Source organism: Schistocerca gregaria, chromosome X (assembly GCF_023897955.1).
Source record: "Schistocerca gregaria isolate iqSchGreg1 chromosome X, iqSchGreg1.2, whole genome shotgun sequence".
NCBI classification, from domain to species: domain Eukaryota; kingdom Metazoa; phylum Arthropoda; class Insecta; order Orthoptera; family Acrididae; genus Schistocerca; species Schistocerca gregaria.
This window is the reverse complement of record NC_064931.1, coordinates 164044359-164116447: the sequence shown is the minus strand read 5'-3', so window position 1 is coordinate 164116447 and position 72089 is coordinate 164044359. Positions and strand designations below refer to the sequence as shown.

General features: G+C 38.9%; 1 protein-coding gene across 1 annotated transcript; it reads right to left on the bottom strand.

Moving 5' to 3' along the window:
- Positions 1 to 18793: 18793 nt before the first annotated feature.
- On the bottom strand, positions 18794 to 57973 carry LOC126297506 (cystinosin homolog). The gene is made up of 11 exons (XM_049988391.1): positions 57906 to 57973; positions 56965 to 57051; positions 56793 to 56883; positions 54714 to 54893; positions 52501 to 52641; positions 51292 to 51391; positions 49542 to 49661; positions 45834 to 46004; positions 40670 to 40787; positions 40417 to 40519; positions 18794 to 27437 (listed from the first exon to the last, which is right to left on the bottom strand). Exons 2-11 carry the CDS (start codon positions 57017 to 57019, stop codon positions 27368 to 27370), a joined length of 1149 nt encoding a protein of 382 aa, XP_049844348.1. The 5' UTR covers positions 57020 to 57051; positions 57906 to 57973; the 3' UTR covers positions 18794 to 27367.
- Positions 57974 to 72089: the final 14116 nt, after the last annotated feature.

Sequence of the window (72089 nt, the reverse complement as noted above, 5' to 3'; positions counted from 1 at the left end):
GTAACACTAACCAAAATGGCCTTGCTGTGCTGGTACTGCGAACAGCTGAAAGCAAGGGAAAACTACAGCCGTAATTTTTCCCGAGGGCATGCAGCTTTACTGTATGGTTAGATGATGATGGCGTCCTCTTGGGTAAAATATTCTGGAGGTAAAATAGTCCCCCATTCGGTTCTCCAGGTGGGGACTACTCAGGAGGATGTCATTATCAGAAGATAGAAAACTGGCGTTTTATGGATCGGAGGGTGGAATGTCAGATCCCTTAATCGGGCAGGTAGGTTAGAAAATTCAAAAAGGGAAATGGATAGGTTAAAGTTAGATATAGTGGGAATTAGTGACGTTCTGTGGCAGGAGGAACAAGACTTCTGGTCAGGTGACTACAGGGTTATAAACACAAAATCAAATAGGGGTAATGCAGGAGTAGGTTTAATAATGAATAGGAAAATAGGAATGCGGGTAAGCTACAACAAACAGCACAGCCAAGATAGATACAAAGCCCACACCTATGACAGTAATACAAGTTTATATGGTGACTAGCTCTGCAGATGAGGAAGAAATTGATGAAATGTATGATGAAATAAAAGAAATTATTCAGATAGTGAAGGGAGACGAAAATTTAATAGTCATGGGTGACTGGAATTTGTCAGTAGGAAAAGGGAGAGAAGGAAATGTTGTAGGTGAATATGGATTGGGACTACGAAATGAAAGAGGAAGCTGCCTGGTAGAATTTTGCACAGAGCATAACTTAATCATAGCTAACACTTGGTTCAAGAATCATGAAAGAAGGTTGTATACGTGGAAGAACCCTGGAGATACTGACAGGTTTCAGATGGATTATATAATGGTAAGACAGAGATTCAGGAACCAGGTTTTAAATTGTAAGACATTTCCAGAGGCAGATGTGGACTCTGACCACAATCTGTTGGTTACGAACTGTAGGTTAAAACTGAAGAAACTACAAAAAGGTGGTAATTTAAGGAGATGGCACCTGGATAAACTGACTAAACCAGACGTTGTACAGAGTTTCAGGGAGAGCATAAGGGAGCAATTGACAAGAATGCGGGAAAGAAATACAGTAGAAGAAGAATGGGTAACTTTGAGGGATGAAGTAGTGAAGGCAGCAGAGGATCAAGTAGGTAAAAGATGAGGGCTAGGAGAAATCCTTGGGTAACAGAAGAAATATTGAATTTAATTGATGAAAGGAGAAAATATAAAAATGCAGTAAATGGAATACAAACATCTCAAAAATGAAATCCACAGGAAGTGCAAAATGGCTAAGCTGGGCTGGCTAGAGGACAAATGTAAGGATGTTGAGGCTTATCGCACTAGGGGTAAGATAGATACTGCCTACAGGAAAATTAAAGAGACCTTTGGAGAAAAGAGAACCACTTGTATGAACATCAAGAGCTCAGATGGAAACCCAGTTCTAAGCAAAGAAGGGAATGCAGAAAGGTGGAAGGAGTATATAAAGGGTCTATACAAGGGCAATGTACTTGGAGGACAATATTATGGAAATGGAAGAGGATGTAAATGAAGATGAAATGGGACATATGATACTGCATGAAGAGTTTGACAGAGCACTGAAAGACGTGAGTCGAAACAGGGCACCAGGAGTAGACAGCCGTGGGAGAGCCAGTCCTGACAAAACTCTATCATCTGGTGAGCAAGATGTATGAGAAAGGGAAATACCCTCAGACTTCAAGAAGAATATAATAATTCCAATCCCAAAGAAAGCAGGTGTTGACAGATGTGAAAATTACCGAACTATCAGTTTAATAAGTCACGGCTGCAAAATACTAACGCGAATTCTTTACAGACGAATGGAAAAACTAGTAGAAGCCGACCTCGGGGAAGATCACTTTGGATTCTGTAGAAATATCGGAACACGTGAGGCAATACTGACCATATGACTTATATTAGAAGCTACATTAAGGAAAGGCAAAGTTACGTTTCTAGCATTTGTAGACTTAGAGAAAGCTTTTGACAATGTTGACTAGAATACTCTCTTTCAAATTCTTCTATGGGGCAGGGGTAAAACACAGGGAGCGAAAGGCTATTTACAATTTGTACAGAAACCAGATAGCAGTTATAAGAGTAGAGGGACATCAAAGGGAAGCATTGGTTGGGAAGGGAGTGAGACAGGGTTGTAGCCTCTCCCCATTGTTATTCAATCTCTATATTGAGCAAGCAGTGAAGGAATCAAAAGAAAAATTCGGAGTAGGTATTAAAATCCATGGAGAAGAAATAAAAACTTTGAGGTTCGCCGATGACATTGTAATTCTGTCAGAGACAGCAAAGGACTTGGAAGAGCAGTTGAACGGAATGGACAGTGTCTTGAAAGGAGGGTATAAGATGAACATCAACAAAAGCAAAACGAGGATAATGGAACGTAGTCGAATTATGTCGGATGATGCTGAGGGAATTACATTAGGAAATGAGACACTTAAAGTAGTAAAGGAGTTTTTCTATTTGGGGAGCAAAATAACTGATGATGGTCGACGTAGAGAAGATATAAAATGTAGACTGCCAATGGCAAGGAAAGCATTTCTGAAGAAGAGAAATTTGTTAACATCGAGTCTAGATTTAAGTGTCAGGAAGTCGTTTCTGAAAGTATTTGTATGGCGTGTAGCCATGTATGGAAGTGAAACATGGATGATAAATATCTTGGACAAGAAGAGAATGGAAGCTTTCGAAATGTGGTGCTACAGAAGAATGCTGAAGATTAGATGGGTAGATCACATAACTAATGAGGAAGTACTGAATAGGATTGGGGAGAAGAGAAGTTTGTGGTACAACTTGACCAGAAGAAGGGATCGGTTGGTAGGACATGTTCTGGGGCATCAAGGGATCACTAACTTAATATTGGAGGGCAGCGTGGAGGGTAAAAATCGTAGAGGGAGACCAAAAGATGAATTACCTAAGCAGATTCAGAAGGATGTAGGTTGCAGTAGGTACTGGGAGATGAAGAAGCTTGCACAGGATAGAGTAGCATGGAGAGCTGCATCAAATCAGTCTCAGGACTGAAGACAACAACAACAACACAAGGCTCTGTTATGATGCCATCAATCAATATGTCTTTTGTTCTTGGTTTGGACTATGTGGTGTACAGAAACGTCCCCAAAATGAGCACTCCCATCTCAGATCATAGTCAGCATCTAATCCCAAGAGTATGCAAAATAAGCTGAAAGATGTAATGAATAGTCTATATAGTCCAACCCACAACAAGAAATGTGTGTTTCTTTTTTAGCTTATGGAAAAAGAGAGTTCATTTTTAGGACCACAGATATGGATCAAAGAGGATCCTCAAATACTGACAGAAATTGCCCGAGAGACACATATGTAGTCAGATCACTTTTAAAATCAGAGAAACACATACTGTCCCTGCTACAAAGTGACAATTCATAGTGACAGAATATTGTCATCCCAAGCAAGATCACAGACAACCTTGATTTTTGAAATCTGCAACAGTGACTTAAATTTGGTGCTGCTACTTCATGTCTTTCAATAGAATTGCAACACAGGAAAGGCACCATCCCATTGTCAAAACCTTCCGAGGCACTGTTGTGTACAAATCACATGCTTTGGAACTGGATGCAGTCTAGACATGGAGGAGGAAGGTTATCAAAAAGAAAGCTTTTAGAAAATTTATTACATCTAGTTGATATCTTCACACTTTCTGAACTGAAAGTTTATAGGGCTAAACAATGGTCTTTTGGGGTACAAACATCTATTACTCGTGCTTCACAGTAAATCAAGTCCCTTGGGTATTTGATATATTAAATTACTCACATCAGTAATAAAGATATCCAGACAAAGTTTGTGAGGTTCAAAATTACCTGGCCATCAATGACAGGTTTAAATCTACATCTACATCTACATCTACATCCATACTCCGCAAGCCACCTCACGGTGTGTGGCGGAGGGTACCCTGAGTACCTCTATCGGTTCTCCCTTCTATTGCAGTCTCGTATTAGACGTGGAAAGGAGGACTGTCGGTATGCTTCTGTGTGGGCTCTAATCTCTCTGATTTTATCCTCATGGTCTCTTCGCGAGATATACGTAGGAGGGAGCAATATACTGCTTGACTCTTCGGTGAAGGTATGTTCTTGAAACTACTGAAGCTACTGAGCGTCTCTCCTGCAGAGTCTTCCACTGGAGTTTATCTATCATCTCCGTAACGCTTTCGCGATTACTAAATGATCCTGTAACGAAGTGCGCTACTCTCTGTTGGATCCTCTCTATCTCTTCTATCAACCCTATCTGGTGCGGATCCCATATTGCTGAGCAGTATTCAAGCAGTGGGCGAACAAGCATACTGTAACCTACTTCCTTTGTTGTCAGATTCCATTTCCTTAGGATTCTTCCAATGAATCTCAGTCTGGCATCTGCTTTACCGACGATCAACTTTATATGATAATTCCATTTTAAATCACTCCTAATGCGTACTCCCAGATAATTTATGGAATTAACTGCTTCCAGTTGCTGACCTGCTATTTTGTAGCTAAATGATAAGGGACCTCTCTTACTATGTATTCGCATCACATTACACTTGTCTACATTGAGATTCAATTGCCATTCCGTGCACCATGCGTCAATTCGCTGCAGATCCTCCTGCATTTCAGTACAATTTTCCATTGTTGCAACCTCTCGATACACCACAGCATCATCTGCAAAAAGCCTCAGTGAACTTCCGATGTCATTCACCAGGTCATTTATGTATATTATGAATAGCAACGGTCCTATGACACTCCCCTGCGGCACACCTGAAATCACTCTTACTTCGGAAGACTTCTCTCCATTGAGAATGACATGCTGCGTTCTGTTATCTAGGAACTCCTCAATCCAATCACACAATTGATCTGATAGTCCGTATGCTGTTACTTTGTTCATTAAACGACTGTGGGGAACTGTGTCAAACGCCTTGCGGAAGTCAAGAAACATGGCATCTACCTGTGAACCCGTGTCTAAAGCCCTCCGAGTCTCGTGGACGAATAGCGCGAGCTGGGTTTCACACGACCGTCTTTTTCGAAACCCATGCTGATTCCTACAGAGTAGATTTCTAGTCTCCAGAAAAGACATTATACTTGAACATAATACGTGTTCCAAAATTCTACAACTGATCAACGTTAGAGATATAGGTCTATAGTTCTGCACATCTGTTCCACGTCCCTTCTTGAAAACGGGGATGAGCTGTGCCCTTTTCCAATCCTTTGGAACGCTTCGCTCTTCTAGAGACCTACGGTACATCGCTACAAGATGTAAGATTACAATAGTGCAAAACTAAGGTTCTTCAATCAATCTTGTACTGGACACTACTAAGAATAACATGTGGATTAAAGAGCAGTGAAATGAAATTTCTGGAGACATTTAAATGTTCATCTGCAGTGTGTCACATAAATGAGGTAATATCAAAATAAGTGGTCATTGAAGCAATTGTCCTGATATGGTAGGGTCCACTATTCTTGATTTAGTAACTTTTTTATTTTAATTCTGTGGCCAGATGCCCATAGTGTTGCCATTAGAATGATATTAGCACTTTATAACCAAATTATAACCAAGTATTGCATTTAGTTCACCATGTGGGAAGATTGAGGTCTACCCCAGGGGTTACATTCAACAAATGGGAAGAGAGAGAGAGAGAGAGAGAGAGAGAGAGAGAGAGAGAGAGAGAGAGACAAATGGGGAGGGGGGGGGGGGGTTACTTTTCAGTTTGGATTATTTGTCACTGTTCTTATGTTTTACAGCAAAACCAATTGTCTGTTGTTCTAGTAATGATTTTTAATATTTTGGCAGACTAAAACTGAATAAATACTATTTACATTATACCATATGAGTTATGATACTTTTGATCCAGTTTATGTAAAGCATAGTCACTGGTAGTGTGTATTGGTGTTGCACTATGTGTATGCTTATTTTTTAGATGGTGAACCTGTTCTTTTGCCTCCAGTTCCATAAATACTTGTCAGCAAAACACACATTACCACTGAAGATGTTGAAAAGAAACTGACACAAGACATGCACAGTAAAACACAAAATGAATTTATTCAGTTGGACACAGATACAACTGCAAAATCATTAACAGAATTTTACTAGCAGATGAAGATCAACAGGTCAAAAAATTTAAAAAAAATTGCTGTATTTGCTCAATTATAGGACTACTTTTTTTCCTTCAAATTCATCATTTGAAAAATATAGGGCCATCTTAAATTAGCAGATTAAACTATTGCTACTGAGTTCACCATTTTTCTGTTGTAGAACCTATTTGGTAAAGGTGTTAATGTTGAAGCAGCACGTCCTGTCAGTTTAGCACAACCAGCTGTAATAAAATTGACATGTTTTGGAGAGCTTTATGTGGCACATCACTTAAACTGCATACTTACATAATATGCAAGTATAAATATGAAGAACTAGAAGTGTGGCATTTGATAGCTTTCTAAGCAATGAAATCAAGTTGGAGGTTGCCTGATTTGCTTCTGTCAGCCATATCACAGAACATTGTGCATGCACCATGAATAAAATAAGGATGGGTAACCCCTCACTGAACCATGGACCTTGCCGTGGGGGAGGCTTGCATGCCTCAACGATACAGGTAGCCATACTGTAGGTGCAACCACAACAGAGTGGTATCTGTTGAGAGGCTAGACAAATATGTGGTTCCTGAAGAGAGGCAGCAGTCTTTTCAGTAATTGCATGGACAACAATCCTGATAATTGACTGATCTGGCCTTGTTAACTTCAGCCAACATGATCTTGCTGTGCCAATACTGCAAATGGATGAAAGGAAAGGGAAACTACAGCCATTATTGTTCCTAAGGGCATGCAACTCTACTGTATGGTTAAATAATGATGGCATCATCTTGGGTAAAATATTATGGAGGTAAAAAAGTCCCACATTCAGATATCCAGGTGGGGATTAGTCATGAGGATGCTGTCATCAGGAAAAACAAAACTGGTAATTTACAGGTCAGAGCATGGGATGCTGTATCCCTTAATCAGGCAGGTAGGTTAGAAAATTTAAAACAGTATATGCATAGGTTGAAGTTAGGCATGGTGGGGAATAGTGAAGCTAGGTGGTATGATTTCCAGGACTTACGGTCAGGCGAGTACAGGTTTATTATCATAAAATTGATTAGAGGTAATGCAGGAGTTGCTCGAATAGTGAGTAAGAAAACAGGAATGCAGGTACGCTACTATTAGCAGCATCGTGAATGATAGACATGAAGCTAACACCCACCAGAGTAGTACAAGTTTATAAGATCATTAGCTCTGCAGATGATGAATGGTCAGGCGAGTACAGGTTTATTATCATAAAATTGATTAGAGGTAATGCAGGAGTTGCTCGAATACGAGTAAGAAAACAGGAATGCAGGTACGCTACTATTAGCAGCATAGTGAATGATAGACATGAAGCTAACACCCACCAGAGTAGTACAAGTTTATAAGATCATTAGCTCTGCAGATGATGAAGACATTGAAAAAATGTATGTTGAGATAAAAGAAATTATTCAGTTAATTAAGGGAGAAGAAAATTTAATTGTGATAGGGGGTTGGAATTTGACAGTAGCAAAAGGAAGTGAAGGAAAAATAGTAGGTGAAAATTGACTGGGGGAAAAGAATGAAAGAGAACTAGAATTTTCCACAGAACATAATCTAATTATTGCTATCATCTGGCTTAAGTATCATCAAAAAAGGTTGTATATGTGGAAGAGACCTGGAAACAATGGAAGTTTTCAAACTGATTATATAATGATAATTTTGGATCCATATTTTAAACAGTAAGACATTTACAGGGGCAGATGTGGACTCTTAATACAGTTAGTTGGTTACAAACTTTAAATTAAAATTGAAGAAATTAGAAAAAGATAAGAATTTAAGGAGATGGGACCTGGATAAGTTGAAAGAATCAAAGAATCATAGTTTGTTGAGAGTTTCAGCGGGAGCATTAGGCAACAATTGACTGAAACAGGGAAAAGGAACACAATAGAAGAAGAATGGGTAGCTTTGAGAGATGAAATAGTGAAACAGCAGAGGATCAAATAGGTAAACAGACAAGGCCTAGAGGAAATCCTTGGATACAAGATGGAATACTGAATTTAACTGTTGAAAAGAGAACATATTAAAACATCTAAAAAATGAGATTGCCAGGAAGTAAAGATCTGGAATAGTGTCTCTTTTTCTTGTCAAGCAAGTGAAGATTTGCCATCTGAGTTGTGTTTAGGAAATATATCATGTTGTTTTGAATTTACGTTAGGTGCAACTTTGGTCTGGCATTTTTTTATGTACATATGTATAACTGAAATTACTGAACTCGAGTGTGTGGCAAACTTAAAACATTTTCCTGAGTTTACATTGCTAACTTTTTAATGGAATAAATTTAGTATGCCTCAAAATATTTTAGGGCTTTTTCTATTCTATAGTTAGTTTCTTTGGCCATTGGTGGAAATTGTTGAAGTGGCCATGAGAAAATAGGTAACAGGATACACTGTGGGGGCTGCAGCAAATAGTATCACTAGGAGAGGAGGTGTAATGGGGAGAACTCTGGGGTAGTTAGGGAGGCCCTTTTTTGGAACTGCAAAATACACAACAGGAACAGATTGACAGAGAAGCAGAAAATAAAGATCTGTAACCTACAGGTACAGTAGGAAGAAGCTGGCAGTTGGTAGAAAGCTGGGAGGAGGAGGAGGAGGAGGAGGATGCAGTTTGACAGTTTTGTTGTGTCTACCGGTAACAGGTCCTATCTGATGGGAGTCAAGGGGAGAGCCTCATGATGATGTAAGAGTAGAAAATGTGCAGCAGACTCTACCCAATAGTAAGAAGGCTAGGGATGTTACTAATGTTATGAATAAGAGAGCACTGCTGTTAGGCAGGTGTCATGGCAGAGGTGTAGCAGGCTCTCAATTACAGGAGATGTTAGGGGACTCATTTTCAAGCTGAGTACTGTGCTGAATCAAGTGATTGGCTTCTAGGGTCTTTGTGTAAGGATGTCACAAAATATGATTGGATAGGGATAGTGGGGGAGGGGGGGGGGGTCAAGAAACAGCTCAAATAGGGACAGGGTGTATAACATAGATAGGTGGTGACCAGAGCAAAGAAGCTTCACTAACAGGTAGCACCAATGTGCGACTAGTTGAACTGCTTCAGTGGCATGACTAGCGTCCTCTCAGCAGTTTTGTGCAGCAAGTCAGTGGAGAGCTGTGAATGGCACTGATGGCTCTTGATTGTGCATGCACTGCATTGATGCCAGTGGGGACTGCTGGGAGTTGGAGATAAACCGGACATGGTCTTCAGCTCAACAGGACTGGAAAGGGAAGATTAGAGAGTAAAGCACTTGGGCATGGGGCAACACATGGTCAAATACCTGTTGTCATGGGTAGAAGGACAAGGCCATTTTTAGGGTAAATCACGACAACAGGCTCCAAAATGTGTCTCAACCTATTTAAGTGATGGCTTCAATGTGTACACAGAAGATAGAATGTACCACACCAGGGTGCACACTGACCAGTTATCAGGGAGGAAAAAATCATGAGGTCAAACACCAAAGAAATTTCATCAGGATCATCTATTCTTCAATAGAATAGGCAGACCATTAAAAATAAAGTACAGGGTGATTATAATTAAAGTTCTAGTTTCAAAACACTAAAACAAGATCCACTGTTCAGAATGATGTCAAATCTGAACGGTATATTATTAAAGAAGGGAGAAAAGTTATGGAAACAAATGAAATTTAATGAAAGTTTCACCACAATGTAGTGCTGTAAGGATCAGAATATAAAAAAATAAAATATTTGGAGTACATGACTGTTCCTCAGGTTGGGTTTGAGACACTCGGCATGACTGCCTCCACACAGGATCATGACTTGCTGACAAAGCTGTTTTCAAGAACAATGACTGTGCACCACTAGCTTTGTACAAGTTCTGGATAGTCAAGGGTACGAAAAAAAGTTTTGCTGTAATATCTGCTAATGGTTTGGAGAAAACGAGTATGAAATTTGAAAAGAAAGGTTCTTTCAAAGTGCAATGTGGCAGAGAGAGGAAAACAATTGATCCGATGTCAGTAGATGTGGCCTCAGTTCTGTAAGGGGGCAAGCAGTGGTGCACAAATGTGCAGTGTACAGGAAATTGCCCAAATTTTGGATATGCCTGTAAACATGATGCATAAAATTCTACAAAACATCCTGCATTGTTATCCGTACAAAATAACCCATGTTCAGCAGTTCCTTCACACTGACCACCCAGTAAGACAAGTGTTTGTTCTAGAATTTCTTACTCACATGGAAGTGGAGAATGAATGGCCATGCAACATTCTGTGGACAGACAAGGCCTATTTTCATCTCCAAGGACATATCAATACATATAACTTCAGAAGATGGGCAACAGAAAAATCCACTGACACATCAACTGGTATTGCTGTATTCTGTGAAGGTAATTGTGTGGTGCAGGTTGACAAACATTATGAGAGTCTTCTGTGCACCAATGTCATTCCATCCCTTCAACAGTGTGGGTGTGTCGGTAGGATCATTTTTATGCAAGATGGTGCTCCTCTGCATATTGCACAGCCAGTGAAGCAGCTGCTGCAGAGGCATTTGGAAATGCTAGAATTATCAACCATAATTTCCCTACAGCCCGACCATCCAGATCACCTTATCTTAATCTGTGTGACTTCTGGCTGTGGGGTCATCTGAAAGATTATGTGTTTAGTGCTCAGATCACAAACACAGCTAAATTGAAGGTATGAATTATGCAACACACTCTGAATGTGACCCCTGAGACTCTTCGATCTATTGTAGAACATGCAGAAAATGGTGGGCAGCATATTGAACATTTCTTGCACTAGTCTCACACAAATTAAAAACTGATTTTATTGTTGCTTTTATGTGGTTCTTGGCATCAGGTCAATTAAAACCAATTTTTCCCCATCCAATATCATACAGTGGATGGGCTTACCTAAATAACAGTGCCAGAACTGTTGAATACTGAATTTGTGTGGTCACTCACATTGTATAGCATGTTTGGTTTAATGCACGGCTCACATCATAGCTGTGCTACTTAGTGTGAAAATTTTCATGAAATTTTGTTTCTTTCCATAACACTTCCCCCTTATTTCATAATATTCTGTTCAGATTTAACATCATTCTGAGCAACAGTTATTTTACAGCATTTTGAAACTGGAACTTTGAGCACTGGTGAAGAAACACTGAAATACAGCAAACAGTGCTATCACCATATAAAGTGCAAGTTTCTACTGCAGAGCTACCTTAAAAGAGATGTATTTTAAAGCCATAGATCTTGTCACAATTAGCATATATAAACTTTTTGAAATGGCATCTGTTGAACTAATGATGCTAGAAACCCCTAAAAAGTTAATCATTCTCTGCACATTCCACTCACATAGTGGTAATATGGACACTTTTTTCAATAAATCAGCTGAAACTTTGGAAAGAATCTCAGCCCTAAAAACTAACATGTGGAGACATGAATAAAAAGAATAGTTGTTGAGGGTGAAATTAGCAATAAATTCTCAAATATTTTGAACACTTTTAACATGACACGAATTGGTAAACATTGCTACTGGGGTATCAAAAAGTTCAACATCAGCCTTAGACCACACACATACAGATACTGGCAGGAAAAATTGTACAATGTTTACAAAATAATCTTGGCCCCTCATCATTACTGTCATGTAATAAAGCTAAAAACAGGCTCAGTAAACTGCTGGGTTACAATATGATATCCTCAGAATGTAAAATACATGCTTTTCTTAAGGCACTAGCAAATCTAGCATCAGTTGAATTGTACACACACAAAAAAAAAAAAAAAAAAAAAAAAGAAAAAGAAAATGTAGAGGATACATAAATTTTATGGAGTGACATTTCCAAACGTAGTCACGTCAAGATCAGAGTCTTATGTAAATAGATAGATAACTGTAAGTTTTATGGTAGAAAGTTCTTCAAAACACTTAAATTTCTCAGTTCTTTACAAAAGTGCTACACTAATTTACAGGCCATAACACATGAAAATGGAAAAAGCAGACACAGGTAGATGAGCCTACAAATTAAAGATGGGAGTAGAGTAATAGAAAATCCCCAGGATTTGGCAAATTTCCTTAATGACTTGTTTCTCATATTGCAGAGAAGTTGCAACAAAATGATCCTCTAACACATGCAATACACATAATGATTTGCACAGGAAGAACAATAATACTGTTTCCCACAAAACAGCTTGAATTCAGGAAGACAATACAGAAATTAAAGAATAAGAAGTCAGCAGGCATAAATGATGTTCCATTTTTTGTTCTGAAGGTGTGCATAGATATCATACAATCCCCATCAACAAACATAATAAACAAGTCCTATAGTTCAAGCATTTTTCCAGAGTACCTAAAGTGGGCATGTCTTGTGCCCTTACTAGAGTAAGACAATGCTGAAAGCATAGAAAACTACAGGTCAGTTTCACGAGTGTCAGCTTTATCAAAAATAATTGAATCAATTGTTAATGACAGACTCGTAAGTTACATGAATAAATACAATATGTTTAATCATTTATTTTCTGGTGGGACTTAGGAGTACTGGCAAATTCTGTGTGGAATTATGTAACTCAGCAACTTGTTAAAATTGTAGGGCAAGGAAGGGCTCATTCCACACAGTTGGCACTTCCTGCGATGCACGTCAGCATAGTCTGCATGCCATTCCAAAGCCTATTTATCTGGCTGAAATGTGTACAGCTGTATTACAAATGGCTGCTTGTTGTGCGAAACAACACTGCAAGGTTACATGTATAAAAGTAAGATTTAAATGTGAACTGAGGTGAGGGATAATTTGTATGTAGTTACCTTTGTAGATACTCTTGTTAATTTGAATAAAATATCAATAAAGTACCATTGTAATAGTCAATTATAATGCAAAATATGACTGGGACATAGTAGTCCCTTCAGGTCCAGGGCAGTGACTCCACTTTATTTCAAATTATCATGGAAATTAGGTACACAGTGTATCCAGAATGTAGAAAGAGGGAACAAAGATTGAAGTGGGAGCACTGACAGTTGCACAAGGCCTTAATGAACACATGGGTGGTATAGATAAAGCTGACATGTTGGGGTATCTTAATGAGATAAACAGATTGTTTTATGTAAAGGTGGAAATGACTCTTGTGAATTCTTAAGTTTCATACTGTGCATAAAAGGAACACTGCAATTGATTGATTTCAAATGTAGAACTACACTTGATCTACACTTGGAAAGCAAATGTTAGAATAATGGGCCCAAACTGGATCACAATTCTCCGCTTTCAACTCCAAAGCAAAGACAGACAGCATTTTTGATACCAAACAACATATGTTTTCAGGATAAAGGATCTCATTGGCCAACATTTGTTAATTCAAGAGGCAGATGATAATTTTGCTCATTTTCAAAGGTGGAATCTAGACTCCATTCAAAGTGTTCAGAGTGTAATATTTTATTACATGGTAATGGAAAAAAAAGACAGCTGTTTTTATAAGTATCTCCAGAAGCAACATTCCTTGCTGGATGACTCCTTTGGGACAATTTTGATCCCTGATTTTATATTCTTTACAAATACAGTAAGTAAAGGGTTAACAAAGCACCGTTTGGTTTTCAGAGTGGGAGCCATACAGTATCAACCATTACAAAGTTCACAAAAGTGGTACTTAAAGCTCTTTACGAGGATGATTGTGTTACAGATGTATTATTGGACTTGTTCAAGGCTTTTGACATGTTGAGCATAGAATACCACAAAACAAACTAGAAAAACAAAGGGAATATAATGAGTGATTCCAGTGATCCCTGAAAAATAGGGTGCAAAAGGTAGTTCACATCTGCTGATGATAAATTTTTAGTAAAACGATTTTCAGGCAAGAAATATATACCATAGGTATGCCACAGTGTAGTGTATTCAATCTAGTTCTGTTCTTAATGTATAGGGTGAACCAGAACTCCACCGATAAACTGTAAGACAGCTCTTCAGGGATACATTCTGTGTTATTTGGTATGATGGACCAGTGGTCTCTGATAGCTTATTACAGAGTTATCACATTTCATTTGGTTTCTTGCTAGTGCAAATGTCAATGGTATGCACTGTGTGTCTTTTTTTCATTCGTTCGAGGTACCTGCCGTTGACAACAGTAATGGCCTTCATACTTTGTTACCCTCACTCTTGCATTCAGTATGGCTTTGTTCTATCTAGGTCTTTGTCCTCTGGCTGTGTTAGTTGTGTGTTAACAGTTGCACACAGCAGTGCTACGGATATGTTTAGGAAGAGTGGCATGATGACACTATACTGAGCTGGTCCCACACTAACAGTTATATCACAGTACCTGTGTATCTGTATGAGTGTTGTTGTATTACTCACTGCTTTGTATGGTATTTTTGTTGACTGCATATTATGGGGTTTTCCACTGTTGTAAATATATTTTCAAAGCAACAAGGCTGATTGTGGTAACAAACCAAATACATCATAATTACATTCTTTTTCTGTAACAACCAACTTAAGACTGCGGGTCTCTTGCACCAAAATACTCATACAGTATCCCCAAACAATCTCCGAAATATTATCGGTGGAATTTTGGTTCACCTTGTATATCAAGCAGTATACGACATGAAAAAAAATTTCTTTGTTGATGACAGCAGTGTCATAGTCACTGCTAAAACATCAGAACTCCTAATAGAGAAAACAAATGAAACCCACAAAGATGTTTATGATTAATCAGTATTTAATCAATTAGCAGAAAGTAAACAGATACATGCACTTCAGCACAAAGAGGGAAAACAACTCTGTCACATTAAGCACAGATGATAAACCGGTAGATTGCGTAACAAACACAAATGTTTTTAGGGAAGAATATGAACTCTAAATATTCTGTGGTGATCAATATTAAGATCCAGTTACAGATTTATGCTCATCCTTCATAATGAGTTTCCATCAAACAGACTCATATGTAGCTTCTTCAGTTTCTATCTCATTGATGAGTTTTCGTCTACTGCAACAAATAACCATCTACATTTCCCATTAACCTATACTTCTCATATGTGCTTAGATATCCCCGAAAAATCTCACTGCTGTCAATTTTAGGTTTTAGCCATTCTTCCTGTGTGCAGTATTATGTTAGTGCCACTGCTTTTAGGGCTGTCAAACTCTGGCACTTCATTGCAAATGCTTCAGCAGTTGATCACTACGATTGTAATCAGCTTACTCGATGGTTGCATTTCTTCCCATCTTATACGATATTTCAGGGGCTCCTACAGGTATCATTATCTGAACTGGTTGGGGGGCTGCCTAAATCAAAATGTCCTTGTGTACATCTCACACAGAGTAAGCTACCTGTGTGACAGCCTCTGATGTGTAGTGCACCCCAAAAATCATTTAGGGGGATCCTACAGTTCTCAATTCTATGACACAAGTCTACGAAGCAACAGCCTTCAATATCCCTGGTTGAAGCTTTACATTTGACTCAGAGCCTAGGGTCATGATCACTTCTGAGGACAATGTTGCAGACTTCATCTTCTCAACCTCCTGCCAATGGAACGATCTAGGAACAACCAGATGACAGGCTTCAATTGTTCCAGTGTGCGGTTCATTCTGCAGCTAGTTACACCCTGTTCCCCAGTGGCTGCCTGAACAGCCTTTTCAACATACACATAGGGTGCAGGAGGTGATCCTTCCCATCCTTCGCTGCTATTTCCCTAAGAGGCATCACTATATGCCACAAGCTGGAACTGCCGATTATTAACAGACCTCTACCCTTCTGTGTTTGCCTCCCCTGACACGGCACACAGCAGGTTCCCAGGAAGCGAAGTGTGTCTCACTGGCTCAGTTTCAGTGGAAGACAGCACCTCAAACAGGTCAGTCAGGGGGATGCAAGTTTTCACTGGTCCCTGCCTATGCTGTAAAGGGCCCTTAAGACTGACACACCTCTCGGTGGACAAGTAGTGGAGACAGATTCCAGGAGAGCACGTGGTACTCCAGGTACCTTTGGGATCTCTGGTACATACAGCTCTGGTAACACACTGAACACACCCATTCACAGCAGCTACTAGTTGCTTGACAGTCGTGACTTCCAGCTGCTGAAGAAAGCAACAAACTCTTCCCATGTCTGAAAACGGCATTCACAGTGGGGATGCATTGTGGCTGATTCAATGTTTTACAGAACAGTAAACAAATAACTCTAAACTAAGCTTGCTGATTCTTTTTTAATTTCTGGATCTATTCTATTTATTACCAAAAGGATTACAAGTTACCTTTTTTTTAAAAAAAAAAAGATTATGATCATGGACAGATTCATATTGTGTCAAAAGTATCCTCATCAACACATATTAATCACAGACAGAGCAGTAATTCAGATTCATTATCCTATTTCATTCACAACTTATAAACAGTACATTGTGCTGCACATATTCTGTAAATCATGTTGCAAGTTCATTTTCCATTACTTTTCCTTTGACTTCATTCATTTCTATTGAAATACATTTGTCTCCTAATGCCTTTTCTGGCCTATAACTAAAATGGCTTTATGTGCCTTATATGCAGAATGTCACTTTTTCATTGTCATTTATCTGCATTTCTGATTCCTCTTGTGAATAATGTAAACTTTTAAATAAATCTTCGAATGCTAGTACTTTTTCCTCTGTTGTTAGTTACTGTGCCATCTCAACCAATGAAACAAATTCTATCCACCATAAGTTACTGTTTTGTTTCCTCTGTATTTATTTTGTTTTCAATTATTTCTTACAGTATTTTAATTGTATCTTCACATAACCCTTCAAAGACCCTTGCAAACAGTTTTGTTTATTTCAGTATATATTCATCACCATTTGCATGAACCTTATGTTTAAGTTGGCTTGTTCTATTTGACACTTTTTCTCCTTTCTTCATACCTGCAATAACTTCTACTGTTCCCATAAAAAACCTTTGTTAAATAACTGCCTTTTTTGTCTATGATCATATAACCTTACACTGGAACTTACTAGGCTACAATCATTTGAAATTCCGAATCAGTTTAGAACCATGACAGCCTGCATGGTTCTCTTATTGTTTCATAAAATGTACTTTTGTTTCTCTCCCTGGTGCATTTCTGGTAATTCTGCTATACTCCATTTGAAGTTAGTTAAGTCATCTTCCAGCTACCTTAATCTATCTTTGGATTATAAAGTTCTGCAATTTCTGGAATGTTCAAGGAACTGGGTTTCTGACTCACATTATTGTTTATTTAGTGAAATTTTGTGGGTAAGGTGCATTTGCCATTGCCTCAGTTTCCTCAGTCCAGTACTCACAGTACTTTCATCTGGTCTGAAATACCAATGTTATAGGAATTCACACATAGTAGTTGGGCCTTTCACAACTATACCCCTGGCATGCTAGCCTGCCAGGGCCTTAACAGTGACAAATATCAGCAGAATTTTGCTCACATCAGGACTGAGTGTTTATAAGTCTCAGATCCTGAGCTCAACTTAATAGTTTGCATACTATTCACTAGCCAGCAGAGCCCTTGAGTCTCAAGGCAATGTTTTCATTTGGCAGTTCTGTATATTGTGTAATACATTTCAGTCAAGAGGGTTACAGACAATGATTCACCACATTGCCTGCAGCATGAGAGAACTCTCAGCAATTTTCTTTGTTGAAAATCACCTGCACTGGGAAATGTAGCATGGGATGTTAGAATGGTTCATATGCAAGTTTTGTTAATTACTTTCTTATGAAGTGTACACATTACATTACTAGAGAATTCAGCCTCTGGTATGACTTCTTCCGATAAAAAGTACAACTAAGCTCTATACAATTCCTAAAACATTTAAAATGATTTTCCTTGCTAAGTGATTCCCAGTATTTAAATTTCATTAAAATGTTTTTGATTCTGGCACTTCATATGCTGAGTGTTACAAGGCCACTTGGCACTGTATGCCTGCCAGCGACCACTGCAGAGCCTTACACCAGATGCTGTGGCTTTGCCTCGCCTGATGCTGACACCTCCATTTGAGTCTCTTCATGAACAGAACGTGTTTTTCTTAAGTACTTAAGTAACACTAAATAGATATCTTTTATTTATGAATATCTCACAGTGGCTTCGTAAACCAGGAAAACATATGACACTGATATTTCAGGGATTGTGATGTTTATTCCAGAATTTCATACATTTATTCATAAAACAAATCTAATTTTATTCATCTTTCAAAAGGAGAACTACACTAACATTTCATGTAACAACTAGATTTCTTAATCATTTACTGTTTTAACAAGGCTTCTGCAACATCTTTTTGAGTCTCCAGCAACTTACACACAATGACCCTTGAAGGCTGCATAATGGAGGGGGAAGGTGGCCAAGGACTCGTGAATCATTTGGAAGTTTTCACTGATTTGTTGGCTCTTTTCTGGTATGTACACACACTGCTCTGCCATTACTAATATCGCCAAAGTAATATACACATTGCACTGTCTGCTCTTGCATTTGTCGCTTTGTAAGTCTATACTTGCTGAACTTGTGTGTAATTATTGACCACTGCAGTTGTCTCAATTTACAATGAATCCATTTTGGAAATAATGTTTCATTTTTTAAATTTCCATGCCTTGTTTATGGAACATTAAATGTGGCGATTACAGCAATGCAAAGAAGGATAATCAGAGATATGATGAACTTTAACTAATTCCATTCCAATCAAAGTAAATTAAGAATTTGGCATATCTGGGGATGTGTACTACTGCAAAATTGCATGAAATGTCAAGGATGAGTGGCACACAGCATATCAATATGAAGAATCTGATACACCATGTATAATTAATGAACAATTACAGTTTCATTATTGGACAATGTTTTATTTAAAAGTTTCCAAATAAAATACAAATTTACATAGATAAGAAACAAATGTGACTGATTGTACACTGATGTACACTTCAGTGTGAATGTGAAAAGGAAAAAAAATACTTGTACAGCTGAAACTATATCTTACATACATATCCATTTTTGTTCATATGTTCCAACATAACTCTCGGACCCTTGGAGCAATTTCAACCAAACTTGGTACATATATGACTTACTATTTGGAAAAAAATGCTATGGGACTTGAACACACCTAGCACTCTTAGGAATGGACGTGTCTGCAGAGGAATCAATCATTCAAAAATTTCAATCTGTTCTACTAACTATTCCAAATGAGCTTCAGTTGCTCGTGGGTTTTCTATTCTATTTTATTTAATCCAGCCCCCCACCCCTCCCTGCCAACCAATTTCTTATACTCATCAATATTTTCACATAACATAAAGCAGAACCACTTCTTTTTAAATAAACAGTATGTTGTATGTATCTGTCACATGATAAGGCACTGCAGACTTGGAGAGAACAATTACTCATACGAATAAAGATATATTAAGTTATTAAACAGATACCATATTATTCTAAAAATAGCAACTGACACAAAGTTTTCAAAATAACATTTAAAACCAGTGCAGACTTTGCCTTTAACTGGTTTGGTTAACAAAGCACTTTCAGATCTTTCACTACATCAGTAGTGGTCTGCTCAACAACAGTATCACATGGCAGCTTCACCTCAGTGTTCAGCAGGGCATTAGAATTCATCTTTTACCAACATATAAAAAAAAAAAAACAAGCGCATACCATACCTGTTAAACAGTGTGCCTTCAATTCTAAATTCCTCTCTGTTGACTAACTCTTATACCTCACCCATCTCCTTCCTCATCAACTTTGTAACACAAAATCTAACCTTGTCCTTGAGGAAGGCAGTCTATATTTTCAACAATGGAAGACTGTTTGACTCAACTGTCAACATGTGCAATGAAGTCACATGGTAATTCAAATATAATTCACATTTAGTTCAAACATTATTTAGAAAAAATAATTAACAGGCTTGTACATTTTGAATAAATATTTCTTATACAATTGTGAGAGAAAATTACAAGCAATGCACCAACTGCAAAATCCGTAACTGTGTAGGTGCAGGTACTTTTTAAGAGGTTATAGGCATTACATATCACAATTCTCCTCATTTGGACACAACAAAAATGAGAGTATGGGATGATGGGGAGAGTTGGGACAGGGGGAAGTTTGGGACATTTACTTTAAAACTTTATTGTTGGTATCACTGACTCAGTTCCCTTCCATTATCTTTGACTTTCAACTGTTTATAACTGCCATAGTGAAATTTCACCAATTGACTTGATTTTAGATGGTAAGTTAACATGAATTTCACCATCCAAAAATTGTGGTACTTCCAAAGTCAATAGACGGTGAAGTAACTAAATTTACTGAAGTGCATGCCTTATTGTAAATTCCTCATTAGTTTATCTTTGGAATGTAATAAAATTTTTCGTCATTACATATATGAAATCCAGTATTTTAGTATCAAATAGAAAAATGGTAACCAATGAAGGGTTGGGTCACTACTGTCCCAACCCATCCTTATTAAAAGTTTATATTCCTTTACTGTTTACAGTTTGTTTTGGGAGCTTGCCTACAACAAAAGAACAGTCAGACAGCCACTGTACAAGGAAGCAACACAATTTGTCATTTAAGCACTGAAAAATGGCAGAAGGTTGCAAGAGACAGCAAAAATGTATGGAATACCTAAATCAACCCTATTGGTGTATGCAGCAGATCATGCTAGTAAATTCAATCATATTGAGAAATACAGTTCTCTGTATAATCATTCACGAGTCGTCACGAATGAAGAAGAGTCCATGCTAGCTCAGTATCTAATTACATCTGTCAAATTGAATCATGGATTAAATTGAATTGCACCTAGGAAGCTTGCATATGAGTTTGCTGTCGCAAATGGAAAATTTCACTCAGTACCCAAAGGCTGGACAGCTAATAAAATATCAGGAGAAGATTGGATGAGAAGTTTTATGACATGAAACAAAAGACTGTGACTGTGGAAACCAGAAGCTACTAGTCTTTCTCGTGGGACAAGTTTCAATAAAAAGAATGTCGGAGAACTTACTGATAACTTGAGATCTGCTTTAAAAAGATACCATTTTCAGTCAAACTTCACATATAATTATGATGAGACAGCCTTAACTACTGTGTAAACACCACAAAATGTAATTGCTCAAAGAGGAAGCAAGCATATGAACCAGGCAACATCAACAGGAAGAGGTACATTGGTAGCTTTGTGAAACAATTCCAGCTAGTGGAATGTTCATTCCACCACATTAAATTTTTTCCTAGAGTCCACCTCAAAGAGAAGTGGTTCTCTACCCAGATCTTGAGGTTCTGCAAATCCTTCAGGATGGATGAATGCCAGTAATTTTATAGATTACTTGCATCGTTTCCCGAAATGCGCTTCTCCAGCAGCATAAAACCAAGTACTTCTTATATTTGACAACCATGATAGCACATTTCTTACCCCAAACTTTTTGCAAAGAGAACCACATTAAAATTCACACACTGGTTCCTCATTGTAGGCATAAACTGCAGCCTTTGGATGTATCTGTGTTCGGGCCCATGAAGAAATATTACAACACTGCTGGTGACTCTTGGATGTTAACCCTGGAAAAACCATTTCTATATATGACATAGCTGCATTATGCACCAGTGCAATCACTTAGGCATTTTCACCAAGAAACATATTTTCAGGTTTTAAGAAGAGTGGCGTCAGTTATTTTGATTCAGGGATATTTTCTGAGGCAAGACTTTATAGGTTCAAGTGTAACTGATTGACCTTAATGAAGGGCATCATACCAGCATTTGAAACTGCTGTGGACTCCAGCTCAACTACCAGCAAACAGCAAGCAGAATCAAGAGACACAGACACTTCAGATTGAATTGTATCACCTGAGGAGATATGGCCATTTTCAAAAGCTCCTTTCCGAGCAAAAAGTCACATACTGACAGATACCACAGAAAAAAATCAGCATAGAAGAAGAGCTTATGAAAAGGTAAACAAACAACAAGAATGTTAAGAGAAGAAGTTTACTCATTAAAGCAGCAGTGAAAATGTGGATGAATTATGTGATGACAGCAGTGATATTTTTGAAATGCCCTCAGATTCAGAACAAGGAGAGGAAATACCTAAGGGAAAGTATGAGGTGTGATTGGAAAGTTTTAAGAACGAGCTTGTAATTGTACAGTGGTGGTACTTACATGCTACTGTAATGCATCTCCTTCAAAAAAGCCCCTTCTGACTGATCACACAGACTCCAACAGTGTTTCCACTTTTGGAAACATTCCTGGAAATTTTTTGCCTGAAGTGTGTTAAGGACACTCTCTGTATTTGCCTGAATGTCTTCAATCTAGCCAAATCGCATCCCTTTCAGTGAAAATTTCAGTTTACGAAAGAGAATTTGGTCAAAAATTCAACGATGGAGAAGACATGATGAACCAGAGCATTGTCATGGTGTAGCACAAAACTCCTGTCTTTCCACAATGCAGGCCTTTTCTTCTGCACCTTTTCGCGCAAACGCTCAAGGACACATTTGTAGTATCCCTGGTCAATTGTCTGTCCTCCCGAGGTAAATTCATGATGCACAATACCAGTAGAATTGGAAAAAAAAGCAGCAACAGTGTCTTCACCTTTGACCGACTTTGCTGTGCTTTTTTGGTCGTGGTGAACCTGGAGTCTTTCACTGCAAAGACTGCACTTTGGTTTCAGTATCATATCCATACACCCACATATGTCACCTGTAATGACCCTATTTAACAAATCTGGGTCATTTTCAGTCCAATCAATCAGGTCGGCATTGTCTCTAGTCACTTGACAACACCTTTGGAATGAATTTTGTACACACTCGACACACGTTCAGCTCTTCAGTTAAAATTGACTGAACTGCATAGAAACTTAATTTAAGTTCATCAAGCATCTCCCTAATTGTAAGTCTACAATCAGCGTGCACTAAGTCGTAAACTTTCACAACACTTTCATTCATTTTTGAGGTGGAAGGATGGTTGTACCATGGTTCATCTTCAAATGATTCACGGCCATTTTTAAATCTGCTGAACCAGACAAAAATATTTGACTGGTTCATACAATTATCTCCAAAAGCTGATTTTAATAGTTTGTAAGTCTCAGAAGCTGATTTCTCAGTTTTAAAACAAAATTTTACAAAAGCTCGTTGCTCCGTTTTTACGTCCATTTTCACCCAGACAAAATGTGGCAACATGCCATAACAGACCCGCACTCACCAGCTGCTACAACGAACTGAATAAAGGAAACATAAGTTTCCTGTCAGAGGGAATTCACGAACAAGGCAATGACTCACTCCCCACCCTCCGTGTACAAGCCTGCCAAACCAGTAAGCAGTAGCGGATCCAACTTTCTAATCACACCTCGTATGTGCTTGTTTATTTGCCACAAAACTAAATCACATTCATTATGTGGGGCGCACAAAACATTCTCAGTGAGGACTGTGAAATTGTATTTTTGAGAAAGAAACATACTAGTTGTGAATTTATATGTCCTGAGTAGATGACATTTCTAATGTCAGCAAGGGTGATATTGTTCATGTCTTTCAGAGCCCACTGAAGAAAGGAAGACCCGAAAGAAGAGAACTGAGACTGTTTCCTCCAGAAAAAAATTTGAATAGATTTCAGAATGTGTGATAAGAACTCACTCAAAAAATAATCATTGTAATTTGTATCAGTGCAGTTCATTTTTTTCGTTTATATTTGATTAGTGTGTATTTTCATATGTGGCACTTGTATGTGTCCCAAACCTCTCAGTCCACTGTCCCAAAGTCTCCGTCTGTAGACAGAATGCAAGGTATTATAAATTTATTTGTACTTGCTATAAATATATTGTTGTGTAAAAAATAAAAAATAAAGTTTTTAGTTTAGAAATAACCAAAGAACAATATTTGGAATAAAAAGATTAAAAGGAAAAGTGTCACAACCCTCCCCATCCTCCCTTACGACATATTATATACATTGAATGTAAGGATAAGTGGTGTAGGCAAGATACAAATTAAAAAACAATAAATAAATAACTTGCTACAAAGATTTGTCTTTAAAAGTAACAAACAAGACATATCATCAGTCTTTCAGAAACTGTACATTTGCTGTTTATGATATAATCTGTGAGTGTATAAATAAATATTGGACACTGTATAAATACATAAAAACATAATATGAATAAACAGTCAATGACTAGGAAAGAACATAGGCCACAAAAGTAATCTTTGCAATATCAACATATGCATTATGGAAACAAGCACATTTGTGAAGCATGGCCCTAACAGTTGTTTGACATTCAGTCATGTTTGAGTACCGAACTCATCTATCAACAATGAGCAAACTGAACTACTGTGATGGTTTCTTCACCTTCTTACTGAATGCCTCTTTAGAATTTGGAAAAGTGAACTTGTGGAATGTGTCTCTACACTACAGCCTTTGAACTCTTGATAGAATGTCTTATTAAAAGCCTAGGAACTTGCCAATACCGTTCACTGCTCACAGCTTTTTCTCTAAGGTCACTACATATCTATCACATTTGACCTGATTTCACATCATTGTTATCCCACTCATATACAAAACAATACCTAAAACAAAAGGTTACACAAAGACAGTTCATTACTGAGTTGTCAATACAAGAAGATTGGAACACAAATCTTAAATTATACATGCTCTCATTTGATCTGTACAGCCACTCACTTTAAGGACACCCTTAGGACAAGAAAAAAATATATCAAACAATGGAAAATCCAAGATGGAATAATGAAATATTATGAAAAGGATAGACTACTACTGATCAAGAAAAATATATATCAAACAATGGAAAATCCAAGATGGAATAATGAAATATTATGAAAAGGGTAGACTGCTGCTCACCATATAACAGAGACGTTGAGTCATGCACAAGTACAATGGAAAGACTACTAAACATGTAAGCTTTTGGCCAGAAGGTCTTCTTTCGAAATAGACAATATACTCTCACACATTCACGCAAATGCAGCTCAGGCATACATGACCACAGCCTCTGGCAGCCGTGGCCAGGCTCTGGCCCCAGCAGCCAAAGACAGTGATCGTGTGTGTGAGCTGCCATTGTGTGATCTAATCTCAATTTCTGAAAGCCCAAATTTCTAAGCAAAATGCATAATTTTTTTCCACACTTTTAAGGACAAGTAGAAAGGTTGTATGTCATAAGACATTCCTAGATAATCAGTTTTAACTATGTTGCAAGAAAATGTTTTTGTTTACTTATTTTAGAATTTTTAATTAAAACAGCTTGTTAATGAAAACTGTGATTTTTAAAAGTGCATATCCCACCTCACCCCCAAGCTGTCATTTATCAATCAATGATTTTCTTATTTATTGGCTTTTTAAAAATTAACTTTGGTTGAATGTGTAAGAAAGCAATGGTAAGATAAAGCCAAGATGCTCCTAGCATATAATACTGCAAGGAGAAAAACTTGCTGGAATTGGGCAGGTTAAACATCACTTCATTGGTCAGTTACCTCATCAGGTGATGTCATTCTCATGGATGGTGAATCCGCGTGTTCAAAGATGCAGTGTGTTGTGCATCAGCCATTAGTTCAAGTATGCACTGTTGCTCACTGTTGTAATTAGGGAATGTCACCCACAAAAACCTCTAAATCAGCATTCTTATGCAAGTGCATAAACAAATGTGTTTGGAAGAAATGTTTTATTTTAAGACCGGTAGTGTCTTATTTTGTATGGTGAATGAAAAGAGTGTTTCTGCAAATAAAAAATATGACATTATGCAGCACAAAAATGCCACGTGGCTTAAAAAGAAGTTTAGGAATAAATGTAAGTTAAACCAACCACTGATTAAAAGCAATGTTGTCAAACAATTGAGTTGTAGAGACACATTTTTCAAAGACTTGTGCCTTTTAGAAAAATACACAAACAAAAGGGTACTGGACAAACTAGGTTGCACCAAAACTATACACAACAGTGTTTTCAAGGAGAAATTTGAAATACATTGAACCATGAAAGAATATTAATTTCTACTGCTGAAACTGTCTGAAGTCAGTATAATGATGTGAAGATTTTGTTTCTAGTGCGAAGAATGTGTTTGTCAAGTCACCAAATAGAACTCAAAACTTCTGTGAACTCCTAAATTGGGTTTTACCTCCTAAGCCAGTTTTAACTCTGTAGGGATTGTGGTTACAGGCTGTGTTATACTATGCAAAACATTTCAGGGAAGTGAAAAATGTTTTGAATTGCCTAAATGCAGAAGATGCAGTCAGTCTTGCCACAGTACAAGAATGTTTAGCTAAAAAAGGCACCCACGAAAAGATACAGTACATCCATAATCATTTCTCCAAAATATCTGATATTTTAAAGCAGCTGGAAACTCGAAATAATTCCTTGGAGCATTAAGTTTTTCTGATACATAAAATTTTAATCACATTGTCATCAGAAACACACAGGGTTGCAAAACTTGCATTTGAGACACTTAATCAGGTGCTAAAGAAAAATTATGGTTGCAAAACACTGTGCCAAATTTTAAAAAAAATTTCTGGTGAAGAAACAAACACTGAAGAGGAATTCACCAAAGAAGAACTATGGTGTTTTCCATATGCACCTATCACGTCACGTGACACTGAAACAACATTTCACTGTACAAATCATTCTTCACCTATTGATGCAGGAGTTTTACATAAGAAAATCCCATGATGACCTCCTTTGTGTACTGTAACAGCTTTCAATAAGATTAGAGTTCTGTGAAACTATCTTTTGTGCATATTCATTTTTGCTTATTTTCAACATGTTTCCCACTTATTTTACTATTTTATTGTGCTGAGAAATCTGGGCTTTAGTCATCACGTTCAGTCTTAAATTCTGGAATACAATGATATCCAGTAGTCAAGATTACATGAAAAATTTAGCACCATCAATTCTCTTGTCTTAATGAAACTATCATAATTTGCACAAACACAACTCACATACATTCAACAGTCACCTTATGTGGCTACATACATCACAAAGGAATACTAGTTTGAAAAAACTAAGGAACTTCAATGCAGCACATTTTTCGTACCCTACACACAATATTTTTTTTCCATAATAAACATCAGTGGCACATTATTTCAAACAGATATTACCTAGTAATGTACAATAAATTCATATAAAAACTGAAGTATCAGATCCACAAAAACGCTCTAATTTTAAATTCAAGAAACTAACAATGTCAACTAAATAAATATCATGAGCCCTAAATTACTACAATTTAATTGTCTGATATGTGGTAATAATGAAATATTCACGTATAAAATATTTTGAGAGATCACAGCAATTAAATAATTCACATCACATTAGACACTTGCAATACTTCTTGAGAGTCATCATAAGTGCAGTTAGAATTTGCATTAATACTGAGATTAATTCAAAATTAATCATGATCAAGCAAGTAAAACTAAAATGATCACACCTCGAATTTATGAGCTAGTGCACTCTCATGCACTAATTGGTTCAGTACTGGATGAGGTGGTGGTGGTCCCGGCCACGACTTCATATCCACGGGTTCTGCAACAGAGAAGTACAAATAAAAGCCACAGGCCAAACTAGTTTCATTTGTTTCTTTCTTAAAAAATATTTCTAATTATTCCCACCCAGTGTTATCTTCTGTCTCATTCACAGTTCATATATAACATGAACCTCACTTCTCAAAATTTAGATATCCTTATCATAACTGTTCATACACCTAGACAAGTCACTGATTTTTGTTATAGCAATATTTAGAGTGGAAGTTTCATTTTTATGCAAACAGTAATTGTTACAAAGTTACTCACTGAAATCATACAACACTAATGTAGTATCTTGCAAAAAATGTTCTGCCTTTTGACCTCTACAGCTGTATTCTACGACGGAGGAAACATGGTATGTGGCAGCTTCGCTCCCACACAAGGGCTATCATAGCGACTATAGGTAGAGCAACTGCAGAATATTTGTCAGACATCCACTGATCAAAGGCAAGGGAGATGAAAATGGTCACAGGAAACTGCAAAATGTATTACTTTCTGCACAATAATATAACAGATTCTCACGAGCAAACTGCTTATAACAATAATATAATATTTTTTTGTAGCAAAGCTGATTAACATGTCAACTGCCAAACACTCAGTAAAGGATATTTCACTGCCGGCCAGGCTCAGCTCATGGCTTTAGGCTTTTGTGGCCGCCGACAGCCTTACGCCAGTCACAGTATTACTTAATGTCATTGAATGCTCATTTCATTTAAGTAAATATTTAATGATGTTACTTCTAACAATACAGAACACTCAAACAAACTCTCTCTACCTTCTCCCTTCCTGCTGATAGCTGTGCTAAGATAATGAACTTTCCATATTATACGTGTATGATTTGTAAAATGACAAGACAGTCACTGCAATGAAGACCATATAGAACGGTATCCTTTTTTTATACAATTTACTTTTTGATTATAAGTTTAATGTCATAAGTGGAAAGCTACAAACTTCAATATAATTTATCCCATGAACAAACAACTAAATGGAAGGCTGCCAGGGTTTAACACACAGACTGGAGAGATAACTGGTGGACACAGCAGAAATTCACACCCGACTCTGTGTGCCCACATACTCAACTCCATTTAGTACAGCATATCTTTAGACGGTGAGTAAAGTCTCAAAAATTAAGCTCAAAACATTTAACATAAAATTGTACCAGATTTCTTGTATGCTGGCACCAACTCAATCCAGACACACACATTAATGAACAGTACTGCACTATATACTGTACTAAACATTGGAGCTTGTGGCCGCCCGGCTGGCACACAACACTAGGCATAAATACCTGCTGTGCTCGATGATCATCATGTTAAAAGAATCATTAACTAACAGACAGTTAACATGTCTGGAATGTATAGGTGAAACACCTCTCAAATTTTACTGATGCAAACAATACTGTCCTTGTCTCACAATACACCCACCTGTCACATTGCTCATTCTGACTCACCAGTCACATGTAAAAACCTTAAATAGGTTGGATTACAATGCCAATGGCGACTGGAGGAAACAATGTATTTCAAATGAATCTTAACAAGAATGCCGTCCTTTCCTTTTCTGCCAAGATTGTTTATTGCAGTCTTTTTACCATGTGGTGTCAATAAAAACAACATTTACCGATACACTAATAATTTACTGCATGATACTTGCATATATTGATAAACAGTCTGTTACAATATGAGATACTTTTGAAATGGTAATATCCAAAATATCCTTTGGGAAGGAGAATAGAAGCAATCACAATACCTTGTGGATGCAGATATTTTATTAAGTTACTACAATATTAAAATTTTCATCTTTCCTGAAAAACTGAGTTCTCTTTCTTGCACTACACTGGTACTGCTTTCCACAGTGGGTAGTATTATATAGTAAGCAGGCTCTTTTTTTATATTCAATACCTATGAAACTATTTGAAAATATACATGGAGCGCTAATAATGTCATTACTTCTTTTATTGCTTTTTGCTGAAATTGTTTTCTTTGTGACATTGTGGCATGTAATTCAAAACGACATTTGCACAATTGCTACTTCGGTTTCACCTTCCCTTTATCACAAACAAAACGGTAATAGCTTTGTTCTGTAATAAAATCAACAGTAGTTCCTCATGTTTCAGACTTGCTTTGACATTTTCAAAAAAAAATAAAATAAGCACTCAAATGTGACAATGGAGGAGGACGAGGAGGGGATTGAGAGAAAGAAGAAAGAGTACTGATGTAATTGGCTATGAAGGAATTATTGGCATTCAACAGAAACCAAAGGCAAATTTGAGGAACTGCACAATTAAGTAAATTAATTGTAATACAGTACACAATAAATACAAAAATATGAGGTGCGATTAAAAAGAAATACAACTTTTGCCACAACACTTTTATTTCTTATGGTACAACATTTTAGGCACTGCCCCCTCCTCCCCCCTCAAAGTAGTCCCATATACTGGCAATACACCATTTTCAACCCACTTTTTGAAATCCTCCTGAAATGCATTTTCTGGGATGACTCTCAGGTCTCTCATCACATTGTCCTGAATCTCCTCAATAGTTTGGGCATGACATCCTTTCAACATAGGTTTAAGTTTGGGAAACAGGAGAAAGTCTGCTTGGGCTAGGCCCAGAGAATAAGACGAATGGGGGGGCCCACAGGAATGCGATGTTTTGCTAGATAGCTGTGGATAAGGAGTGACGTAGTAGCCACCACATTCTCATAGTGCAACATTGATGTCTGGTTTTCCCACAATTCAGGCCTCTTCCTCCGCACTAGGATTCATCTGCTACTTTTCGAACAGTTAATTATTCCCACTAATCAGACAACTCTCTCTACATGGTCATCATCTGTTGATATGGAAGGTTATCCAGGCTTGCGTGTTATCATCGATCAACATTCTGCCCTGTTGGAAACCACTAGTAATGGCACATGTGATTCTTACAGTTCTCTGTGTATGCTTGGCCAAGGCAAGTTTCACTAAGTTTGTAGCCTGCTGGTTGGGGTAGGCTATTTCAAAAGCTTGGATTCTTTTTGAACACACCACGTACTTTACAGTCTTGAATGAGTTGTATGATTTATTTCTGAATGCAGTAATAAAACTGGATGTAAAAGTGGCTATTTTCTTTTATTGAGGTCAGTATTTGGAAAAACAATGACAACAAATAAGTTGCACTGGAGAGCACATTTAAAGATTTGCAACTATGCCACACGGTGTAGGAATTCAGATGTAACAATTCGTACTGAGCTCATTCTTTCAAAACTAATGTAGAGTTTAAAAAAATATTTTAAAAAAATAGGGTTTCAGTTCTGGAATATATTTTCAAAATAAAATGACTGCAGATTTTAAAAAAATTCTTCAAGACACTTGATCACATGGACTGTAATGCAGAAAGCTTGTAAATGAAAGTGATTAGAGGTTGGACCCATCACATGAATACCTCAACATTAAATACAATAACACACTGCACTTCTGAGGATGAGGAATTATGGACTGCAGCTCAAAATGTCAGCACCCACACATTTGAACTATAGGACCAATTTCAAAGAGTGATAACTGTAAAAATTCATTTCTCAACACAACCAATTAGACTACTCCACAATCACCATTGGCTCATAGGATACATTGCAAACAGTTATGATGCCATGCACAAATTTTGCCCATAAGTAAATAGAACAGGGGGAAAAAAAAAATCTTCCTTTATTTAATACAGTGTTTTGCAAGGTATATTGATGATAAATGTTTAAGAAAAACATGTGCAACTGAACTATATAAAACAAAATGGATAACTTACAGAATGGAACTTTCTCACAATGATCTCAACCTGTGATAGAACAATTTTGTCAACCATGACCTTTCCTGCTTTCGGTCACATTTTACCTTGCTGGTTAGCTTACAATTTCGTTTAAAGATAATTAAAACAGAACAGCCAGATTATTTTAAAGATGTAATCAAAGAAAGCATGTCATCTGCAGTTCACAGCATTGTATTATGAAAAACACATTCTGTAGCTAGTTATTAGAGTCATGGAATTCATAGCATCTTTTTCTTGTTCATTTTATTGCAATGTCTTCTACAGCTTTTCTCCACTACACTCCATCTTAAAACATCTTGATTGATCTTCTTTATTCAAAAAATCTGCTGCTAATGTGTAATATGTTGGCTTATTTCAAGTATTACTGACTAGTACGCATTCTCCTACAAACATTCACTCTGAAGGTTCCTAAGCAATTCATTCTGAACTGCCTTGCAGAATTCCATAAGTCCTAAGGAATTTTTGGGTTTCCACGTGAAACGTCTTAACTGCACAAATGCATTTGGTGTCAAAACATGCATTTTTCTTGTAGTTGCAAACATAGAATTAAAATACCCTCAATAACAGTAAAGCAGCTACAGGCAACAAGGAAACAAATATTTAATTTAACAGAAATAGTAGTTTGATCCATCTGCAAGACCAGTACTATACAATAAATTTTCATAAAAATTGACATTTATTCACAAAATAATACTTCTTTAAACATCACCTTGTGACAAATATTTATGTCAGTGGTAACATTTTATTACAAAAAATTTTGTAACACTGAAAGTTATTCCATTACAAAATGACTGAATCAGTCACCCATTCAACCATGTTTCAAACCATCTGTTTCCAACCACCCTCATAGAAATCTCAGCATATTATAAGTTCTACTTGTTCCCCCTCCACAAAGATTGTGAAAACCAGATCTGATAAAAAGGGAGAGGGGAGGGGGACTGAGCTAATTAGAAAGACTACAATAACCAGTGCAATAGGCCAGCCTTTGTAATACCAGTCTTGAGCTTCCCATCAAGAATCCAACTAGTCACATGGTACATCACACTACTCTTTCATTCATTTTACAAAGTCAGTTCCTTTAAAACAATGACATGTTAGCAGGGGCACAATGGTAAGAGATTACGAGTTTTACATGGCTATGAATTTCAAAAATTAAAAAATTTGCTGCGCTACAGAGTGCAAGTCGGTTACAACTATGACACTAGGATATTTAGTACAGTGATAGTGGAGTAGGAATGGCCACAGTACACAATAATAATACCCTTTTAACTTTAATCATGTTCACATAATTTGGATCCTTTGACATCTTATATTCCTAACACAATTTAATACTGTAACAATTATAGATAATATCAAATTTACTCATATTTTACATTTGTCTAATAAATAAAACACACACACACACACACACACACACACACACACACACACACACACACACACTTTTAAAACATAAATATTTAATAATAATGGAAGTAAAAACAGAAATCAATGCACAACAGGGATTGAGGAGATTTGGAATGTATATTGTTTCTTTTTCTCCTTGTGCTTTCATTTGAACGTGACTACACACACTTCATCATTCATGTATTTTTTGTTAAATATCTCACAATAAGATAAAACATGACAACTTGAACAGGATTCATTTTCTGCCAATTTCATCTGCATGCAATGGCACTGCAAAACTTGGTGGCCATGGCACATACTGAAAAATATCCTTCAGCAGATTCAACCTGCCACCAACAATACTGACTAAAATTTGAATCAGAGAAACAAGTATCTTTTACATGAAGAGTTGTTTCAAACTCAAGAATTAGGTTTTTATAATATATGGCTATAAAGTTGGTCCTCAAGGTAACTTTACATCACTAGTCATAATACTTTTTGTTTTTCTTTACACACAGTAGAAGGTACTTAATAGGTGACATTTGTACATTTTCAAAAATGCATTTCCTCCACCTTGCACATTACCATAAAATTTAATAAATACAAATATGGTGTTCGATAAGGCAAGATTATCTCTCTTCTTATACCGTATACTCTGCCCTACCATGACTGTTTCAGTCTGTCATAAATATGTAACACTAAGCAGCAGAAGAAATAATGTGATAATAGAATTAAAACCACAGGGAACATAAAACTGGTGTCATGTTATATAGGCTCTTTAATACTTTCTGATGTCTGCTTTCGATCACTGAAATCAAAATTCAGAGAAGTGGTAAGACAAATTAATATATACTGCATATAACAGGAAGATAAACTATTTAAAAAAAACTAACAAAATAATTCTCAAACATGTCAAGAAATTTTATGTACCATCAAGTATTCAATCTTTAACAAATCAACTGTCACTCCTGTAGTGATGGCCATTTCACCACCACTCTAGTGGGCACACAGTGCTAGGCTCCGCTGTGGCCACCGGCAACCTCTTGGCAGTCAATGTGTTAAACATGAGTGTTTTGCACAATCAATCCCATATCTTTTGAACCAGATACTCTGATGCTACAGGTCTCTGAGGAAGGTGGCACTGACTAAGTTGTTGGACTCATGTTTAGCTGCACAATGGTTCAGACTCTCCACCCAGTCATTTACATTTATGTTCTGCACAGTGTCTAAATGAAATGAGACGAATATTACATCCACTCCTTTGCAAAGAATACTGCCAATTTACTTAGCTATCCTTGTCCTGTGCAACTTGTGTTCAAACTTTACCTTGTCATCAATTGGAGTTTTATCCTAATATTACTTACCTTCCCTCCTCACTCTCAACATAATACTAAAGCAAATTGGGGGGGGGACATACTCAAGTTTTTAAATATGTTTATGTACAGAAAGAATATTTCATAAATACACTATTGGCCATTAAAATTGCTACACCAAGAAGAAATGCAGATGATAAACGGGTATTTATTGGACAAATATATTATACCAGAAATGGCATGAGGTTACATTTTCACATAGTTTGGGTGCATAGATCCTTAGAAATCAGTACCCAAAACAACCACCTCTGGCCGTAGTAACGGCCTTGATACACTTGGGCATTGAGTTAAACAGAGCTTCAAGAGGTGACAGACATGTAACCTATGGCACCCCATACCATCACGCCGGTTGATACGCCAATATGGCGATGACGAATACACGCTTCTAATGTGCGTTCACCATGATGTCACCAAGCACGGATGCGACCATCATGATGCTGTAAACAGAACCTGTATTCATCCGAAGAAAATGACGTTTTGCCATTCGTGCACCCAGGTTTGTCGTTGAGTATACCATTGCAGGCACTCCTGTCTAAGATGCAGCTTCAAGGGTAACCGCAGCCACGGTCTCCGAGCTGATAGTCCATGCTCCTGCAAACGCCATCAAACTGTTCGTGCAGATGGTTGTTGTCTTGCAAACGACTGCATCTGTTGTCTTAGGGGTCGAGACGTGGCTGCACGATCCGTTACAGCCATGAAGATAAGATGCCTGTCATCTCGACTGCTAGTGATAAGAGGCAGTTGGGATCCAGCACGGCATTCCATATTACCTTCCTGAACCCACCGATTCCATATTCTGCTAACAGTCATTGTATCTCAACCAATTCAAGGAACAATGTCGTGATACGATAAATCGCAATCACGATACGCTACACTCCGACCTTCATCAAAGTCGGAAACGTGATGGTACACATTTCTCCTCCTTACACGAGGCATAACGTGTCACCAAGCAACGCCGGTCAACTTCTGTTTGTGTATAAGAAATCAGTTGGAAACTTTCCTCTTGTCAGCATGTTGTAGGTGTTGCTACCGGCACCAACCTTGTGTGAATGCTCTGAAAAGCTAATCATTTGCATATCACAGCATCATCTTCCTGTCGGTTAAATTTCGCGACTGCAGCATGTCATCTTTGTGATGTAGCAATTTTAATGGTCAGTAGTGTATTAATGCTACCATAAATAGAGAACCCAGTGCATCACATTTTAGTATGCCAGGAGATGAAAGTAAATTTAAACTGATTTACACCTATCTGCACATCTGAATTACTAACAAGGGAGGTCACGACATTGGGATCACAGATTTTACTTTAAACTTTTTTCATCTTTAGTAGGCAATTAACATAATGTGGAAGCAGTAAGGTGCACCAAACTGCTAATTCCGAGAAAATCACAAGAGAAGTTTTCCGTTTTTATACTGTGGCTCATGTATGTGTGTGCAGGTGCTGGACATCAAGAGTTCGTTGTGGTCAAGTGATATAGTGTTCCAGCTTTGTAGACAAATATGTATAAGGTGACAGCTGAACTACCACTAAGACTAAATTATTAATCTATTTTTTTTCCGTCAGTGGTCATATTATTTAATCTATATGACATTTGAGAGGTCATGTAATGAAGAAGAGAGAGAGAGAGAGAAAAAAAACCACATGTATTTGCATCAAGTTTCAATTTATGTTTTCCACGTCGTATGAGAGGTACCATCCTGCAACATGTACTGTTATAGATTAAAAAATAAGTGTTAGCGGTATCTGAACCATCACCTCGTCCACGACCCTCCTTGCATAGCTCGAACACTTACTGCTTGACCACAATGACTTCATATGGCAGGCACTTTCGTAAACATACATAATAGACATGTAAAACTTCTCTTGCAATTTTCTTGGAATTGCCATAGTAGTGCGTCTTACTATGTGCAAACAACCAGCTTTAGAAAACTGGACGAGCAGTGACAGTGTAATGCGCTGTAGCACATTTGAAATATCAAGTGTCTAGAGGATTGAGTAACTCTTCACTTTTCCAGATGGAATGTGTGTGTTTTATTAGAGTGAGCTAGGCAGAAGGCATCATCATCAGAATCACGATAGCAGATAACAGTTTTATTTCTTTGGTATATCAAGCAAGGTCTCGGTGTTCACTGCATGATGCGTCACATGCACTGGTAATAAAAAAGGGATCGTCTTTTTCCCAACATGTCTGATGGTTTCGTGTGCAATAGGGCATAAATCAGTTAAGTGCAGCACATCATCTGCAAGTGGCCTGGAATAACATACCTCAAGAACTTTTTCCAAGCTGGCCTGCCATAGACTGAATATGTAATAGACATGGGCTATAATACAAACCACTTAACAAATACCATCAATATGAATCTCTAAATTAAATATTAAAGAATTACGTGTGATGGTTGACAAATTATTTGACAGATCATCGAAGAAAAGAGGAACATTTCGCGATCAATGTGTGATAGCAATGCCAAAATATTTTCACAGACAAATTAAAATAGATAATCATTATCAGCTTTTACATGGAACAATTCATGTACCGTATTTACTCGAATCTAAGCCGCAACTGAAAAATGAGACTCGAAATAAAGAAAAGAAAAAAAAATCCCAAATCTAAGCTGCACCTGAAATTTGTGACTCTAAATTCAAGGGAAGAGAAAAGTTTTAGGCCGCACCTCCATATCGAAACAAAGTTGGTCCATTGTAATACAAGACACAATTTAGGTCGAATGAAAGACGATACAGCTACAGTAGTTTGGTTCGAGTCGTAAGCCTAGCAGTTAAGCTTTACCAGGTAGCCATTGCTATTGCTCAGGCGCTCTGTCCGTATTTATACGGGTACCCCTCCTCCACGTGCTCAGTCTGGTTTGAATCTATTGCTTATTTTGCTTTGATCTGATAAGTGCCGTTTTCTTTGTAATAGGTGTTTACGTCACTAAGCTGAAAATGCATTACTGTACTGTGTCATGCATTGTTTGTCGCATTCTGATAGTGCGTGGTTACGGCCGCTTGCTTTTGTGTGCCGTGCGCTACCGCCGCTTCCAATTAAAAAAGAGGAATCGTCTCATTAGCGAAACAATGACAAGATACTATTTGTTGTTACTTACACAGCTGCTTTCTCTGATAATGATCATCAAGAACCAAATAATAGACTGCGTATGATAAAACATGTTCTGAACGAGAGTTAGGTGAAAATTTTTCTCCGTTTGAAAATCTTTGCGGGCACTTCTTTAGTACATCAGTGCACAGAAATTGGAGTCATCTTAGATTTAAAAATCTAGTCAGTTGCCGTGCTGCATTTCTGACTGTATCACTATTAGGCATGAGAATAATACGAATATAAACATAACACGATACGTATATTCTTCCGCGTTTGCTGTTGTCTCACTGTAGTTTCGTAGTTCATTAGGCAGACAGGATTTAAATGAGATAGCAGCAAACGCGAAAGAATACATGGCAAAATGTTTATATTCATATTATTCTTATGGTGAAGAGAATACTGCATGTGATTCACATTCCGTCAGGTTCCTATTAGCAACCGTCTCTTCTCCCAGGTAGGAAAAATTCAGAACGTAGAGTTGGCCATATTGACAAACATCATAAACAGTCTTGCTAGTCGGATTTTCGTAGTACATTGAAATTCTGCTACATTCGAAGAAGAACAATACGGAATTTGTATTTACTTCATTGGATAATGTATGAAAATGCAATGGTCGAAACTCTGGGCGAAGGAAAAAAAGGCTCGTCTTCCATCTTTCTTTTTTTTTTTTAAATTTATTTACTGATGCAGAGGTTTTGGCACCAGTATTTGATCTTTGTGCCAACAAAGCATGCCTGTATAGCACTACATATATTCAACAGCAGGAGTTAGTTGTAGTGGAACCTACCAACATTTTTCAGAACTTCCGCTTGCTTTGCACTCGATTCTAAGCCGCAGGCGGTTTTTTGGATTACAAAAACCGGAAAAATGTGCAGCTTAGATTTGAGTAAATACGGTAAACTTAATCCTAGAACATTTGTCAACAGCTCATTTACACCATTCAGTGTTACAGCATTGCAAACAAAGGATTATATTACAAATGTAACACATTTACCCAAGTTTAATATGATCCTTAATGCAAGATAACCTCTTTTCAAATTATAAAAGATGCACCTTTTTAACATATTGTGACTGATCAAAATTACACACTGTCAATAAAACAAAGTATCTACCTAAAAGGTTAACATTATTACACCTATTTTAACGTTGTGCCATTTAAGGACTGTCTACATTATGATAACACATGGGGAAATAAAATAAACAAAAACAAATAATTTAGATTAATTTTTATCATCACTACCTTTTAGCTTACTAAGGCTGTCATCCACATTATGACTATTTTGAATAACCATCATTATCCTAACAGCACAGCTACAAAATTTGTATATTTGTAGTTACAAATATTTGGTTGTTTCTTCTTAATGTTGTGATTTCTGAGGTTGTGGTTATGATTATAGACAGAGACCTGACAACATAGCTATATTTGTTTCTAAATAGTGTACACAATGGACTTCACTTTTATACTAATGTGAGAATGTAACAATTTCTCTTGCTTCTAAATGCATTGTCTGCCTGCCACTATCTCATTGGCTGTAAGAACCAGCAACTGACACATCCCCTTCAGTACCCAACATACCTCTCAGTGAGCATCAAAAACATGACTGTAGGAAACATTTAAGTACACCATTGGCCCCTATCCAGAATTTTATTGTCTCCTGTAGATGTGTCTACCACTCAAGTATTTGTCCAATTTCAAATGGGGTCAGGCTAACTGCAGTTTAAATGTAATAGATGTTCATAAAAAGCGAAAGTATGTGGTACAGATTCCCAATGTTGGCAGGGTGACAAAATCCGCTGCCCACACGTCACCACTCCTCCCACCAACCCTCCCGCACTCATCATAGTTATGTAATAACAGCAACTAATTCATAACTAAAAGAGTGCAATCACGATTCAGTCCAATTCTCACACTTTCATTTGTCCCATGATCTAGTGATACCTGTTGGAGCTATCTCCACAAAAGGTCTTGCCATCATAATTTGTTCTCATGGTAACTATTACAGTCACTTCAATAGAATTTATTTTACTTATTTTCTTTTTTGTTTCATCTGAATATCGCATATGATTAAAAGCTGGTGACATTTTTACCTGATATTCTAATATGTGAACAGTAACCAAAATTCTCATTTGCAATCCACTTGGCAAACAATCTCACACACTCTTAAAGAAACAAAATATTGGCATGGGTTCAAAATCAACTTTTTTTTTAAGGGTAGAATTTTCAGCTTTGAATGTTACCTTTACTTAAAAAGCACCATAAACATTTGTATACAGTATCCATACTAGAACAACTTATTTTTCTTTTCTTCTGTGTTTAACAAAATTATCAAATTTTAATCAGAACAGTAGAGTGGTGTAGTGGCTAGTTCACAGTTTCTTGCATATTCCATGTGTTAGTGCTGTGCGAGGGAAATGCCATGTGATAGTTCGAGCAAAGCCCATACTGCACTGAGTGCTGCAGCGTATTGGGAAATTTCGAACTAAATGAAACACAATATAGTTTGCCCAGCCCTAGCCTCCTGAATTCTTCAAAATACACCTGCATGGGACCCCAATAGCCAAACCTTCATCCATAAATATGGCAAAACCCCTGTATTAAGCTATTAAACAACGTAAAAATGTTGAACTAGCTTAATCTGCGATAGCAATGTCTGCTTGTGTGTGTGTGTGTGTGTGTGTGTGTGTGTGTGTGTGTGTGTGTGTGTGTGTGTGTGCGCGTGCGTACACACGCATACCTGTCCCTCCCCCCCCCCCCCCTCCCCCAAAGGTAAGTCTTTCCGCTCCCGGGATTGGAATGACTCCTTACCCTCTCCCTTAAAACCCACATCCTTTCATCTTTCCATCTCCTTCTCTCTTTCCTGACGAAGCAACCGTTGGTTGCAAAAGCTTGAATTTTGTGTGTGTGTGTCGGCCTGCCAGCGCTTTCATTGGGTAAGTCACATCATCTTTGTTTTTAGATATATTTCATTATAATATGTAACAAGTAACATGAATTCAAACTGAAGTCAAGAGAAATTATGTTCAAAACATATTGGAATGCCTAATATACAACCAAACTTACAATGAAAAGAGAAAGAGAGAGAGAGAGAGAGAGAGAGAGAAGAACACCTAGCAATTCACTGTTTTGAAGGTAGTGTAGTACTTTTTCCAAATAAAACTGAACTTAAAATATCAGAAAATTAAGTTTACAGTACCAGACATTCAGTGGGGAAGTTGAATTGCCTACCTATCTCTCTCTTCCCCCTCCCCCCTTCCCCTCCCACCCAACGGGCCACGCACACCTTTGACACCCCCTCCCATACAGTTTTTTTGCAGATGCTAATTACACTTACCGGTAAAGCACATAGTGCTGTATAATGAAGAAAATATCAAATATCACGGAGAAAAGACCCAGCCCAAATTTTGTAGGATCTCCAAATATCGAATTCCAGTCATCTGGAAATTAAAAAAAAAAAAAATATTTTACTGACAATGCTTTTATATAATCAGAACAAACTAAAATTCAAGGAGAAAGGTATGATTTATTTTAAAGCACAGCATGGTGCATAGTAATGCTTATACAAGAAATAAGTAACTGATATTTACTGTAGTTGTAGGCATTAAAAATCATTTGCAGCATGCTCAGCATTCCTCCAGTGAAATCCAGCAAGATGTTTCCAATGCTCCACCCCACTGTGCTCTTGCGTTTGTAGTTCATGTAAGCCTATAAAGAGTTTTTCCATTATGTATGTAACCAACTTTTAATTTATTCAGTATCATGAAAAAAGAATCAAATTTATTTTATACGCAAAGTACATACTGAATTACCGTCGTAAGAAAGTAGTTTTAAATGGCTAAAAATTGAAGCACACTGGTGATTAGTGCGCAGTAAAGAATAGCTCACTCTTAACAGTTGTAATTCAATCCGCTGGCAGTTTCAGAGTAGAACAACACGAAAAGTCATCAAGCTTACTCTTTCTTGGAATATTTATTTACACAAGAATTACACTTCATCAGAGTGTCGGGGTGTGTCTATTCGGCCACCAGAACCCCACTGATAGTGAGGAGAATGAAATATAACCACACTACAGTCCATAATGAACCCACAACAAATATTGGTTGGTTGGGGGAGGGGACCAAACAGCAAAGTCATCGGTCCCATGAGCTAAGGTGGCAAAAAGCACGGAGAAACAACACAAACAGTACAGTCCAGTTAGGCAGTGGGAAAATGGGCAAATAGGAAACAAAACGGCATTAAAGTCCACACAAAAATGTAGGAAAGAGGGTGCGACAACATGCCACTTTATTTATTTATTTATTTATTTTTTGGCACAAGAACAACTCAGGTCATAAGTGCCAATGTCATAACCTTAAACACCAATAAGTAAAAGAAGTTTAAAGTGACTATACTTTAAGCCCAATCAATGAAAGGGAAAAAAAGAGCTTAAAGCAAGGAGAAAGGTTTACAAAATACACCGTACAGACAGTGGAGGTCCCAAATCAAAGATTAAATGTCCTTCACTATATTGCTACAACAGATACAAAGTAGAATGTGATCAACAGCCCATGTGCGGTTCACTAAAATGGCTGATAATTCAAATGGTAAACACACACTGGATTGTAAGCAGTTACAAAATGGGCATTGGGTCAGGAAATGGTGAACTGTCAAAAGTTTATGACAATGAGGCCAAAGTGGTGGGCTACCACCACGTAACATACGGCAATGGCTAAAATGACAGTGCACAATACACAACATAGATAAAATTCTCTCTTTGCAATGAGAGGGCCAAGAAGACATTGTCCAAGCCATTGGGAGAGGTTCAATTCCTGTGAAGAGAAGACCAGTGGTGATGTCAAAGTGACACCATCTGCCGACAGATGGCAACACAGTTATCATCCAAAGGAATGGAAGAGCTAGCAGACCGAGGTAGGAGGACTGCAGCCTTGGCAGCAGCATCAGCAGCCTCATTTCCCACCAGACTGACGTGACCAGGAACCCACATGAACATCACAATGGCTTCCTAAATAGAGAGCAAGTGGAAGCTTTCTTTGACTCATTCAACTAAGGGACGGACTGTGTACAGCACAAGGAGGCTCTAAAAGCCCCTGAGAGAATCAGAGCACATGATAATTAAAAAACTCTGTGTCACAAAATGTACTGCGTGATCTGGTAGAGAACAAAGAGCTCTGCTGTAAAAAAAATCTCGCAGAGTTCTGGAAGGTGATACCGAAAATGGTCGGTGCCAACACACAGTCGGTCTTAGAGCCATTCAGTGCCCATGAAAGAGTTAGCACTAAGTTGTATGCGAAGGTTGACAAACTTACAGCAATAGATCCAATCCTGAGTAGTTTCCTTGGGAAGTTAATGAAATACAAGATGAACATGGGCCACCACACAAAGTCAAGGCAGCAAAGGGTTCACACCCCACCAGGAACATGGCAGGTAGCATGAAGTTAAGTTGCCGAAAGTGAACTTCCAGGATGTAACAGGAGGAGGTCGCACTCCGTACTGGCGTTCAAGGGAGACGTCAAGAAAGGGGGGCACAGAATGGGTGGTCGGGCATGAAAGACAAACGGAATGCATATCCATTGAGGAGGACATCACATCAGTATCTCGGCAGATTATGCAGAGAGACTCAACGGAGCTAGTTTAAAAGCACCAGTGGCCAACTGTATTCCAGGATGGTGGATTGCGTTAAGACAGCCTATGCTGGATGGATGTGCAAAGGAATAAATGAAACACCCATATTCTAGTTTCAACGGGATTTGTATCAATGGAGGAGGGTGGCACAATCTGCTTTCCAGGAATTACTGCTTAGGACACACAGTACACTGAGGGACTGCATACAGCATGTGGTCAGGTAAGACATGTGGGAGAACCAAGAAAGTTTCCTATCAATCCTGAGCCCCAGGAATTCGAGAAATCGCTGAAGATGCTGCTCGAGGAGACAAATTCGTGGAGAACTGCAATAGATCTTAAAATAATCGACAAAAAGGGGTGGGAGACAGTCTGCAATATGGTTAACTGTTATAGCGAAGAGGACAGAGCCTTGAGGCACCCCGGTTCTCCTGGATAAAGGTGGCCAACATGGCTGAACCCACACATACATTGGAAACTCCATCTTTTAAAAAATTCTGGAGGAAATGGGGCAGGTAGTGTCTCAAGCCCCACGTGTCGAAAGTATGGAGGATACCGGTCCTCCAGCAGGTCTCTCAGGCTTTCTCCAAATCGAAAAGATAGCCACAGTCTGGTAGTACCGCAGAAAACCATTCATGGTACAGGTTGAAAAGGGATTAGATGGTGAACAGCAGAACGGTGTGCGCGAAAATAACATTGTGCAGTGGTTCGAAACTCGAGCCACTATACCAGCCGGCCATGAATCATACATTCCATTACCTTGTGAACACACTTGGTGAGAGAAATGGGACAGTAGCTAGAAGGCAGGTGTTTGCCTTACTGGTATGACACACTCTTCATGCTAGCATCTGGGAAATGAGCCATCTGCCCAAATGTGATTGTACATATGAAGGAGAAAGTGCTTGCCCACAAGAGAAAGGTGCTGCAACATCTGAATGTAAAAACATCATCCGGCCCTTGGGCAGCAGATCAGGATGAGGTGAGAGCATAGTCAAGCTACCTCATAGTAAAAGTGTAATTGTAGTGGTCACGATCCTAAGAGGACAAGGATATTACCCAAGCCGCCTCCACTCATTCCTAAGAGATAAAGACAGGGTGATAATGGGTGGAGCTCCAAATCCCCACAAAATAGTGGCCCAAGGTGTTGGAGATAGCAACAGGATCCATAACAACACCATCTGCTACTGTCACAGGCCGTGTAGTAGAGAACGAAGCCTGGGCACAGAGAACCAAAAGAGGTTGCCCCCACATAACAGAAGAGGGAGTGAAACTGTTGAAAGACCTAACAAATAAAATCCAGCTAGCTTGTTTCCTAACACCAAAGAATGGGCAACAAAGTGCACCTGACTGTTTACAACCAATACAGTTCACCATCGTAGGATGACTGGTACAAACATGGAGAGCACATCTCCATGCACAAATTATGTCATTGCACGTCTCAGTCCACCAGGGGACTGGACATGGCACAGTAAAGAAGAGATGTGAGGTATGGAACATTCTGCAGCTGAAAAGATAATGTTCATAATGTACTCTACATGGTAATCACAACTGGGGAAATGTTTGTTGAAGGTCAACAGGGAGGAGTAAAGCCTCCAATCTGCCTTAAGGAGCTGCCAATAGTATTTGCATGGGGGAGTCAGCAAACAAATAGAGTGTGCGAGTGTGTGCGTGTGCGGGTGTGCGCGCACCTCTCTCTTTACTGATGAAGGCTACGGCCAAACGCCACACGTTAGTGTCTCAATTGTGCCCGTCTGCAACGTGACGTGTCTTCTTTATGGTAAGTAAAAATTTAACTAAAAATTACAACTATGAAAAATCTCTGAACTGTACAAAATTCCTGAGCTTTTCCTGGATTTCTCCCAGATGAAAAAAAAAAAATCCCATTTTTTCCCCAATATTTCCCGGAGGGAAGGATGGGGCAGAAGGGAAGGAGTGAGGACAGGGGGAATGAAATGCAGGCAGGAAGGAAGGAAGAATGGGCCGCAATAGCTCAGGGTCTAGTGTCCACCGCACACAAACTGTGACCCCTTAGAGGCCACAACAAATAAATGGCACTTTCCTTCATTTTTAGATTATTGTAGCCTCTGGCAGTGTGTAGCATTACTAATAGGGAAAGATACTATGATTTTCAATAATACCAATACAACAGCCCACATTTCTGATACCAATATATTGTAGAGTACCAAATATATTTAGCATTCTGATTCTATGAGGTTCCTACAACCTACACAATTCCTCTACAAAAAATCAGTACAAATCTGAGAAACAGTTTCACATAAAAACTATCAAGTGTCTCATTCAAGAGGTCCACTTTTTATGGTTGCTTTCAAGCTTATCCCGTAATTCAAAACTACTGAAAAGCCTCCACAACATGGTTCTACATAATTATTTTATGAAGAAAATACATGCTTATACAGTAAGAAAAGACAAGAAGCTGGGTAGTACATCTGTTGTCAGGTAAGACCTGACAAGTTGTTGTGAATGAGGAGAAAGTGTCAATAATTAACGTGTGTCGACTTGGCCCCAGCAAATGTGCACGTTGGCCAAAACTGAACCAGAAACAAATGCACATTAAACTGCTACCCTGCAACCATTAGAATGTGTGTGTATACTTTTATTGAAAGTGCAAATGTACACTCTGTTTCACATTAAAAGGCGTTATTAACAAACTGTATTTATGTACTGTCACCGTACACACCACAGGAGGAAAGAAGCTTCAATTTAGCAGACACTGATGTTTTGGACCCTCTACATAAAGTATAATATGATTTCTCAGTGTCAACGTGATCACTAAAAACCATACAGGGGCCTGAAGATGGGGTGGAAACTGGTTGTGCAAGAATTAATCACGTAAATACACCCGATGTGTTATCTGTACTACATAAAAGATACAGTAACAGCTGTTGTCACAATATCCCATAGAAGAGTTATGTAGAGAAATAATTACGTTTCTACTTAAAAGACAGAAGAAAATATTAAATACAAACAATGCAAACCACTCTCTCACTGTCACACTCATTCATTCCATAGGAGGAAGTATCCCTACTACACAGTAAAGTTAACACTGGTTTAAAACACTACAAAGAAGCCTTTCACAGTTTGTTTATTACCAGAAAAAATTTAACAACTCACCTGTGGAACATATTTTATAAGAGTAATAGCCAGTTTAACGTAGGAACAATAATAAAGAAAGTCAAGCCAAGTAATGACCAACGTAGCTGCAAGGATTACACTTATGAACAAGAAAAGTGCAAATATGCCATGTATAACACGTGCCGTGATGGAAACTGTTTGGTCACCTCGCTGTGAATGAAGAGAAAACATTAGCATGAGAAGCTTATATGAAATGTATTTCACTAATGTGAACATTAAACTAAAACAAAACAGAAATAGGAAGACATCACTTAATTCTAAGAGTAAGTATCATCCAGAATAGTACTATACTTAATATTTATGTAATGCAACCAGACAATTTCATCTGGGTTATGACATACAACTCAACTAAACTGTAGTTATAAATTACTTGCTCACCCAACACTAGTATCTCCCACTATAGCAGCAGAGACCATTTGTTATTTATTCAGTGTTTCTATTACTTTCTTTTGGTATCATTAACTACACTTCCATATTTTTTCTGCAGAGGAGACTCTCTTAAAATACACTTATTTGTGTGTACATTTTTCTGTTTGTGTGAACAGTATTAACAGTAATTTCAAAATGAATTCATGGGGACCAGAGTCACAAGGTTTGAAAGTGTGCAGTGTATATATTATATCCAAGAACCTACATTAGGAAGATGATATAGTCTGAGGTCATGGGGCTGCAATTAAAAAATTTAAAGCACTTCATTGAAATAGACATTTCTGGTGAGAGGCATGAAATATTCATTGGTAGTTTGTTTTTAACTTTTATTTCCCCATATATACACGTAACCAGCTATCTCCATAAACTGTGTCAATAAGACCAAGAACCAATGCTGCAGAAAGCTGGAGGGGAGGGAGAGAGAGAGAGAGAGAGAGAGAGAGAGAGAGAGAGAGAGAGAGTGAGTGTTACATGGGAAATGGTAATGGCATAGAAGCATGCGATTCTCAAAAACTTGTGAACAGTCTGTCATCAAGTAGCAACAGCACATCTGACACCAATCATGAAACAGGTGAAGTGGGAAAGAGCAATAGGGCAACTTCACCCTGCTCTTTGGAATGCCAATACAATAAAAAGGTATTGAAAATCATCTACAAATATACAGAGAGTACTGCTAAGCACTGTGTAGAGACATGGGACATGAAGAGACAGAGGCAGGGGAAGAGTCTACTGGCACTGAATTACACTTTCAGGGAAGAAGTCTTAGCATTTCAAGTGTGAACAATGCAAAGAAATAGAATAAGGGATTATGTGAGCCAGCATGACAATAACTGAAGTAACAAAAAACCATCTATTCAGGCTTGGTCATCTAGAAGAGGTGGGCGACAGTTGGAAATATTAATTCAGAAAAAGTCTTTACACGGGAGAACAAAGAGGACACTTAGAGAATGGAAGGAACATATCTTTAAGGCAACAGTGACCAGAGGCTTCTAGTAAGGAGACAGGCTGAATGGCAAAATGTGGGAAACTGGCAGCAAGAAATGACAAAAATGATAAACAACACTAGCACCGTGACACACACTACTCATCAGACATAATCTATTACAATAGGTGGCTTTCGCCATACATATTTCTTATACAGTGAAGAACTACATCTTCATTTCTGTCCTTGTGCCACTTCTTGCTCCTCTGAAAAATGTAGCAGTTTTCTTCCCCATAGGTAATAACATCTGGAAATATGTCCTAAATACTTGTTCTGATAACACAAGTCTTTTGACATTCTTAGACAATATTAAAAACTATGCAATTTCATTCCTCTCTGACTAACACATATGAATATACAGGATGTTACGAAAGGTACGGCCCATCTTTCAGGAAACATTCCTCACACACAAATAAAGAAAAGATATTATGTGGACATGTGTCTGGAAACGCTTAATTTCCATGTTAGAGCTCATTAAAGTTTCGTCAGTTTCTACTGTACTTCCTCGATTCACTGCCAGTTGGCCCAATTGAAAGAAGGTAATGTTGACTTCGGTGCTTCTGTTGACATGCGACTCATTGCTGTACAGTACTAGCATCAAGCACATCAGTACGTAGCATCAACAGGTTAGTGTTCATCACGAATGTGGTTTTGCAGTCAGTGCAATGTTTACAAATGTGGAGTTGGCAGATGCCCATTTGATGTATGGATTAGCACGGGGCAATAGCCGTGTCGCGGTACATTTGTATCGAGACAGATTCCCAGAACGAAGGTTTCCCGACAGGAAGACATTCGAAGCAATTGGTCGGCATCTTAGGGAGCACGGAACATCCCAGCCTATGACTCGCATCTGGGGAAGACCTAGAACGACGAGGACACCTGCAATGAACGAGGCAACTCTTCGTGCAGTTGACGATAAACCTTATGTCAGCATCAGAGAAGTTGCTGCTTTACAAGGTAACGTTGACCATATCACTGTATGGAGAGTGCTATGGGAAAACCAGTTGTTTCCGTACCATGTACGGGCACCATCAACAGCTGACTGGCCTCCACGGGTACACTTCTGCGAATGGTTCATCCAACAATGTGTCAATCCTCATTTCAGTGCAAATGTTCTCTTTACGGATGAGGCTTCATTTCAAAGTGATCAAATCGTAAATTTTCACAATCAACATGTGTGGGCTGACAAGAATCCGCACGTAATTGAGCAATCACGTCATCAACACAGATTTTCTGTGAACGTTTGGGCAGGCATTGTTGGTGATGTCTTGATTGGGCCCCATGTTCTTCCACCTACGCTCAAAGGAGCACGTTATCACGATTTCATACAGGATACTCTACCTGTGCTGCTAGAACATGGGCCTTTACAATTAGACACAACATGTGGTTCATGCACGATGGAGCTCCTGCACATTTCAGTCGAAGTGTTTGTACCCTTCTCAACAACAGATTCAGTGACCGATGGATTGGTAGAGACGGACTAATTCCATGGCCTCCATGCTCTCCTGACCTCAACCCTCTTGACTTTCATTTATGGGGGCATTTGAAAGCTTTTGTCTACGTAACCCCGGTACCAAATGTAGAGACTCTTCGTGCTCGTATTGTGGACGGCTGTGATACAATACGCCATTCTCCAGGGCTGCATCAGCTCATCAGGGATTCCATGCGACGGAGGGTGGATGCACGTATCCTCGCTAACGGAGGACATTTTGAACATTTCCTGTAACAAAGTGTTTGACGTCACGCTGGTACGTTCTGTTGCTGTGTGTTTCCATTCCATGATTAATGTGACTTGAAGAGAAGTAATAAAATGAGCTGTAACATAGTAAGCGTTTACGGACACATGTCCACATAACATATTTTCTATCTTTGTGTGTGAAAAATTTTTCCCGAAAGTTTGGCAGTACCTTTTTGTAACACCCTGTATACAAAATACCTATGTCAAGTACAACACATATTAGGAAGTTTGTTAATATCTGAAGAGCACGTGGTGTCATTCCCCTCAGTGTCTAACCTTACCTGAATCTAAAAACTCTCCAACTAAGTGCTTTTTTATCTTATCGTCACTTTTCCTTGATTTTGTTCCTTTGTAATATGTTAAGTTTGTGCTTCAGACAGAAAAAAAATTCTGTGTAAAGTTTACTGGCCCTATCGCAGACACTTACACTTGGTGGGGGCTTATCTTCATTTAACTCTATTTCCTTTCTGACTTTACTATTATTTTTAAGCTATGTTATGGCAAGACAACGTTAACTGTAATAAAGTGAAGTACTTACTTCATAGATGAAGCACTGAACTATGGTGATGAATGTCGCAAATGATGCGTGAAGGGCAAATACGATGTCATTTACTTGTACAGGATTCAGTCCTTTAGGATAAAGTTTGAAGTATTCCTCCTGGAAAAATTGAACAGGTTACTGTAAAGTACAAATACTGGTGCAAAAAGTTTAGTGAAACAACATTTACCATTATTAAAAGCACAAAAAGATGTAACAATTATTTAAATGTGGTCAAAGATTCTAGCTAACTTGAAGCAAACTCTGATGTGAAATGTATCACTGTCCACATACTTTTCTTTATGTATTCCTGATTAACAGCAGAGAGCAAGAATGGAATCTCAGCACTTCAAATAAATTATGAGCCTGTACCAGCATTTTTAATCAAACAACCATGACTTAGTAGACACCAAAGCACAGTTGGATGCTGTAGTTTACATGTTTTGCGTAAAATAAGTAGTGAAGTTCTTACCTAGGGGTCCCATACAAATTCTTCTAAGAGAAGTGAAACTTTTTTTTCCAATTTTAACTGTGTCCTAGGTGTGAACACAAAACATGTCTTACTATCGTGAAAAATGATACAACATTAAAGAGGTGGAAACATGTCACCAACTCCGCACAGTTTAGTGTTCTCAGTGGGTCTTCCTTCCTGTCCTTCTCTTCAATGAACAGTGAAGTAGGCAAACTATATTAAAACCTCATTTTAAAGTTATATTTCCCTAAAACTCCCACCCACTATGACAAGCTGCTGCATGTATTAATCTGCAATTAAATAAATGCCATGTGCAGACTATTTTCTACTCTACAATGAAATTTGCTGCAGATAATATTATTATTGCTCAACAATGATAAGGAGATGTGCTGTAAAATTATTCTGTGACTACAAAGCTTAACAGTTTGGGAAACATGTGCTTGAAATTATGGACAAGAATCTGAAGGAAACAACGCATGACACCTTATAATGGGTGAACATTTCCAATCAATTTCCTTCTCCTTCAGTTTACTTTGTTCTTGAGTAAATACACAACAGTAACCCAATATTTTTTTGAGGTAAAGTTAGTTGAAAATATATATAATCCTAACCCTATGGTGTTCCTGAAAACAAACTATTTAAATTCCATGTTCGAATATTTTTAAAAAAAACTGTTACACATATAGCTTTCAGCTAAAAGCCTGCTTCAGCAAACACACACACACACACACACACACACACACACACACACACACACACACACAGAGAGAGAGAGAGAGAGAGAGAGAGAGAGAGAGAGAGAGAGAGAGAGAGAGAGAGAGAGAGCACATGTGTGCATGAGATATGCTTAAGGATTTGAGTGAAAGCTGTAATGTGCAACAGTCTTTTCATTGTGCCCGTCTGCTACTCAATTGGGTCACCTCTGTGGCAAGTAGAACTTGACCTTTTCCTAATATAGTTAGTTTCTAAAAACTACTTAAGAGATGGTCATGGTGTACCAGCAATACAGAATGTTACTCTATAATTAAAATTAAACAGAATAAGTTACTGCAAATGCCAGTTCTGTAATCTAGAAACCATTAAGTAGGTTAATAATGACACCAACTGTCAACACTAAATAATTTACTGTGCATTTTTCTGTATTATTTTAGTAATTTCACTGAAAATATGGAAAAATGAATTAAGGAAATGTAGGCATAACAGACATACATTCTCATAAAAAAAGAACAGGGATCTATTTTAGAACAAAAGTATTAAAAGAAATGAGAAACGGCCTACCTCCACCTCAGGAATCCAATACAGACCGCAGTTGAAAAGTGAATATAAAATAAAACCAAGTATGTTCAATGACAGAAAGTCAAAATTGAGACCCACAACACTGGAAAAAAAAGGAAAACTCTACAATAGGTGCGAACATTGCACTACACTTTGAGATGTAAACAATGTAACATCAATTTGCAAAATAATGGAAGAGAAATACATATATTAAATAATTCATAACAAATGAGAATGCAATGGCAGTTCTATACTCTGCCCATGTCTCTCTGAGACTACTTGACGAACAGTACATGCCCTTAATGAGCAAAGAATACTCACAAAACATGTTGCAATGCCAATTATTAAGTAATATTGACTTCAGTCCAAAAATAAATAAATAAATAAGAGTTGGACTTTGATAAAAATAAATAAATAAAAGTAAATAAATGAAGTAATACTGCAATTCAGAATTTAATTAAACATCTAGAAAATATGTGCCCGAGTGAAGTAGCTCGAAATGGGAAGGACAAAGGTTCTACCAACGGAACTTTGACAAAGCTTATTATTTTTCTGCGCCCCATGTCTGTTGTGCTTCAGACATATCCACTTACCAAAACTATTATGAAACAAATGTTAACTCGAGGTAGTTACTGTTGCTTTCCATTTCCCATTTAGAAATATTTTTATGTCTCAAAGCACTACACAACAATAAAAGCAAAAAGCTGTGTCAGGGCAGTTACGAAGGCTTATAAGCCTTATCACAAAACTCCCATAACTAACCCAAACTCGCAATCTGAATGGTTTTCGTGAATTTCCTACAACATTTGGCTCCTGGTACACAAAAGCGGGAACTGAACCTCAAAACTTTTCTTTCTACCATTTTTGTTACGTTGAAGGGGAAGGCAACACAGTATGTTATCAACAAGAAATTATAGCATCCCTCCGTTTATGAATTGGTATTTTTAATGCAATGTATTGTAGAAGAGAAGTTCAGTGAACTCTAGATCACTTAAATATGCTCAGCAGTAGTAGCAACAATATTTTATTAATAATGCTTACCCTTCTTACACAACAAAATTATTTGGCAGAGGGAGGGAGGGAGGGAGGGACAGTGGCAGGAGTTTCCATAGAAGCCCTCACCAGTTTATTCGAACATTTTATGCAATAGTCACACAATGTTCTCATTATGGTATCAATCTTTATTTTTACTGTGATAAATATTAGACTCACCTCTTCCTCTTCCAATTAATGTATATTTGTGGATAGAAAGATATCGACCAAGCTGCAAAATATACCCATCCAACGACAATGCTGGCATGATAAAGGAAATCTGAATGCTGAATAGTGAGCCTCACGAAGGCTTCAGTTACACTGGAAAAAAAAAAAAGAGAAAAAAAAAATGGCCAATGTCATTCACAACTCAGCAATTTACATAAGCACTAACAGATTTTATATTTTCTATTATGTACTAGACAGCATAAGAATATGCAGAAAAGCTATCAAAGGTATTAAAAGATCTAATATTATCAGCCACCTTTAAAATTACTAATTACTAGTAGTATCACAGGATAAGACACAAACACAGTTTTTGTGGGTTATTATAAACATGTAAACCGCCAGAATATAAATTTATAAACAACAGCATAAATCTCCCACACGCACGCACACATATTCACTGTCCGAGTGCTGAGGCCGGACTATGTGGTAAAGGAACAGGGACTGTAGTGTGGAATCTATGGAGGAAATGGATGGTCTCTCTTTATAGAGGTGGGTAGGTTATGGGCGATTGGCTGAAGATGTTTGTTCATGAAATCAGAGATTCTCTCATTAGGGGCACTGTAATTGACTACAAAGGGGCGTCCTGGGTGATTGGGTTTATGGAAGAACGCAGAACTTAGAGCGAGGGGGGTTGGGGGAAAGGAGGGGGGGGGGGGGGGGGGGGAGAGAGAGATTCTGGAATGTTAACAGGGGGTGATTCAGGGGAAGTGAGGGTGGATCACGTAAGGAGCAACAAAGACGCCAACACTGGCTTTGGGATGAGTCTTGTAGGGTTGGCTTAGAAAGAGTGTTTCCACTGGAGGGACCAAAAGGAGAAGAGAAGGTCCTGGGTGGTTGAATTTGGGAGCAGCGCAAAAGGTAAGGCATTTGGAAAGGACTCTTACTCTATGGGAATAATGCTTTTGGAGGAAAGGTTCAAATCTGTGTTTTGGGTATGTTTACACTCTGGATTGTGTATGGTGATGGAAGGGAATTTCCAAGGGTGTGGTAAATATAGGAGCTCAGCAAGGCAGGGTTTGTGGCCTATGAGGGGACGAAGGAGAGGATTGGGGGCTGTTGTAGAATTGGTGGATAGTGGTAGTCCAAGGAGGGAGTAAGAGGCAAACAGGTGGCAGTGTTTTTTGAGGTAGCGTTGTGCCTATTACTGAAGTTCTTGGAAGGTAAGAGTTTCATTGTAGAAGATGGGATGCCGAAATTGGGTACTGCAGAGCTGGTGAATTTTACAGGTGGAGAGGAAGGAGGTTTTGTCCTCATGCATCCCAAGATGGGTAATTTGATGGTAAGGTTCATTTGTGAGGGTTTCCATGATCTAGGCAACAATACACAAACAGTATGTGGAATTGGGTTCTGGCAAGGGATAAAGAAAGAGGGGAGAAACATGGATCCATGGTGGAGGACAAAAAAAGGGTAATGATGTGAAAACAAGATGAAACAAATGAAGTATGGGGCCTCAGCAGCCAGAGACTTGGTCTTGTGTGTGCATTTTCTGATTTAGAAGATATTTTTGGCCGAAGGCTTAATGTATAGTAGTCTTTCTTGTGCCTGTCTGTGACTAAACGTCTCTTCTTTATGGTGGGTAGCAATCAATCCTTTTCATAATATTGTCGTACTGAGGAGTATGTGTGACTCAACACTCAGAAGAGAAGGAAAAAGAATTCATATAATATGCAGACAGATGGATGTATGTGTGATAACCTTCCATCTTACACATGGACAGGAAAGGCCATAAAAAAGCAAAGGCAAGTTAAGGATAATTGATTACAATTTAAGACCCTAAAAAAGCAAGTATAATGGTACAGAAAAAGTGTTACACCGCATGGAGTTAATCGGAGTGTACAATGAAACTTTATTTCTGAAATATCAAACTACATTCAGCCAGCTATTTTAGTTCATTGTACCGCAAGTTCACAGCATCACACAGGCAGTTAATGGTTCAAACTGCTCTGAGCACTATGGGACTTAACATCAGAGGTCAGCAGTCCCCTAGACTTGGAACTACTTAAACCTAACTAATCTAAGGACATCACACACATCCATGCCCGAGGCAGGATTTGAACCTGCGACCGTAGCAGTCGCGCGGTTCCGGACTGAAATGCCAAGAACCACTCGGCCACTGCAGCCAACACACAGGCAGATAGAAGTATTCTACTGGTAGTTATACTCACTCAATTAATGAGCTAGATGTATTTGCTGCAACAAGTGCTCGACCAACGTCCACAGCTGTCACATTCACAGTCCATGCCTCAGATACATTCCCTTCAATAACAGTTATGGTGGATGGATAAATGTATACCAGATCTGCATGATCTGCAGAGATTTCAATAGTTGCATTGTCAGGTGATTTCCTACAGTCATATGAATGAAACATTAATAGTTAATCTCAATAAAACAACACAAGTATCTATTATTTTTAACACTGTTGGAGATAAAGAAACAGAAAAGCATCCAAATGTGTTTAGTAATATCTTACTGAAATATGATTATAGCAAGGTTCTTTAGAGATATGCAGAAAGGATGGTGGGAAGTGGGGATGACAACCTAAACTTGTTATTGACAAAACTATTGTCAGTTAATGTTTTCATATAACATAGAATTTTGTCTACTTCGGAAGGCAAATCTAAAACTGAGGTGACACATGTAAGAGTGGTTCTCACATTTGGGCACAAAAACCAGTCTATACAGAATGTTTTTTCTGGTTCTGCATCAAATATCCAGTGGTGAGAGTACAAAGTAGTGGACAGTTTCACCAAAATTAATCTAATGTAAGACAATTCATATACTTGATCCATTCTGTATCAACAAAAACATTTTGGAACAAATCTGGTAAAGATACACTTGAGTCCATAAACTTGCCAATAACACCAAAATAATGTCCGAAGCTTCACTAAATTCACTAATTATAATTTTACTAGTTTCTTTTTCTTTTCAGTTGTCATGATTATAGAATGGAATGCAGCCTCATCTTTATCAAATAAAATTTCAAGAAAATTGTGATATGCTATATACACAGCAAGATTACATATCATCAACCCAAATTCTCTTGCACAAAAATAGATAACATGTTGTGCAGCTCTATGGCACTTTTGTCTCATTTGTACTGCAGCCTGAGGTCTAACTTAGGGCGAAAGGTGACAATCTGGCTACGAGTTGGCGAAGCCAATGAATGTTAAAGCCAAATAAACATTGTGGGAACAAATTAACTGGTAGTGAAGCCTAATGTTTACATCTGTGCCATACTGAAATATGCAAAATGGGTAGGGGGTGGCAATAAGCAATTTTACCAAACTTCCTGGCAGATTAAAATCAGCGCACACTCCACTGTAGAGTGGAAAGTTTCATTCTAATTTTACCAAAGATCGTTGTATAAACATCTTTTAAGTGATAGTTGAGCAGCAAAAGAGGGAGTCTGAACATACTTTACATGAAAATTGTAATATTACCAAAAACTATAACTAGTGTCTACATGGATTCTTCTTGCATATTATGGAACTCCACTGAAGGTGCTAATACATTATTCCTATAACCCACAAATAACACTCTTCACCAAAATTAACCACAGTGACATTTACAAGAACACCTAATTTTGCAAAGAATGATGTATTTTGAATACAAATTAAATTGCTCCACTTTTTTTTATAAGACCAACTAAATAACAAAAATCCAAATGACCCATACTAATACACAATCATGAGCAAGTTTAGTAAAGTATGTTGTGCGGACTACAAGTAATCACCAACAGTGAAACTGGAATGCAATATTCCAATATGAAAAATTAAATTCAAAATATTAGATAATAGGAAGATGTCAAATTTAGTCTTATTTCCATTTGGCTTCAGGTCTCTTCTTTTGCCATTTGTGCCAGTATCATTTTTTGCAGATTCCTGATAGTAACTAAATGTGAAGTGAATATTGTTCCATAGCTGTGACCTTTGATACAGAATTACCGATATCACTGTGTGATGCCTTCATATAATCGATGTACAAGCTGTCCACATTTATGTCATATTGGTCTTTCCACATACCAATTGCTCCACTTCAATACGATCAATTTCTTTAATTTTACAGTAACAAACACCATGCTTGAAATATAGTTTAATCTCTGCTTTTTTTAAAAATTTGATTAAAATGTTTCCATTTCATCGCAGAAGAAACCTGCAATCTCTTATATAACTATATTCATCTTCATCAAACATTAACACATTAAGAAAGAGATGTACGCGAGACTGAAAAGTACATTTACTCACTTTAGGGACAGAAGAATACTAGTAGATGCCCCTTTCAACAGAGTCAGATCTTGTGGGGTGAACTGAAGCTCCAACGATGTACAGGAGCCGTCTGTAAGCAAAATTATGTATACAGTTCACCAGATTAGTAATGAATGTATTCCATAAAACAGTAAGACTGAAGATGACTTACATGGTGCTACTGCAGCAAGCAGAAGAGTAAGCACTTTCAGCATTTTACCCTGCATCAGCTGCTGCAGAAAAAATGTGATGATTCTACCTAAAACACAGTGAAAGACCATATCTGTAAAGAGACTCTTCTCTACATTTATGTCTCCTTAGGAATTAGCAAATAATGTAGTCATAAATGAGAAGTTTAGTTTCAAAGAACACACACAGGTTACTGAATTTTTGAGCTGTTCAATCAAACGCAAATGTATTCTTATAACAGTAACATTTATGCCAGTACTCCATGCAGATAATCATAAAGCTCTTACTTCCAGTAGTGAACGTGAACTAAAATAATGAATCAGTAATACCTATATCAACGAAAAATAAATATGAAGTACACTTGTGCGAGATGGATTTAATGTACCAGTTACTTTACACATAATTCACAAATGTCTGCCTTTTTTGCCTTCTTTTTCTCTTACTCTCATTTACGCAGGAAGACTACGATACAAAAATACCTCATGAAATGCGTAAAGCCGAATTCCATAGCAGTATGTCTGTAAGTTTTCTACACGCAATCAACAATGTCATCTGATTTACTGCATGACATACAGTTGCATCATAACATCGACCACGAATGAATCTCATTCTATCACAATTTCAACTCTACAAACACCTTCTAAATAAACGCTTCGATTATTTTATCTTGCAACATTCAATAACAGTGTAGGAGACGCATTCGTTTCTCGTGTTAACGTTTGATTCATTTCAACACACGATGCTTAACGCTTACTACACTCATATTATATGCACTGTTCTGTGGATGTTATTTTACATTACAAATGTACTAAACATTAACAAGAAAGTGTTGTTGCTGAACTGTCGACAAACTCACTCACTTGCCACAAGCGCCTCATGAGTCTGACTACGTTTGTTTGGTGCAGCTACTATTTGAACACCCACCTCCTGTTTTCTCTTTGCCGAAGTTGTGCGACTTCTCACGAGTGAACTGTGAGCTTAGCCGAAGTGAGTCATGTTATAAACGCAAGGCGCCCGTGGTGGGAAGAAGATGACGAAACAGCGTACTTACACAGCATGTTTTGCCGTGTGTTAAGTCACCCTTATCTCAACTCAGTAAGTTAATTCTCGTCTTTTTCCAGAGGATTTATTCTAATCTAATTACCATCGATTTATGATAAAATGTCTGTTGATGTGGTGTAATCGATAGGCTATCTAGTAACAAATCAATGAAGAGATCCTATTGTTTTTAGCTCAGTTATCTCTTTGAGGGCAATTTAACAGACCGTTAGACGTAAGGGGGGGGGGGGGGGGGGGGGCACATGGTTGTTTTGTGGAAGTCGCATTTAAACTTCTACATCCAACTAGTGTACAGTACTTGGCAGAGGGTACTTCGTAATGTATCACTTATTACGAAAATGCCCCGTTCCGTTCGCGTCTGAGGCGTGAGGAGAATAACGCACGGTAATTGCGGTAATGTTGTCTCTGCGATCCCTACATGAGTGATACGTAGGCTGTTGGTATATTCCTAGATTCGTCGGTTCAGGCTGGTTGTTGAAAAATTTCAGGTAGGCTGTCTCGGGATCGTGGACGTCTTATTTTCAAGTGTCTGCTAGTTCAGGTTTTTCAGCATCTCATATGGCTCGTGTGGTCACACGCTTTGCTTCCCCCCCCTGCCCCCTTTCTTTTGTAAGTTCAGTATCCCATACAGTCCTATTTGGTATGGGCCGACCACTTTTGAGCAATATTCTTGGGTGAGTTAAAAAAGTGTTATGTAAGTACTTCTCCAGTATCACACCAGTCAATCAAAGTCTGTCACCAGGTTTTGCACTGTGCCTTTGTGATCATTTGATTTCATGTCACTACAAGCTGTTACACCTAGGTATTTCTATGAGTTTTATGATTCCATTTGTTAGTCATTGGTATTGTAATCATATAGTACAAAGTGTTCTGGTTCTCTGAAATGTCAATTTTACATTTTTTTCTCACCATTTAAAGCAAGTTATCAATCATTGCACCACTTTTAAATCTTGTCAAGACCTGGCTGGATACTAGTGCAGCTTTTTGTCAGAGAGTAAATCTTTGTACACGGTGAACTACGACCTCACCAACAAACTTTCAGAGGTTGTTCAGGGTACCTTCTGAGTATTTTGGAATAAGAGACCCACGCTCTCCGGTTCTAGCCGCTACAGTCTGTAACCGCGCGACCGTTACGGTCGCAGGTTCGAATCCTGCCTCGGGCATGGATGTGTGTGATGTCCTTAGGTTAGTTAGGTTTAAGTAGTTCTAAGTTCTAGGGGACTGATGACCTGAGAAGTTAAGTCCCATAGTGCTCAGAGCCATTTGAACCATTTTTGAACCCACGCACTCCAGCGGCTCGAACCAGAGTTACTGCGTTTTGTTTGGTTTCTTGCCGCACATACCTTTGTATCTATACTGCACTGAAAATAATCCACAACAATGTCGACGGTATGCGCTGTGTACCTGTGAACAAACTTCTTCCATTCACTCACATTTCTTGCCGTTGACAACAGTAATGCCTACCTTCCTCTTTGCCCTCAAGCTTGCATTGAGCATTGCTTAGGTTTGTTTTCTCAGCAGTCTTAATTGTATGCTACCTGTGATACACAGCAGTACTAATAGGTTTATTGTTATTGAAGAAGAGTTGGCTGGTATTCATCTCTTGTTCGGCATCTGTACACGCGCACCTACTGTAGTATAGATCCTTCCATGTTACAATGGCTTGCATATTACAGGGTTTTTCACTGTTTGATGACGTTTTCAGATAAATTAACTGTGGTAACATATCGAAAAAATCGTAATTACATTATTACTCAGTAACCAGCAGCCAGAGACCGTCGGTTTCTTACACCAAAATACTCACAAGATATCCCTGAACAGCTGGCAGGAGTGACCGTGCGGTTCTAGGCGCTGCAGTCGGGAACCGAGCGACCGCTACAGTCGCAGGTTCGAATCCTGCCTCGGGCATGGATGTGTGTGATGTCCTCAGGTCAGTTAGGTTTAATTAGTTCTAAGTTCTAGGTGACTGATGACCTCAGAAGTTAAGTCGCATAGTGCTCAGAGCCATTTGAACCATATCCCTGAACAACCTCTGAAAGTCTGTCGTTGGTGTTCTGGTTCACCTTGTGTATAACTGCATAACCTGCGAAAAATCTAAGGTTACTACTAATATTGTCTGCAACCTTTTTCATAGACAATATAAACAGCAAGGCTCCCAGCACTCTTCCTTGGGTTTATCTGAAGTTACTTTTACATCTGTCGATGACTTTCCATTCATTATAATAATCTGCATCATCTCTACCAGGAAATCTTAAGTTCGGTCATAAATTTCATTTAATACCATATGATCACACTTTCGTTAATAAGAGTCGTCATGCTACTGACTCAAATTTTTAAACAGTACTACTTTTAGATTACATGAATACGATGAACTTCGGAGAATTTCCTCCTAAAGGCGTAGGTACAAAGCAACTAGGATAGAATGCAGTTTTGCATTAGGTTCACCCATTGCGAAAATGTAGGAGGTATTCTACAAGAAAGTCAGTGTAGGTAGATTTACATTTGATGGAACAGAATGTCAAAACATTATAGATTGCTTTGAAAGGGCGGCATTCACATTACCAATGAATGGAATGGGACTTCAGCATCAATGTTTGTCAACAAGAAAATTTCGACGTTGATGTGGGTTAGTGGGGAGGGGAGAGGGCTCGACATCATCTGCTCACGTTGGATGTTAACATATTACAGGAACGTCACAACAGGTGACGCTGCTTACACATTTTAACACCTTTAATTCCAACACACAATACCAGAACAAAATACAACACAAATTGTTCAAATGGCTCTGAGCACTATGGGACTTAACATCTGTGGTCATCAGTGCACTAGAACTTAGAACTACTTAAACCTAACTAACCTAAGGACATCACAAACATCCATGCCCGAGGCAGGATTCGAACCTGCGACCGTGGCAGTCGCGCGGTTCCGGACTGAGCGCCTAGATCGCGAGACCACCGCGGCCGGCACAACAACACAACATAGAGAATCGCGCCACTAGGACGTCCAGCATCTTTCCGCTAAAGCTATTTCAAACTGTCTAGTTTGTCTCTTGTTTGTCGATCTGTGCCCCAGGCCCATACACCCAACCCACTTTTTCTTTTAAAACGTGGAACCCCTCGATTTTTGTACTGTGCAGCCAGATCTTGTAGTGTCTGGAACCATTCCCAGTGGAGATGCTGCTTGAGACAGCCGGTAAGGCTGAGGTCATCCACACTGTGCTGCCCAGTAGTGTCTGGCGGTGTAGTGGGTGGTACTGGAGCAGTGTTCTTTGTCGCCCCCATGTCTATATGTACACGTTTCAACTGTTCGACAAAGAATTTCGTCTCATCCACCGTGTCAGATCTTAAACGTGTGTGGCTCCTGCTACAGAGCCTTGTATGGGTCACTGTACGGCAGCAAAAGAGGCGGACGGACCAAGTCGTCCTGCAGTCAGATGAAAAAATTTCTCTAGAGGAGAGGTCCTTGTATATTAAGACGTTCTTTTGTCCGTGTAACGGCAGTGTGGAGAGGCGTATTTGGGCCATAATATCTCAAAAGTGTTGACCAAACTCAGTGATGGAAGCAGGGGAATAAAGCCAAAATTGGTGCAGTCTGCATTGTTGCCCAATTTATTCGAGGTCGTGGCTCTCCCTGGGTGGTCCTACATCTCCTCTTTGTGGGAGGGAGGGGGGGTGATGTGGCAGTGTTGCATTGATTGATGATATCACCACCCTTACTCCTCCCCCTTCCCCACTATCCCTCCCTTAAATCACTTCCTCTCCCTACTTCCCCCCCCCCCCCCCCCAGCACATCGTCTGCCCTCCCCCACTTGAGAATCGGAGGGAAAAGACTGTCTGTGCTGAGCTGTTGGAGAGGAAGGATGTAAGAAACTGTCTCGGGAATTTATTTATATGTTCATTACCATTCTGGAAGAATTTCCTAAATTTTGGTAGAGAAACTGAACTGACAATTACCCTATAGCCTTGCTGCTTGAAATTCAAATAAACACAATTGCTTAAAATTCGTGGGACGATAGAAAAATGCTCTCATACAAAAAACAAAGAAGAAAAATCGTCTACATATAGAAAAAAACCTCCAAAATCGGTAACTGAAACAAAACAATAATCTCGCCTACACGTCGAAAAACGCTTTCTAACTTAACAATGTCTCAAAAAAATTCCAACTACACATAGAAAAACACCCAAAAAACTTCAGCGAAAAAAGCACCTGTTGTAATAACACATTGCTTCCTACATATATTAGAATTTCGTGTACGCAGGTATAAACACACACACAAATCGAAAAACATCGATGAAATGGTCAAACAAAAACCGAATGTTGCGAAAAAAATCATCGACAAAAACTGTTCTAACTACACAGCGCTAAAAAAACCGAATGCTTGAACAAAACTATAAACTGCTCTACATATACAAAACAGAATGTCGTGAATGGAAAAAAACGCTTCCCATTCATAAACTGTCGTGCCGTCAAAAAAGTCAGTTAAATGACGTCGTAAGTCTAAATAAATCATGCGCTGCCACTGTTGGTGTTACCCCACTCCTGCCATCACTTCATGTGTCGTTCAGCTGATGGAGCTGTGCTGACTGGCACACCACCTTCGTTGGGTTAGCAGTCACTACCTCAACTAGCGCAGCGCTATTGACCAGTCTCCTGCTGTCCGTAACGACAAACCTGCTCGAAACTATGGTTCGCTACCTCCTCGTGGCCCAGGTGCTGGTGTGTGTGTGTGTGTGTGTGTGTGTGTGTGTGTGTGTGTGTGTGTGTGTGTGTGTGTGTGTGTTTTCGTCCCCCACCAACTCAGCCACATACAACTGCCTGTTACAAATTACCCAGCAAATGCTTCATATCACTTAACGACTTGAATTGACACTACCTGTTTTCTAAATTTTGGCAGTGAAACAGAACTTATAATTACTATACAGCCTTGCTGCTTGAAATTCAAATACACACAACTGCTTAAAATTCGTGGGACAATAGAAAATTGCTCTCATGAAAAAACAATTGTGCCATCAAAAGTATCCAGACACCCACAAAAACATACGTTTCTCATATTAGGTGCATTGTGCTGCCACCTACTGCCAGGTACTCAATATCAGCGACCTCAGTAGTCATTAGACATCGTATGAGAGCAGAATGGGGCACTCAACAAAACTCACAGACTTCGAACGTCGTCAGGTGATTGGGTGTCATTTGCGTCAAACGTCTGTACGCGAGATTTACACACTCCTAAACATCCCTAGATCCACTGTCTGATGTGATGGTGAAGTGTAAACGTGAAGGGACATGTACATCACAAAAGCGTACAGGCTGACCTCATCTGTTGACTGACAGAGACCTCCAACAGTTAAAGAGGGCCCGCATCTCGTGGTCGTGCGGTAGCGTTCTCGCTTCCCACGCCCGGGTTCCCAGGTTCGATTCCCGGCGGGGTCAGGGATTTTCTCTGCCTCGTGATGGCTGGGTGTTGTGTGATGTCCTTAGGTTAGTTAGGTTTAAGTAGTTCTAAGTTCTAGGGGACTGATGACCATAGATGTTAAGTCCCATAGTGCTCAGAGCCATTTTTGAGTTAAAGAGGGTTGTAATGTGTAATAGGCAGACATCTATCCAGACAATAACACAGGAATTCCAAATTTCATCAGGAGCCATTGCAAGTAATATGACAGTTAGCCAGGAGTTGAGAAAACTTGGATTTCATGGCCGAGCAGCTGCTCATAAGTCACACATCATGCAGGTAAGTGATAAAGGACACCTCGTTTGTGTAATAAGTGTAAACATTGGACAATTGAACGGTGGAAAAATGTTGTGTGCACTGAGAAATCACGGTACACAATGAGCGATCCGATGGCAGGGTGTGGGTTTGGCGAATGCCCTGTGAATGTCACCTTGCAGCATGTGTACTGCCAACAGTAAAATTCAGAAGAGGTGGTGTTATGGTGTGGTCGTGTTTTTCATGGAGGGTGCTTTTTTGCGTGGCACTATCACAGCACAGGTCTACATTAATGTTTTAAACACCTTCTTGCTTCCCACAGTTGAAGAGCAGTTCGGGAATGGCATCTGCATCTTTCAACATGATCGAGCACCTGCTCATTGGTCATGGCCTATGGCGGAATGGTTACACGACAATAACATGCCTGCAATCGACTGGCCTGCACAGAGTCCTGCCCTGAATCATATAGGAAAATTTTGGGATACTTTGGATTGCCGACTTCATGCCAGGCCTCACCAACTGACATCGCTACCTCTCCTCAGTGTAGCACTCCGTGAAGCATGTGCTGCCATTCCCCAAGAAACCTTCCAGCACCTGATTGAACGTATGCCTGGGAGAGTAGAAGGTGTCATCATGGCTCTGGGTGGGCCAACACCATATTGAATTCCAGCATTACCGATGGTGGGCGCCACAAACTTGTTAATCATTTTCAGCCAAGTGTCCAGATACGTTTGATCACATAGTGTATCTATCATCATTCGCTTGTGGGATCCAGTGTACGGCAACTTGAATTACCCCTGGACTGGGTTTTTGCGTGGCTCGTCATTTCAAACACACCAGAACTAGACAGGAAAATCAGAGTCACCTCAGTACTAAGAATTGCGACACTCAAGATCATGGTTGCCTGACGCCTACTATCCCGATGCTTTTCCACATGCTGCCACAATTGTTCTGCAGTGATTCGTCCCCTCCTGTGGTGCTATCATTCGAGTATTCCAGGAGTATATATACTCGACAAATCACCCACTGGCCCACATTATACTGAGGTAATGTTCCCACTCGCTTCAGTGTTTCCACTGTTTCTTCAGTTCTTTAGTATTTGCTTGTTGGACATTTCCCCACACTTTCGTTAACAATCTTGCAAATTCTCAGACAGACTCCCCATTCCTGCCTCCTTTCTGGCTAATCATGTCGAATGGCGATGGTGTCTTCTTCCCATAGGCAACATCAAATGCGACATCCCTGTGCTAGTTTGTACTTTGGGGTTGTACACACTCGTTATGAAGGAGAGATATATGTCCCAGTCCAAATGGTGTACATTTGTGTAATAACTAAGCATCTTTCCAATTTCCAATGAACACATTACATCCGTCTGTTAGCTTGTGTATGAAGTGGACTACTTCTCAAGTTTGTTACTTTTAACAACTGACATTACTCATTTATCAGGTCCAACGTGGAGTTCGTCTCCTTGTCCATGATTATTGTGTCCAGCACCCCAGGGTGCAATATCCACCTATTAACCCATAGCTGTGCGATTCTGACTGCTTGTTGGTGCAGCGTCAGCACCATATCGATATAACAATAAAAACAGCACAAAAGGATTATCTGCTGGTGTTTGGATGAATGGGCCTAACACATCCACCTCAATAAAACTAAATGGTTTCAGTGCTTCTGTCAGCCTCTGTAACAGTAACCACTTCAGATTTGTCCGTTGTGACAATCCACACAATTTATGACATACTGATCGACATCTTTCTTCCATTCCTTCCACTAGTACTTCTCCACTAATTTCCGATTTGTTGACTTGCTTTCCTCGTGGCCTGATAAGACGTGATCAAGCATGTAACATAGTATTTCTTGCATCAGCTCGACTTGCACCACCACCCATGGATCTAATTTCGTTTTTTACACAATAACCCATTATGCATGCTAAGCTGCTGTATTGTCTATGCTCTTGGTTGGAACTCTGTGCTGCTTGCCATTCCCCAATATCCTGATCTAGTGTTTGTGCTCCTTTTATTTTCCTGCTTAACCCAGCTGCATTTCTATGCTTCTTCCCTGATTTGTGGATTACTTCATACTCGAACTAATACTCAACGTATCGGTCTACTGGATGGGTCATTCAAACCAAGTAACCACTTGAAAGCAGCGTGGTCCATCACTACCTTGAACTTCCTTCTGTACAGGTAACACTGGCAGTATGTTACTATATACACCAAACTAAACATTTCTGTGTCCACTGCAGAGAAATTTCTCTCTGCTGTGTTCAACTGTCTTGATGCAAAGGTGTTCTTGACCATCGACATTTTGGCTCAAAATGCATCCATGGGCATGACTCGATGCATCACATGATAATATAAACTTCTTCTGAGAGTATGGAAACACCAACACCAGACTCGATGTTAACAATTTTTTGAATTCGACAAATGGTCCCCGACACTCCTTTGACCACAAAAGCGTAACATTCTCCCTCAATTCCTGCATAGGTCATCTTACAGTACCGGCAGACCTGTCCACAAACTTCCTATGATAATAATTATCATTGCAAGTCCCTGAAAAGGCTGTGATTGTTTCTGGTACTGGAAAATCTTGCATTGCTTGCATTAACCAAGGATTAGTACTTGCACTATCCTTACTAATCACATGGCCCAAACAGTTGACTTCTACTTGTGAAAAGTGACGTTTCTCTGTACTTAGTGTCAGATGAGCTGTTTGTAACCTCCTGAATACTTCCCTCAGTTGCTGCTTATGTTCCTGTGTGTTTCTTGAAAAGACAATTATGTTGTCAAGATACACCAGACACTGATGTGGTTTCAATCGTTTCATCTCTCTGTCCAATAAATTCCGTAATGTTTCTGGTGCATTTTTTTACCCAAAAGGCATCCTATATTGATAGGGTCCCCAAGATGCTGAAAACGCCGTTTTCGATCTATCCTTCAGAGAGACTTCTAGTTGACGCTATCCACTCCTCAAATCCATTTCGGAGGAGTACTCTTATTTCCCTACATTATCTGTCTCTGTTGTGCTAGGAATTGGGTATGTATTTGTCACAGTCTTGTTATTCAAATGGCAGCAATTATAACAAAAGTGGTACTTCTTCGAGCCATCTATAGAATTCTTGGGCGCGATCACATTCCCACCCCTCACCAGGAGCTACTACTCTCTTCTACTATACCACCAGCCAATTGTTGATTTACAAATTCCTTCAAAACTAGTTGCACTGAGCATGGTGTTCTGTATGCCCTGGTATGTACTGGTGCTTCATTTCGTTTGGAACCCTGTGTTGTGTTACTGGTGAAGCAGGCAACAAACTATGCAGAAAACACAGATCCTGAAATTATATCAAGAAGTCCTCCGTCTGTGTGTTTTCTGTACCCTTTAAATGCTTCAATTTGTCACTAAATGCAGTCCTAGCAGCATCCTGTGCCCTCTTGTAGTCTACAGCCTCTGTGTGGCAGCCTCCAATCTGGGCAACGATCTTCCCTTCAACAAATTAACCTCGTCAGCGCCAAAATTATCCGCACTGACTGACACTCCCTTGCCTTCATCCCTCTCTTGTCTGCGAGTGTGGTTCTCCGAACAACATGCTGCATTGAATATCTCACTATCGTCAATTGGTTTCACTACACAAAACATATCACTTGGTAAATTAGTCTCGACAATCATCCATAGTGACTTCTGGTGCCACTTGACACAGAATTGTACGAATTAAGCTTCAGTGCCATTGTTTGCAGTCTAAGTGGATTACCCTGCACATTAGGTGCTCCTCACTACAGATTCATTGCAGAGTCAGTTATCCAGCACACTGCTATGAACAAGAGGATGAGTAAGAATAGTACAAATGCAGAATAATAGGATTTCACAACTAGACCACAATCACACTAAGTAGTTTGTTAAGCAAGTAAAAAAAAACACTTAGAACGACTTCTCTTTCGTTCGGTGACAAAACCTGCAAGTGTCTTGAAGTAATGACTCTGCATGCCCCTTGTTTATGGGCACAGCAAAAGCATTCATTAACTGAATGTCCCAATGAGGTCCATTGTTAATTATATGGGCAGTCCTGCATACAAGCTCTGCAGTAAGTTAAATGAAACTGTAGATAATAACTGTGTGTTTGAGCGACAGTTTTCAGTCAAGAAAACTTATGGCCTGGTTGAAATATTAAGGATATTCAGATACCTGATAAATACAAATGGATGTCACTAGACATTGGAAATTTATACGCAAATGTTCCTGTAAATTAAGCAATTTCTCCGGTAAGACTGAATTTCACTAAGCAAGTAAGCTTGTCTGTATGTGAGAGTGATGGCTTTTTAAGATTGTTGGAACTACACTCATGCTCATAAATTAAGGATAATGCTGATACATGGTGAAACAACGCTCCGGTGGGCGGTTTGCGGGTTTAAATCACCTCGGTGTATGACTATGCAGTGCATTTGACCTGCAGTCGTCGCACGGTGGCACTGGCAGCAGTCGACATACACAGAGGTGTGTTGGTGCATGTCAGAGTACGGTGCGGCGAGTACGTGTGCAGACGTTTTCAGACGTACTGATGGTGACTGTGTGTTGAAAATGGCTTAAAGAACACATATTGATAACGTTATGAGGGGTACAATACTAGGGTGACTGGAGACTGGTCAAACACAGCAGGTCGTAGCATGGGCCCTCCGTGTGCCACAAAGTGTGAGCTCAAGATTATGGCAACGATTCCAACAGGCAGGAAACGTGTCCAGGGGCTACAGTACGTGACGTTCACAGTGTAAAACATCACAAGAAGACCGGTATCTCACCATCAGTGCCTGCAGACCAACCATTGGAACAGTTGTCTCCAGACACCCACTCTACAGACGACTGAACAGACATGGTTTATTCGCTCTGAGACCTGCAAGGTGCATTCCACTGACCCGTGGTCACAGGAGAGCCCTTAAAGCTTGGTGTCATGAACAAAGTACATGGTCATTGGAACGGTGGTCCCAGGTTACATTCACAGACCAGTCCAGGTATAGTCTGAACAGTGATTCTCGCCGGGTTCTCATCTGGTGTGAACCAGGAACCAAATACCATCCCCTTAATGTCCTTGAAAGGGATCTGTATGGTGGTCGTGGTTTTTTGGTGCGGGGTGGATTTATGATTGTTGCATGTACACCCTTGCATGTCTTTGACAGAGGAACTGTAACAGGTCAGGTGTATCAGGACGTCATTTTGGACCAGTATGTCCGCCTTTTCAGGGGTGCAGTGGGTCCCACCTTCCTCAAAAAAAAGTTCAAATGTATGTGAAATTTTATGGGAGTTAAATGCTGAGGTCATTAATCTCTAAGCTTATACACTACTTAACCTAAATTATCCTAAAGATAAACACACACACCCATGCCCGAGGGAGGACTTGAACCTCCGCCGGGACCAGCCGCACAGTCCATGACTGCAGCGCCCTAGACCGCTCGGCTAATCCCACGCGGCCCCAGCTTCCTCCTCATGGATGGTAACACACAGCCCCACTGAACTGCCATTGTGGAGAAGTACCATGAAACAGAAGATATCAGGTGAATGCAGTGGCCTGCCTGTTCTACAGACCAAAGCCCCATCAAACACGTCTGGCATGCTTCGGTCGACGTATCGCTGCATTTCTTCAAACCCCTAGGACACTTCAGGAGCTCTGACCGGTACTAGTGCAAGAATGGGAGGCTATACCGAACAGCTGCTCAACCTCCTGATCCAGAGTATGCCAACCCATTGTGCTGCCTGTGTAAGGGTGCATTGCTATCATATCCCACACTGGTGTTGGGGTACATGCCCAGGAAACAGTGGCGTTTTGTAGCACATGGGACGGTTTTCTCAACTTACCACCAATACTGTGGACTTACAGATCTGTGTCGTGTGTGTTTCGTATGTGCCTATGCTTTTGGCGCCAGTTTTGTGTAGTGCCACGTTGTGTGGCACCACATTCTGCAATTATCCTTAATTTATGAGCATGAGAGTAGTTCTGTCACGTAATAGTTTTTCAAACCGCATGATGGGTTACCAATGGGATGTTGCCTCTCAGGAGCACTAGCTCATATATTTATCAATCATTTAGAAGAAAGTTTTCTACACCTTAACAGGAATCAAGTGGTTTAATTTTTTACTTACTGTTATCGCTGTGTTGACAATACACTTTTATTATTTTAATGAAGAGAATGTAGAGTTAAAAATAATTTTTGAGGCATTCAATATTATATGTTCCATGTTGTGGGTTGCATATGAAAGTGAAGTAAACAAGAAAATTAATTTCTTGGATGTTACAGTAATGAATGGTAATGGAAGTCACAGGTTTGCGATGTATAGGGAGCCAACAGCTACTGATGCTAGATATAAAACTTGTTTCTTTTATATTTTGGTCAGCAAACTAGTGGATTTCATTAGAAGCTGATGAGAGACAAAAGGAAAAATATGTATTAAAGAATGTAGCGTTCCATGATGTGTTTCAGCCTGAATTAATTAACTGTATATATTAAAAGACTTCTGATTTGCTACATGAGATTTTTTTAGAGTGTATAAAAACTGACAAAAAATTTTTCCAGTATGAGTTACGTTGGCCCACTGTCAAATGGACCTCATAGACGATTTTGCAATTTATATCCATTCCCAAAAAGAACGTAGCCGTTTGCTGAATAAACAGTGCCAAAGATCTACCCATTCCTTGACAGTCTTAAAACTTTTTTGTGGACTATAAACTGTGGTTTGTTCCTTGAAGGTTTGGAATTACCCTGATATAATAATCAGTACATATCGTTATTAGGAACTGTACAGACATACTGTAGTCTCGATGTATTGAACGATGTAGTTTTGATGTGAATCGTTACGAATTTCCACTTACTGCTTTCTGTTATTTTGACTACTGTCTTTTGGGTTGCATCCAGATAACACATAGATGTGTTTTGAGATTCCATCATTATGGTACTTCGCTACTCTGAGAGTATGAGATACTATCACTGTGTTGATGTTTCATCTCTGCTCTTAGCCTCGATGTCTTTTTATCTCTTACTTCTAGTAACATGAATATGGTGATATTCTTATTCAGTTACGATATTTCTTGTACACAGTATTGTTTTCGATTACTGACACCGATAGTGATATACACATATACTTCTACAGTTGATTCCGACCAGCTTCTCTGAGTATTCGCTGACTCATGTTTTCGGATGTTCTGTTTTGAGTGTTACTCCCGTGAGTTGGCAGTTAGTGGCAGCAGACACAGCATCACTGTTACAGGTACTTTTGGTGTTTTCACTTGATGGTGGTTATTTCAGTTGTACCTTCTGGTGTTTTATGTGGTTTTGAGTAGTATTATATGGAAGTTGTTCATAGATGTTGGCCACTGGTGGGATCGTGTATAATTTCAGTGTTCACTCCCTCAGCAACAGCTAAGATGAGCTCCTCTGTGCTTTCGGTGTTGTTTGCGCGTCTTTTACATGTGGTTGTACGTCTGATGTTGGGTAAGTGTTGGGGAGGGTTTTCCTGTATCGAATTACGCTTTCTTGCTAAAGTGTCATGCTAATTGGGGTTTCTCTCTTGTTCTGATATAAAGGGGTGCGTCATTTATAGTGGTGGGTTGTTGTGTTGTCTATTACACTCTGCCTTATGACTGCGCAGTTACTGTAACCCTTTTTCTCCCTTCCCTCCCTTCTTTCACCCACTTCCTGTTATTTATACGCAACAGATCATGTTTTCTTTTACAACAGTTATAGCATGGACTATGTACATGCCACTAATGCAGCCCTGTTAGTGACTGTTTGTTTCATAATAAATCTATTACTGGACTTATTTTGGGTTATCTGATCATGATTGGTGTCGTTCAAGACATATGGGCTATAGCGTATTTTTTAGGGTTGCTTGAGTGAGGATCTGTGCCGATGCGTGTGGTGTTGTCATTGGACTTTCGTTACATGCTTCATGGTATAACTGCATGTGGTAGCCCAATAATTATCTCTAGATATCGTTGAATGTCTCCCTCTTTTTGAAATGCAATTATTTTAATCATATGTGACACATTTAGTGTGTCTGCATCACTCTTTAATTTTAGATGGGTTTGCTTTTACTTTCGCTTGAGTTTCACTGGAAATGACACACGGCATTGCCAGTGGTTTTATTTGTACTATTTGAAGGTGCCTCGTTAATTACTGTCACATGTTCATAGTCTTACATGAAACAGCCATATTGTAATTACTTATAATTTCTTACTGGCATGTTATGTGGCCTTCTCACTAGTTAATTAATAATGTAGTTGTCTCTTAGACGACATGTGTGGCCAGTATCTTTCATTTGACATTTTGGTTTACATGAATGTAATGGCTTTTGATTTTAGTGTG

Bases quoted from the DNA above. Each gene is read 5' to 3' on its own strand.
- LOC126297506 (XM_049988391.1), bottom strand. From the start codon at position 57,019: ATGCAGGGTAAAATGCTGAAAGTGCTTACTCTTCTGCTTGCTGCAGTA. The intron at 49,662-51,291 runs GTAGGCCGTTTC...CAATTTTTCCAG, and splicing joins ATTGGATTCCTGAGGTGGAG to GAGGAATACTTCAAACTTTA. The intron at 46,005-49,541 runs GTAAGTACTTCA...CTTCATTCACAG, and splicing joins TTCAGTGCTTCATCTATGAA to CGAGGTGACCAAACAGTTTC.